The 72089-nt window shown below is 38.8% G+C and overlaps 1 non-coding gene across 1 annotated transcript; it reads left to right on the forward strand.

Moving 5' to 3' along the window:
• The first annotated feature begins 47867 nt into the window (after positions 1–47867).
• LOC141625475 (small nucleolar RNA R71) lies at positions 47868–47974 on the forward strand. Its single transcript, XR_012535254.1, has one exon. It is a non-coding gene; the product is annotated as a small nucleolar RNA R71 (small nucleolar RNA).
• Positions 47975–72089: the final 24115 nt, after the last annotated feature.

The following is a 72089-nucleotide window of genomic DNA, read 5'->3' on the forward strand; positions in this document are numbered from 1 at the left end:
TCATTGGGAATGATTTAAGACTTTTCAAGTATTATAATACATCTTTAATATCCGGATTTATAGAGATAAATCTACATGACTTTAGAGTCAAAGAAGAAGTCTTATGTTGATAAGATTCATGACTAGTTCAATCAAGTTGAACATATTTGATTGATTCCATTTGCTTCCGCTGCCGGATCAATTAAATAGGAAATGATGTATAACACTTCATATACTTTGAGTATGATGAATTGTTTCAAATCGAATTTAAGTAATAATTACCAAGTAAGCCATAAAGATTACCCTTAAGTGCTTGCAGAAGCATTAAGGATGTAATGGAAAGTGTCTTTGATGCAATTTTGTGTAAGGGTGTTACACAAATGACAACTGACAATTGAGATTGCGCATGGTTTCCGACAAAACCATAATCAAAACACATTAGGATGGTTAAGATACCATTGTGGCTATGTTATTTAAGAAATAGATTTTCTAGAATCGTTCTAGGCAATAAAGAACAATGAGAAATATTTACAACGGAAATTGAGTATACTTGCAATCATGAGATGTGCAAGAAGGATGAGTCCCGCACACTGTGAAAACAGTGGGAGTTATTCTAAGGCTAGAGGGCCTATGTCTTGATTAGATTTCGACACGTACTCAGAAAGTTTTGTAATGAAAATGTATACATTACAAAGGAAAACGAGTATGTAGTAAGGTTGAGTGAGGTACAAGAAGTTGATAAAACCTACTAACCAAAGCCTTCTCATAGGCTTAACATGATGAGTCATGTCATTTCAATTGAATTGAGATGAACAACTACATTCAAGATCAAACTGGATTATAGAATATGAAGTAGTAATCAAGTATTGACTACTCATGTGATAATCACATTTATCGTTCTGGTTTTTAAATCAGAAAACTCCTTTTATACTTTGTTACATCCAAACGGGTTGTAGAGACAATATTGAACCCCGTTAAAGTGAAACCGGATTAACATGGTATTCGCCCATAGTCACTTGCATGAGGTGACGTCTCGAAGTGACTAGTGTGTGATGCGATTGATGGCAAGTTCAAGTGTCATAGAATCATGTGAGATGACTAGTCGATCACATAGGCAGACTGTTAGGAACACTTTGTCGGGCCTTATGACCGCTTATAGAGTTCTGGCAAATTTATATAGCCTGGTCGTGGCAAGAGCTACTATAGTATTCTAATGAGTCGATTCTTTTGACTAAAGACTGTTCGCCTAAGGTGGCACAGTTTCAAATTAACTTTGATTTGTGGTACTACGACCTTCGTAAATGGGGTCAAATGGGCATATTTTGGGTTATGATGGTTGTGGCTAGTCGAAGGGAATAAGTGCGATAGGAATTGTCCACCCCTTGTTAGGGTTAAAACAATATCTCAGGGCCACTCGAGGAGTAATGAACTGGAAATGCGTGGCCACGCTCGGAAGGTATCTATGGTAGATGATTCCGGTCAATCAGTTATTCTCCGGATCAAGGAAACCACTCTCGATATGATCAATTGCAAGTACGACCTGAAAGACACCTTGCATTGAGTGGGAGATAGTAATAGGACAGGAGAATTGGTGACGCACACTTGTCGAGGACAAGTGGGAGATTGTTGGAATATGTGTCCTCCGACAATAATGCGATCACAATGATCATGATGATCACATGTTTAAGTCTCATTTTAAAGAATACATGTGGGATGTAATATTTTACGATCAATGGTCCACACATATCGGTAATGATTGGCTGACTAGAGTTTGACATTACTGTCGTGCGACGGTGGTGATCAGTTGATCCCCTTAGGTCATACCTAAAGGGTGACACTCTTAATTGATTATTTAATTGATCGTATGATGATACGGGTTAATTAAATTGCTTAAAATTGACGGACGATTTTGTGAGTATTGTTGACGTGTCTTATTGTAATTTGATTAAATAAGATACGGTCTAAGTAATCAAATTGTTTTATTACTTAAATAAAATTATTGTTTACGAAACAATTAAAGCTGAATGAATAATTTATTATAAATACAAGACGTTGTGATTTATAATTGATAAACCGTTTTGGTACAAGTAATTATGAATTACTAAGTCGATTTTGTACATGACGTATTTTTATTAATACGTTGATTTTTAATACGTTAAAAATACATTACAATTTCACATGACTTGTAACATGTGACAATTGACAAATGACAAATATAAAATGGACCTCCCATTTTATAAGTGCCGAAAAAATGAAGGGGTATTATGTTTAAATTGTGTTAATTGTTTGAGTGGAAAACAATATGATTGCACACCTATTTGTAGACTTGTAAGTCTAGTTTTTCTTGAGAAGAAAAATAAGCCCATGCATTGGGCATCATTACCCTCTCCCAACCGGTTTTAGAGGAGCATCATTAGGGGTTTTTCCCTCTTTATATTTCACAACATAATTTCTAAGGTTAAGAAATTATTTTTTTCTCTACACATCAAAAACTCATAGAAATTTTAGAGAGAAATTTACTCCTACTTCTTTCCTCTCTTGACCGAAATCAAGAGACCAAAATCAATATTTTGGGTCATTTTAGTAAGATTAATATTGTTCTAGATCTAATAATATTAGCATTTTAAGAGGTCACCTTGGGTATTCACTTTTGGGAGGGATTCTATTTTTGATCCTTTTGTTCATCCATTGTTAGGAGCGCTCAAGAACAAGTGAGAAGGTGAACTCATTTGTGCCCATAAATCCGAAAATCATATGGTGAGAAAACGATTTCTTCACTTATCTATTTTAGTTTTCATGCATAAGATTTGTAATTAATTTTATGACTAAATTAATTAGAACATATAAGAATATGTTGTATAATGAGATAATGATTTCTAACAAACCTTTCACCGATTTCAATGCCACACAAATCGGTAACGGCCCATGACGTGCTTTGGCAAACCAAGGTTCCATGTCCACAGTTTGGCGACTCCGCTGAGGATGATACACTTACGTGTTACCCAGGGTGAAACTTGAACAAGGTTGGGGAATAGTTTATATGAGATAGTTGTTGATTTTCATTACTCAACCTTCTTAGGTCGTTTCATTTGATCTTCCTAGGCCCTAAACCAACCCATTCGACCAATCGTCCTGTCTGGGCGGTGCAAGTTCCTATTTGCATCTAAAGATGGATAGCGATTGGCGTCAACCATACCACGATGCTTACTCATGTTTGTATCAAGAGCTTTCACTACTCGAGAAAATGGACTAGGAACCGGCCTTACTCATGTTTGGCACATACCTCTCCACAGACCAGGGTTTGATTGCTTGGTATGACAACCCACCTCTTTAAGCCAAAACCCTTTAAATGCACTCAACACACTGTTATAATGCCTGTTTGTGTGTGTACTTTGTATTCACTTTCCAAATCAATCACGTGTCTAAGTTCCTCATTTATAAACAAAATAATGTCAAAATTATTGTGTAAATAAAATTCATTTTCAAACCTTTCAAATGTCGCTTTTGTAAACCAAATAATGCCGAAATATTTTAAGACAATTTAAATATGTAAATTCAATTGGGCTAAATTAGAGTCAAAATTCAAACTGTTAATGTCGGAACTCTGTCAGGTTATAAACCCGTCTTCCTTTACATTTTGGGTCTTTTCAAGTTCAAGTCAAGTCCTAAGGCGTCGCACCGTCATTTTGGACCCCATACCCCAATTCAGTTAGGATCTAAACATTTCTGACACCTCGTGTCACACGTGCCTGAGTCATACACAGAAGACTTAATGGGGCTCACCTTTCAAATCCATTTTCTTTCAAAGCCGTGTTTTTCAAAATCTCCCTAATGACACGTCCCGAGGCTCAACATACGAGTCTCAATGGGCCTCATATTTGAGTCTAACGTCTAATTTGCAGTCGTCTTCTTAACATCTATAAGCACACCCCGGGTATCTACACTTATACTCAAGTCTAGAATCAACAAGTGTCATCAATCCCGTCAATCAGGTCAACCGTATAAATGTCACTCCGTTCAAAGTCGATTCTCGAGTTTAAGGTCAAAGTCAAGCACCGTGAGTCCAAACACGAGAAGTCACTCACGACATTTCGCGATTTCACAAGTCAAGAGTCTAGTTATCCCACCTTAGTTTGAGTGATCCCATGCCAAATCAAGTTGTAACGCGTGTCATTTTCTTCTCGGTAGGAATTCCGCGATTTCCAATGAAAATGTTCAAGAATGTCTATTTGGCATCGTCGAATGACTAAGTTCCGCAGTCATTAAGATTCAGGCCACCATCGAAGACTTAAGCACTCATGTCATAAATATGGAAAACCAAATGGGCACGATGAAACCTTTACCATCTTCTCGTGCCCCAAGGTCAGGTCATAGCTTCAACACTACTCACCCATCTAAGAAGGCCAACGTAGACAGGGGAGTCAACCTCTTGGAAACTCCACCCAGAAGGCCGGGACGAGCCCATAGGGAATTTATTGACCTCAGAACCACATATGAAGTAGCTCTACAAAGACTGGTTTCCCAGGGAAAACATCATCCAATTGGTCCAACCCCAGATCCTGAAAAGATATTTCGTAGGTGGAAGGGCAATTCATACTGTCAGTACCATCGAGGTAGGGGACACGATACGGAGGAATGCTTTTGTCTAAAGCATATTATTCAGGATATGATCGAGGATTGCAAGCTTCTTATGCCACCTTCCATCAAGCAATCCAAGAAGATCGACCCTCTAGGGTCTAATATCATTAGACATGAGAAAGAATCATCCCTAGACTGTTCTCATCTCCTCGATCCTCGTGACGACAAAGAGATCAACGTGCTTGAAGATGACAATATCCAAAGTGGAATGCTCACGCTTTCCATTGCCTTCAACAATAAATTTTCTAAGTTAGAGGGAGCCATTGATAACCTAAACTCTTGGCTTTCGAACATGGAGAACCAGTTTGCTAAAATGGGTAAGAAGCTTGAGGCCCAATATCTCAAGATGAAAATTGTCCAGACAAACCCTCAACCTGACAGTCCTAAGGAGAAAGCAACAAGTGAGCAATCTAATCCTAGTTCTTCTCATCCAGGAATCAAAATCAACAAAGGAAACCTCATGGACCCTTCGTTAAAGAAACCTAACAGCTCTCCAAGGTCATTCACAAAAGCTTCTGACAAGAAGGATACACCTCCTAGGAAATTTACCGACATTGGTATTACATACAATGATGCCCTTCAGAGACTCATGGAACGACAAATGTTGAAACCTATCGGTCCTACACCAAACCCAGAAAAGAAGTCTAGGTTCTGGGATAGTAATTCCTATTGCCATTATCAAAGGGGCAAAGGACACAATACTGAGATGTGCTATAAGCTCAAGCATGCGATCCCGGACATGATTAAAAGTGGGAAATTGTCCCTCTCAACCTTTAACCCACAAGGCAGCTTAGGCAATTCTCATGGATATAGCACTTATCAGGAAACTCTTCTTGATTATTATCCTTCTAGTGTTCCCAATGATGAGGACGAGGTGCTCAAATGGATGAATGCTCAAAGTAAGATGCCGAAGCCAGTTGCCAGAATAATAAATGTTCAAGCATGGGCCGATGATTACGAGTCTAGATTTAGGATCGAATCAAAGTCTGCGTCCGAGTCTTAGGCTTTCTTTCCCATAATTTTTCTAGTGTCTTTCTTCGTGTCCATTTCCATTCCTAGTGATAACCTGGGGGCTGTCCAATGAGTCACATGTCTTCTCGAGCCTATACATTTATTATTCATTTCAATAAAAGTACACTTTTCAATCCACATATTCTATCCTATCTCTTCATTTACCCTTTTCCTGTGATAACAATAATTGATTTGAGACATTTTCAAAACGAACAACGCATGGCAAGTCAATGTGAGTACGCTTAAATGATGTTCCATTCCAAGTTGTAGAGGATTTGAAAATCTGTGTCCATTTTCTTACCTACTCCATGTCTGGCAACAGAAACCTTGCCATACCCCAGTTTAGTACGAGCTCAATCTCAAGAGACTCTAGGACGAATCCAGACCATCTCCCTTGTTAACGATCCATGATGGAAGGCAAGCCCATTCCCCACAATAAAAACCTGTTTACTAAAGACCAACCCATTTCACACCAAAAGTGCTAGTCTGACCTAAATCCATGGTAGCAAGCAAATCCAAGACGATACAAGCCATGATCAAAGACAAAGGCTCAATCAAGAGAAACTGGCGTCAATATCCAAGGCCGCACTTATGCCCGTAATCCAAGACAAAAGAGTAAAAAAAAAAAAAGAAGGCTCAATCAAGCATGTCAATGTCAATATCTAAAGTCAAAGTTATCTTCAAAAACCTGAATCAAGAATCTGAGCAAAAGCCGAGATATATTCTAGACTAAGAATCTAAGTCTGAATCAAGAACGAGTATGAAATCAAATGTTGAACGGAATAATACTGAATTCTATATAGAATCAAGACATCGATGAAGATGGTCAGCTAGCACCCTCCCTTAGCCTTTCACACATTAGACACCCTAAGTCCTTCTCGAGACCGTTACAGGGAGATAGTTAGGAATTTTGAGAATCCTCTCAAGCTTGTCAAGTATACCCATCCTTTAGAGCCAAGACATGGAAACTTAATCCCACGTCATTTTAACCTACCTTTATGTGCTCAGGCTATATCAAGCCTGAGACTCCATTTCCAAGCCATATTACAAGCCATAATCCCATAATGCCTTAACTCCACAAAATCAAGCTCCAAAGATTTCCTCATCAAAGCCGCTTATTTCCAAGCTCCACATTCCAAATATCCAATCCAGTTTCACCTTGACCCAGACAAAGAGTCTTCAGATACTTTGCTACCTAGAATGGGACATACCCATATCATCCTTATGGGCCACTTTTAGGTGTGCTCACACGACAAGGAAATTTTTACAAACTTAATTATACCTCTTTGGTCTATGATCAGAGGGAGTTATCGTAAATCAATTCTTCGAGTCACCAGAGGAATATACCCTTGTAATCCATGCACTTTAAGGCTCTGACAACATAGCTTAGGCACACACTCAGAACTACGATCTGGTTTGGTTTCACTCCACGTGAATACGTAGGCAGTCCTCAAGGACACAACCATCCCAACCATCAACTTTCAATCTCAATTATCGACACCCCATTGTTGGAGCTTGTGTCCTCCACAAATTAGTGTGATAACATTTGTAAATCTCTTACAGGTTCACAAGGGTATACTTCGTATATTTAATCAGTTGATTAACGTTTACCTAATAACGGTTGGCTTGCTAGAAAGTTTGACGTTATTATCATACAGATGGCGGTGATCAACTGGTCCCTAAAGGTCACACCTATAGGATGTGTTTGGGAGATGTGGTTATAGAAATATGATCACATTGATGCCTAATATGACTAAACAGTTAGTCAATGTGTTGATGAGACAATTATTTAATGAAGATTAAATAATATTAGTTGAGACGAATTAACTATGAATTCGTAAATTAAATATAATAAGTTATATTTAATTAAATGTATGTAATGTTAGCTTGGACGAATTAATCTGTTAATTCGTAATTAAATGTAATCGGTTATATTTAATATCAACAAGTTGAATGTGTCATAGTGGTAATAGTGAGGGTACACAAACCAAGAGGTCATGGGTTCGATCCTCACTAGATGACAATTTAACACATTTTATACATTTTTGGAATAACCAAAAATAAGGAAAGAATACTCCTTATTTCGGTTATGGGCCGAGAAAAATAGAAAAGAAAAGTCTACCCTAATTCATTCCTATACACGGTTTATAGGTGAGTGAGGGAGAGGATTTTATGACCTAATTCATTTTTCATTTTTGCCTCCTCTCTCATCAGAAAAACACAAAGAAAACCTAAAAATTATTTTAATTTTTGGATCGATTCTAGCAAAATCAAGGGCATTTCTCGGAGCATCTTGGGTGCAACTGATAGGAGAATATCTATTTTGATATTGTTCTTAGGCCGTATTTGCTAGGACCGAAGGTTAATTCTGAATCCTTTACTTTTGTTTATGTATTTTAATTTATGACTAGTGATCGTCATCATTAAATTCGTTATAATCCTTCATTTTAAGGGAAGTATACAGATTATTTCCCACAAGTGGTATCAGAGCAAAGGCCACGAATTTTAATTATGATGATTTTCATAAAAATTGTATATAAACTTTTAGGGTTTCCGAAAAAAAAATTTAGGGCACGGTTGTTTTTTTTTTTTGTTAATGCCGATTGAAAAAAAAATATTTGCAGCCGGTGTTTGTTCTTTTTAATGCGAGATTTCCATTTTATTTTTCATAATGTTGTTTTAATCAGTTAAAATTATCATATGAAGAATTGGTAGATGTTTGATTTGATGCAGATTAAGTTAAAACATAAATGGAATCGTCATGTTTGATTTAATGCAGATTAAGTTGAAATTAAAAAGGCATTAGGGTCCTAATTTAAAAACCGTGAATTTTTTTTTGTTGTTTATGTACTGTTCATGGAAGAACACTATTAAAAAAAAAATTTGCTGTTGTTTTGTGCTCTCGGTTTCTCTAAGAAAAACCGAGTAAAGTTTTTTCGCGGTTGTTTTGTTTATGCCGTTTTGAAAAGCATCCGGAAAAAAAAAATTTTGTTGTTACTGTTCACGTTCTCATTCACGAGGATTAATTTAAAAAAAAAAAAAAAAAAAATTGTTTCGGTTTTTACAGATAAAACCGTGTATAAAATAAGAAACATGCTTGTTTTGTTTTTCTTTGTTTATGCCGAGACCAAATAAAAAAAAAGGATTTTGTTTTTGTTTTGATTTTGGCCAATTAGTTATTGTGAAACGGTTCACAATTAAAAGATACCGAATTATTTTAAAGCAGTTTAAAATTTTGACGGATTGAATTCATATTACAAGTTGTAATTAATCAACATAATTAAGGAATTGTGTCATGTATGTTTAATTTATTTTTAGTTGATGCTTTTAATTTTGTTGAATGAATCGAATGAATGAATTTTATTTACGTATTTAATTTTGCAATCGGTTGTAAATTGTAATACTTAGTGTGGCTCTAGTCAAATTATGTTTTCGTAATGAAGGAAACATGATTTTTTATGTAATTATGAGATCTCGAATCTCCTTTTTTAGTTTTGGGTTTTGAAATTAGATTGTAATAAATAGGTTTATTATGTAATTTTAATTATTGTAATTTCAAAGAAGACTAAAGATGGAGATTGGAGCTCACTCCCGCTACATGGATCAAGATGGAACATCAAGACAAGCTTCTCGGGTCCATGGATGGATTCCAAACTTGTATTTATTGTTCATTTTGATAGGATAGGCCACACTAGGACTCTTACTGTTTTTACGTTTACTTTCTTATTGTTTTTCATTCACATGTTAGTTTATGCATCATATTCCGCCTAAAACCAAACCACCTACTACTAATAAAATGCATGAAAATTGACTCATATAGGTTGTATGTTAGTTTTCATGGACATACAAATGTCACTGTCTTTAAGCCATCACCTTAGTTTATTCATTCTCGAATGCTAGATATTAGTTCACTTAAAATGAATTAAAATAAAGTTGATGGGATCTTCCTCTAAAACGGAAATTGAGATTAGTCTTTATAAGGGCAAACATCTATGAATCCCTTCTTCGTCGGTAGGCCTAATATGACCCCTTCTACGTTGGGTAAGTAGTTGTGTTGACTTAAACTCAACATCATAGTCCGAAGAGTTTCTCGTGATTATGATGGACTAAAGATAGAATTTACAGAAATTTATCGACCAAGAATTCTAATGGTAGAATTAGCTAAAAGGTTAGCTTATCAATTTACAGATAATTGAGTCTTGGGTCATTTATATAATTCTTGAGGGAGGTCAATTGTATAAATGTTTTTGAGTCTTCGCGTTATGACATTAGTTCATTAGACTTAAAATCAAAACGATGCACATGCTTATTATTTTTATTCTTCTTTCGCAGTGTAGAACACGATTATTTTCGATAATACTGTTACAACAAATGGCTGGAAATAACGCAATCCCAATGCCTAGTGCCACACTAGATCGCTCGTCCTGGTGAAAATATTCATGGACCAGATGAATCAGTCCACGCGACTGAAGAATGATGGGTCCAACTTTGCGGACTGGGAGGCGGCACTACGGAATGCTGCCATTGCTGACGGTAAGCTCGGGTACTTAACTGAGCCAATATCGGTCAACCCAGGCCCCAATGTAGGAGCCAACGAGTCACTCGCTTATAGTGATTTCGTTATAGAAGCGGGTGCGATAAAGAACGTACTCATCTTTGCAATGGAAACCAATTTGCAGAGACGCTTCATTGCCCAAGGTGCAAACAAGATTTTCACCACGCTCACTAACGAGTTCTCAAAGGCACCGAGAATCATTACATATGAGCATACTTGTCGCTTCTTTGATGCGAAACTCCAGAAGGGCCAACCGGTTAGCCCACACATTCTTCACATGATTAAGAATGTCGAGAAGTGGAGGCCTTTGAATTGTAAAATCAGTGAGAGCATTGTCATTGACCGAATGCTTCATTCTCTTCACGATGGTTTTGCCCTCTTCAGGGCGAACTACTACATGAATGACTTGAAAAAGAGTCCTCATGAGCTACACTCCCTTCTCATACAGACCGAGAAGGATATGAAATTGAGTGGGAGCGTGAAGCAGGATGTTCTCACGATTTACAACAAAGGTAAAGGTAAGGGCAAGGCTCATGGCGACCTAGCTGTAGGTAAGCCAAAATTTAAGAAGCCAGGAAACGGTAAGAGTGCGCCTGGTGAGACTAGTGGCTCACAGGGCAAGGTAAAGAGGAAGGGCGGTGACATAGAGTGCCACCATTGTCACAAGACTGGACATTGGAGGAGGAACTGTCCCGTCTACCGTGAGGACATCAAAGCAGGCCGCGTCGTTCCTGTTGGTATGTCATCTTATATTCATATGATTGAGATTAACCATGCAAGTTTCGGAACTTGGGTACTTGATACTGGTTGTGGTTCTCATCTGTATAATCATTTGCAGGGCCTAAAGAACATCATACCTCTCGAAAAAGGTGATGTGGACCTGCGAGTCGGGAATGGAGCACGAGTTGATGCTGCCTCGAACGGAACATATGTAATCCAACTCCCTAGTGGTTTTGAGTTATTTTTAAATAACTGTTACTATGTACCCAGTTTGTCTAAGAACATTATTTCTGTTTCTGTACTTGCTAAAGACGGTTTTGCATTTTCAATAAAGGATAATAGCTGTATTTTCTCTTTTAATGAAATGATTTATGGCAAAGCACTTTCCATGAATGGAATTTATATCTTAGACCAAACCACGGAAGTATTACACATGAATAATAAGAAATTAAAGGTTGGTGACAAAGATCAAACCTATCTATGGCATTGTCGAATGGGACACATAAATGAGAAACGTGTGAAGAAACTCGTCGATAATGGGACTATTCCCGCATTCGATTTTTCTACATATGGCACGTGTGAATCATGTCTCATTGGCAAGATGACTCGAATTACCTTCAAAGGTGTTGGAATGCGCGCTAGTGACCTATTAGGACTCATACATACGGACGTATGTGGACCTATGTCAATTACCGCTAGAGATGGCTATAGATATTTTATCACTTTCACGGACGATTTGAGTAGATACGGATATGTCTACTTAATGAAGCATAAAAGTGAGTCCTTTGAGAAATTCAAGGAATACCAGAACAGGGTACAGAACCAACTGGGTAGAAAGCTAAAAGCACTCTGTTCAGATCGGGGTGGCGAATATCTTTCAAATGAGTTTGATCAACATCTGAAAGACTGTGGAATCGTTTTGCAGTTAACTCCACCTGGAACACCTCAATTGAATGGTGTGTCCGAACGGAGAAATCGAACCTTACTTGATATGGTTCGATCCATGATGAGTCACACGGTAGTGCCTGATTCATTATGGGGTTATGCTCTTTTGTCAGCTGCTCTTATACTTACCCGAAGTCCGTCTAAAGCTGTCGACAAGACTCCATATGAAATGTGGAAGGGAACGGTCCCTAACTTGTCCTTTATTCGGGTTTAGGGCTGCGAGGCTTATGTCAAGTGGAGACACGAGGATAAGCTCGGCCCGCGATCGGTCAAGACATACTTTATAGGTTATCCAAAAGGAACATTTGGTCATTACTTCTATTCGCCTACCGAACATCGAGTTTTTGTTGCGGCTAGTGCGACGTTCTTAGAGAAAGAATTTCTCGAGAAAAAGACAAGTAATAGAACCTTCGAGCTGTCGGAGATTCCAGAACCAACAACCGAGGAACAGATGGAGGAAGTTGTTCCTCCAACTATTGATACGGTTAATATTCCTGAGAAACCTAGGAGGTCGGGTAGAGTCTCTCATCCTCCAGACAGATACATTGGTATGGTCGAGGAGAATGACGTTTTACTCCTAGAGAGTAATGAACCCGTTACCTATAAAGGTGCTATGACCTGTTCCGACTCAAAGCTATGGCTCGAAGCCATGCAATTCGAGATGGACTCCATATATGAGAATGACGTGTGGGATCTAGTTGATTTACCTAATAAGGTAAAACCTCTACAGTGCAAATGGCTTTACAAGATAAAGCGTTCTGTAGACGCGCAACCAGATACCTATATGGCACGACTTGTGGCAAAAGGTTTCACTCAAGTGCACGGATTGCACTATGATGAGATTTTTGCACCTGTAGTCATGCTACGTTCCATTCGGATAATCTTAGCGATTGCCGCTTTTCATGATTATGAAATTTGGCAAATGGATGTGAAAACCGCCTTCTTAAACGGTTATTTGGAGGAAGAGTTGTACATGGTGCAACCCGAAGGTTTCATAGATCCTGAACATCCTAAGAAAGTATGCAAGCTTAAGCGTTCCATTTATGGACTTAAGCAAGCTTCTCGGAGTTGGAATCATCGTTTCGACCAGGTGATAAAAGAGTATGGTTTCACTCGATCGGTCGAGGAACCATGCTTATATATCAAGTCGAGTGGGAGCAAGATTGTATTCTTGATATTGTATGTCGATGACATACTCTTGATTGGGAATGACATTCCTCTCCTATCTCCGGTTAAAGAATGGTTGAAGAACCATTTCCAGATGAAAGATCTGGGTGAGGCACAGCGCATTTTGGGAATCCGTATCTACCGAGATAGATCACGACGGACGTTATCACTTAGTCAGGAGTCTTATTTGGATAAGATTCTTGAGAAGTTCAGCATGACCAACTCCAAGAAGGGGAACCTTCCAATGACGACTGGGATGCAGTTGAGCAAGTCTCAGTCACCCATGACGCCTGAAGGGATTGAGCGCATGAGTCGTGTTCCTTGTGCATCTGCAATAGGATCGATCATGTATGCCATGATATGCACACGTCTAGACGTGGCATATGCATTGAGTATGATGAGTCGGTACCAAAAGACTCCAGGTGAAACATACTGGATCGCCGTCAAAAACATCCTCAAGTACCTACGGAGGACTAAGGATTGGGTATTGACTTATGGAGGCGATTCTAAGCTATGCGCAATCGGTTACGCAGATGCTAGCTTCCAAACGGATCGAGATGATTCAAAATCTCAGTCCGGGTTCGTCTTCACTTTTAATGGTCTCGGTCGGTGGAAGAGTTCCAAACAGAGTGTTGTAGCAGATTCTACTACTGAATCCGAGTACTATGCCGCTTCAGAGGCAGCAAAGGAAGCGATATGGATGCGTCAATTCTTACAAGGACTTACGGTAGTTCCTAGTTCGAATGACCCGATCACCATCTATTGTGACAATAGAGGTGCCATCTTCCAGGCTAAGGAGCCAAAGTCTAGCAACAAATCTAGACATGTACATCAGAAAGCTCACCTGATCCGTGATTATGTGGAGCAAGAGGAAATAGTGATAGACAAGATTGCGACGGATGATAACATCGCGGATCCTCTCACTAAACCGTTGAATTATGATAAGTATGTAGGGCACGTTAATTCCATGGGAATTAAACGCGTTCCTGAGTTGTAGTACTTGATTATGGATTTGATACATTATCTTTTTCATATATACTATTTATAACTTCATCGTTTTATATATAATATTTTGTTTTTCATGTGGATTGTACTGACAACATTGAACGCCACAAAGTGAACTGAATTACATTATATTTGTTTTGGTCTGTAATCGCCAATGTGAGCAGATAACTCCGGCTATTATATTGTGCAGTCGATTGATGGTGGGTTCAACGAGCCATAAGTCAAACGGTTGACTGATCGATCACAGATGCGAGATTATAACGATACCTCGTAGGACAACTTTTTTGTGACAACGTAATGGAGTCCTAAATGTTTAATAACATTCGGTGCCAGGTCGTGGATAGGACATCCATGTGTTCCTAGAGTCGATTCTTTTGACTATCGACTGTCTCTTAAGATTAAGGCAGTTTTTGGGTGACTTTGGTTTCTTTCTCACGGTCTGCCATAACTGGAGGCTAAGTAGATTTTTTCTGGGTCATTTCATACTATGCTTACATCTGCAGGATTCGATTTGAGGAAAATATCCAACCCTTATCAGGTATAGTTATTTCTCAGGGCCACTCGAGGAGTTGTAACTGAAATGCATGGCCATGCTCGAATGTTGATTCGTTTATCAGTTAAGTTACTCTCTAGTTGGGGAAACCACTCTTGATGATGATCGCTTGTAAAATACGACCTTTGTGAATACGGATTTGCAAATTGTTTTACATTGAGTGGGAAAAATTTAGGATATGAGAATCGGTTATCGCACATACACTTGTGAGGACAAGTGGGAGTTTGTTGGAGCTTGTGTCCTCCACAAATTAGTGTGATAACATTTGTAAATCTCTTATAGGTTCACAAGGGTATACTTCGTATATTTAATCAGTGGATTAACGTTTACCTAATAACGGTTGGCTTGCTAGAAAGTTTGACGTTATTATCATACAGATGGCGGTGATCAACTGGTCCCTAAAGGTCACACCTATAGGATGTGTTTGAGAGATGTGGTTATAGAAATATGATCACATTGATGCCTAATATGACTAAACAGTTAGTCAATGTATTGATGAGACAATTATTTAATGAAGATTAAATAATATTAGTTGAGACGAATTAACTATGAATTCGTAAATTAAATATAATAAGTTATATTTAATTAAATGTATGTAATGTTAGCTTGGACGAATTAATCTGTTAATTCGTAATTAAATGTAATCGGTTATATTTAATATCAACAAGTTGAATGTGTCATAGTGGTAATAGTGAGGGTACACAAACCAAGAGGTCATGGGTTCGATTCTCACTAGATGACAATTTAACACATTTTATACATTTTTGGAATAACCAAAAATAAGGAAAGAATACTCCTTATTTCGGTTATGGGCCGAGAAAAATAGAAAAGAAAAGCCTACCCTAATTCATTCCTATACACGGTTTATAGGTGAGTGAGGGAGAGGATTTTCTGACCTAATTCATTTTTCATTTTTGCCTCCTCTCTCATCGGAAAAACACAAAGAAAACCTAAAAATTATTTTAATTTTTGGATCGATTCTAGCAAAATCAAGGGCATTTCTCGGAGCATCTTGGGTGCAACTGATAGGAGAATATCTATTTTGATATTGTTCTTAGGTCGTATTTGCTAGGACCGAAGGTTAAATCTGAATCCTTTACTTTTGTTTATGTATTTTAATTTATGACTAGTGATCGTCATCATTAAATTCGTTATAATCCTTCATTTTAAGGGAAGTATATAGATTATTTCCCACACCCATTTTATGACCATCCCTTTCAATTTCAACCTTCTAACCACAATTTCCATTTTTAGCTCTTTACTGGGGCTCCTTCTTGTCACCCAGTCTCCTTTTTACCAAATTCCAAGGTCATCCTCTCATCCTAGGGGCTTCTCTTCCGAGATGCCACCCTTCTTTTATTTCTCCCCTTTACTCTTGAGTCTCATCTGAGTCAAGCTAGTGCTTGGTCCGGACAATGACAAAGATCTTAGATCGATTCTCCAAGTTATCGTGCCCCAAGAGGGGTCTCTTTTACAGTAAACAATGGCAAAAGACATCCAAGTAGACAGCTGATCCATGGCTCATGCCTTGCCTTTATATGTCCCCATTATTCTTGCAAATCTTTTACCTCTGGAACTGATACGCATTGTCACCCACACTTGGCTAGGGGTTGCACATACTTAAGCAAAGTCTGTCAAAGTCATCCCTGTGTCACATCAAATCTAAGTCAGCGTTGCGTTAGTCTATCGTCTTGCGTCCTAATGAGTCGACGTCGCGTCAGTCATGCGTCTAAAGCCCATTGGATATGCATAACGCATTATAAGCAACAATTTTATAAAGGAAAGAGCTTTCAAAACATGTGTGTTTTCCTTCCTCATTCAAGGTTCACGTACTAATTGTTTCCTCATGTGCTATGTGCTATTAGCCTATCAGATTGTGTTCTTGTGTTGCTACTAACCATGCATGTGAGTATAAGAAGCAGTGCTCGCTCTAACTGGAGTTTCGCCCAAGTCTTCATTCTCACCAGCGACACTCAAGATATTCCTCAGCAGTATTCGCAGTATTGTTCAAGAAACAGAGTTCGCTTGAGACTGACGCAAGCAGATTCCCCAGCGGTTTCTTCCAACATCCTGCTGACCCTCATATGGTTCTCCACAGAGTTTGAGAGGAACATCTCACGAAGAGTTTTGTACCTTCAAATGTTTACCTTAATCCTTCAGATCTTTCATAAACTCACCTTTAACCCTTCTGATAGTTCAAACCTTCATATGTTCCTCGTTCATAGAAAACCTTCGGGATAAACCTTCATATGCCTTAATCCTTCAGACACCTTTCAGGATAATCCTTCATATGTTCTTCTTTCAGTAACCTTCAGATAACCCCTTCAGTAATGTTCAGCAGTTCTTTCTAGTTCACTCCTTCGGAGAGTTACCCTTCAGCCTTTCCTTTAGAGATAGCCTTTAGAGTTAGCCTTCATAAATGTTAAGACGTTTCTTCAGAAGCCCTGTAACCCCTAATGCCTTCAGACACCAAGTTATGTTCTGACCAAAAAGTTTTGCCAAAGCGCCTTCAGTTCTGTTTCACCTAGGGGTGTCTCAGATATGGTTTCTTCTTATGGCTGGCAAGCTTCCTTACATAGTCTAATGGACTTTAAACGACCCTCCCCGATAGTCGACATACTCTAAAATGTTCCCGACAACAGGTCCTTGGTTCAGACCCCTTGAGCCGCCTCGAGTCGCCATAGTCGTCAGGTTGTAATCTTCGATTGACCTGATGGCTATACTTTGACTTTCGCCTTGTTCAAGCCTTAGTCAAAGTGGGGCTATGTAAATACCTCATTTCTACACCTCCCGCCAACTACCCAGTGATGATTGGGCCGCATGTTTGATACGCGGAACGATTTATGACAGTCCGTAAGTTAATCCTCAAGTGATAGCTCAAAAACTCGAGTCATCCCCTTGGTCATCTTCTACGCACCGATACGGTCGTTTTGACAATAATTAGAGTTCATTTGGAGTCCGGGTAAAAAACCGCTTCATTTTCTAAAAACCGTTTAAATACCGAGTCGGAATATTCCGGAATGTTCTAGAATTCTCTAGATATTTGTTCCTAATTAAAATTAATATTGTGTTTTATGGAATAAGGAAGTGTATATCTACCAAAATTCCATAATAAAACACGGAAATCTTTCTTGCTGAGGAGGAAACCTCTAGGGAAATGACGCAGTAGGTGCTGCGCCTCTTCGAAGGGTCGCAGTGGATGCTGCGCCTCTTCTCCAACCCTGTTTTTGCATTTTCCAGAATATTTTCGTGATTTGTTTCCAAATCCGTGTCATTCCTAAAATCTTCCATATATTTAGTATAAATAGAGGCCTCCGACCTCCATATTTGGCACGCGAGTGTTCCGCCCTTCTCTCTCTCTCTCTCTCTCTCTCTAGACTACTCTATTGCCTTTTGACGACTACGTGCTTGATCAATCGACCACGTAAGCTCAGATCATTCTGAGTCTCAGTCACGTTGCATAGACCGACCAATTTGACCAACTCCACCGTTTAATCAACCTAATCAATCTACTAAATCCTCTAACAAGGGCAATTTCCACGCATATTCGAGTCGAGCAATCACTAAAATGATAACTTTAGTCAATCTCGTTTCATCAAACATGTAAGTCTAAGGGTGTAAATCCTATTTTTATTATTGTACTTTTATTTTGTATCAATTAATGTAGATCCATATCAAAAGCCCGTTCGAAAACTGATTTAAAATCCATCTTTTATAACCGTTTTTACGAAACAGCAGAGGTCAGACGTCGAGAAGAAACGCAGCAGCAGCTGAGCCTCTTCGAAGGATCGCAGCCTTGACGCGCCTCTTCCAGAGGTTGCTTGCTCCTCCTGCCCTTCTTCTTCTCCCTCGTCTTCCTGCAAATTCTCTTTTTATTATTTCTTTCGTTTTTCTTTGCTTTCTTCGTTGTTTCAGTATGTAAATCAGGTTTTAACTATTCCCTTTTAATTACAATGTTTAATTCGTCCTTACTCCCGAGTAATTCGATACTTGCGGGTTTTCGCCGTTTTAATTCAAATCGATTCTTTGGGGTTTCGACTTGTTCATGTCGAGGTTCTGGAATCCTAATTTGATACATAAGTTTTCTTCCGAGTCTTATTTGTCCAGTTTCGTCTAAATCTAACCTCAAGTTTCGCTTTTTTTTTTTGTATTTCCGACACGACTTCATCATAATCCTGTAAACCGCTGTAATTTATCGTTTTAATTCGTTTTATGACCTGCCCAGATACATATAATCGGTTAAAATACTTCAATTAGAGTCTAATATCGATAATTTATCCTAAATCTACCAACGAAAAATAACAGTGTTGCGGTTCTGTCACAGCCAGAACCCAGCTCTAGAACAGACGCATGAAATGCTGTGTAACAACCCGAATTTTTATACAACACAAAAAAAAATAAGTAAGTGAAATTCATTAATGCAAATGCCCTCGGTGGCGGAATCACCGGGGTAATCCGAATTATTACCAAACTTTACTTTTTAAAAGAGAAAAATTAATTACAATGTAACAAAATATACTAGCTACATTTCTTTTAAACCTCGCTCGCTAGCCCAAACTAACCCAAACAGCAAATAATAGCACCCATGTACCAGCAACCTGTCAGTCATAAGAATGAAAGCCACAGTCAGTGGGAAGTAACTCAGACGTCCTCCCAGCCATATTACATCATGATAAAGCAACCAAGTAATTAAGACTGATCAATAATATGCAAATGACTTGCCAATTAACTTGTCACACAATTAAAATCATAAGCTCATTATAAATTATATTAACAATTTAAACTAAGTAAATCAAATGACCCATTTAACAATCGTAAACTTATTAAACAACCATATTAAATCAGTTACCACTGAGTAAGGCGAAACGTCAAGGCAATCCATCACTGTTACCCTATCCCTACGGTAGGACTACGATAAATATACGGTCCTAGTCTAAGTATAGCCAGACTCTCGGGACAAACAACCCCGATTTGACGATCACCAAGCCAATAAACATCTGGGCTGATGACCCCATAGACTCCATATTAGCTTATAAACAATCGTGCTAATAGGACGACTCCAACTTGCCTAGACTGCCCATACACACAGCTACTAGGATACAAGTGAAGCGGATAAAAACGATTCTTTACTACTCGAGATGGTTAACTAATTAATACGATCAAAATTTAAGGATCACCGAAGTTAAATAAATCCACAACATAAATCATGTAAACTAGTATCATGACACCTGCACGATTAATATCATGTACTGACAACTGAACGATAATAGAAAGAACTCAATATTTAAATACCCATGACCAGAAAGAGCAATGATCAACTATCTTCCAAACATTTCCAAGTCACTGAACAAAATAAGACACTGACAAACTCGTAAGTAGCTATATTGACCATAATGCACTTGATTATCCTTATCAATCCACCATTACCTTCCATATTTTTAGATATTTTACTACCAGAATTTGGATGCAATAACAATTTACATGTTGTTGACACATATAAGCTTGTTCTTAAGCCCTACGCCACGAGGACAAGTACGCTTTAATTAACATTTGTTTGCATATATTTCTAATGATGATGACGATACAAATTAATGCCCATGAAAGAAATCGTATGACTACTATACATATTGGTTAAGATTCAGGTTACATGCGAAGCCAAGCAATATCTTACGCAATAAGTGAACAACCCATCACAAAATTTATGCATGTCAAGTCTCACGCAAATGTTTCCCAGAATTCTAAGAAATTGACAAACACTCAACCATCATAAGGAATAAGGACAAGAATCAATTCATAGCATACAACATTTACAACGAAACATGTAATCATTTAGTAAATATCAACCAATCTAGCATATAAGACCGCAAAACCGCGACGTAATATCGAGGACAGTCGTCGACGTTACCTTTAGCGCTCAATATTCAATGGCGGCATCAACGACGTAAGAGTTGGCGTCCAGGTCATCTACGTTTGAACCTATGTAGCAATCGGTATGGAAACGGCGTTAAACACAGACATTTTCAGCCATTAGGAAACACTATACATGAGATGAAGTGGAATGAAACTAGTACTAATGTGAAGCTTACCGCAAGATGAAGAGATTGCCACAAGAACCAAGAAAAACCGGTGAGGAACGAGAGAGAACGGAGTTAATGAAGATGAGTGTTTGAGAGAAACAAGGAATGTATACTGGTTGCTCGCGTAAGATAAAAGGTTGGAGCTACTTGCTTGCCTGTTTCTTTTTAACGGAGATAACGATCTACAACGAGAATCATGAGGCTGATCCACCACACCCATATTTTACGAGATTGACTCGGTGTAGTTAGTTGCGAATTGCAATTAGATTATATCTTACCACTATCTAACACATAATAAAATAAGAGGTACGATAATAAAAATACAAGATGATAATAATTAAATAACTATACTTTATAAAATGATTTAATGGCGTAAATAAATACGACGACTTTACAGAAAATTGTATTATAGTTTTAATTAAATAAAGCTCAAAAATAATAATTATTGTGACGAAAAATCGCGGGTGTTATATTATCCCCTCCTTTTAAATGTCCTCGAAAATAGAAATAAATCTCATAGAATGTGAGCAAATAGCCAAGAGTTATTTCTTAACAACATGAAATTTAAAGAAGATTCAACAAAATAGTTTGCAAAAATAAGAAAAAAAATAAAAAACTATAACTTAAATATGGACCGTAGGGATTCTCGCTGCAGTCAAGAACACTTAACAATCCACAAACCGAAAATAATATGGAGGGAATAAAAGTTTCAAATTCCTTTAAATAGGCGTTAACAAGAGCAAATTTGTAATTGGACGTCTCAAATTCCAATTTATTGAATCATACTATACGCAAAACAAAATAAAAGAGCTTAATTTACAAGCTTGCAGTAAAACGCCAAATAATATAAAAATATTAATTTAAGGTAATTTTGAAATTTTTACAGTAAGAAAAAAATGATAATACAATAAAAGAGTACTGAACACTTCAGTGATCACTAAGAACGAAAGTGTATATGAAATAGATGGAAGGGAAAACTAGACCTTCTAAAAATAAATAGTTGAGTTTGAGAGAATGAGTGAATTGCGAAGATGGGGCGTCCTTGGAAAGTAGGGAGTATATTTTAAAGGTATAAGTTTATGAAAATTCAAGGTGAGAAACGACAAAGATGAACAGAGAACAGAGGCATAACTAAAGAAACTCATAACGGAAAACAATGTTGCACACTCTGATCCTGAGATAATAAAATACAAACTCAAAAGACTCCTCGTGTTTCTCTCATATCGCAATTAAGTAATGGCATGGCTCAATTGAACATCCCCAAAATAAAAAATTGTCAATTTATACATACACAATCAACCCAACGAATGCCGTTATCCTCGACGTTTCAGTAATTTCACATATTCTAAATCGCCAATTCCTTCAATAGATATCTTACCCGTTTCGTGACTAGAGTTACTAACACATGCCCTATTAAGTCCATCCATCTACTTAGTAATTGAGAGTCCCTCAAATCTCAGCAAATTCCAGAAGTAGTGCATCATATCTTTAAAATTTTAACACCTCATAATTAACTCTCAATCGGAACTTTCAAGTTGACCTATGATATTAATAACATTCCTCTATTTTTGTGATGGCACAAGCTAAAGTCCAACCAAAACCTTATAGCCATAAATCTTTTATGAGCTCTACTCCATCAAGAGTCAAATCATTGTCATCGTTAAGCTAAATGTCACCATAAATTATTATCCACTATTAGCACCAATAACTCATATATGTAACAAATTATTATCTCACATCCCCAAATATATCAACCATGAATTAACATGATTTCCAATCAGGCCTTCAATTTCAACTCAACTAAAATTTTGGGTATTTTAAAAAAAACCACCACACTATTCACAATCACACATTACTAAAACACAATTTCCACAAAACGGAAGTTTATCTAAGCAATACAAAAATTAGTGTCTAATTCTCTCCATTCAGCTCCTAGGTGCACCAGATATCTTACAAAAGTAATTGAGGTCTTACATTCAACTCAAACCTCAATATCACATTTAAATGTTTAAACTTCCAAATTCATCGTTACTAATATGATAGTATATTACAACTGCGAGATTACACTCAATACTCGACCATGAACTTATTTAGTAAACCCAAAGAAGACAAATTAAGCCTGAGATATAAGAGACTAAGCTCAAAAACCTCAAAATTAAAATCCGTCAAGCTCTCGAAACCTAGCCCCTCAAACTCATCCACAGAACGAGGAAATTCATTATCCTATGCAAGGATACAAAGAGAATGAAACAGATTCAGACGAGTTGGAAGGATTTGGTAACTATAGATGGCACATAAAAAGTGTATGTTTAAGTGATCTATACGAAGGAATATTTGAGAGGAAGATGATAAGAATCAACAAGACTACATACTAAGACGATATAAAATTTTGAATTAGGAGAAGCAATTCACATTAAACATATTATAAACACCTACCTTGGCATGTGAAGGAAAAACGTTCATTAGATGACACAGAAAATACAAAGTGAATCGAACTCACAATTCACAATATTCTAAAGGGCTCTCTCTCTCTCTCCAACACTTATGCTCCATCAAATTACGAATACCTTTAAAAGTCAAGCTACTAAATTCCAAAAACTGGTCTCACAAATTCCACAAGACTTTTAGTCAAATAACAAACATCCTGTTTGGCGCTCGGCAAAAGTGAACCCAAAATCAGGTATCTTACATCAAACCTTTATGTTTAAACTTATACACACCTAACTAACACTAAAATTCAAGTACTTTCACCTTCACGTAAGCCTAAATCCTTAATCTCCGAATTAACTTCTCAAACAAAAATCTTGTTACTCAAATGTTTCATCAATTTCCCTCCTAAAACTTTACATCAAACCCGTACATCATAATATCATGGCGTTAGCCATTCAGGGTGTAAATATTGCTCAAATCAAATCAACAGTAACGATTGAAACTTATGACATCCCAAAAAGATGTAATACAAAACTCTCACTCGTCCAAATTAAGTTATAAAAGCCCAAAATTTTTACATCTTATCTTTTCATATGTCTAGAGAAGTCCTTTAAACAATAATAATGGCTTTGTGACAAATATAAAGCAGATAAGTGGCAAATTACAGTCACAACGCGAAAAATCTGAAATCATGAATTTTCAACATGATCGCACTAAAAGTTCAATATCTCCTAAACTGTAAACCAGTTCTAGGAAAGACCAATTGTATAGGCAAGTTAACTCAAAATTCCATCGAGAAACTTAAATCATAAAGATGACAAAACTGCGATATTATGTCCTTCATTTTCCAACTCACTTAACAAGTTAACCAATATGGCACAACATATAAATTTCTCAAATTATTACTATAACCTTACCATTAATCCATCCAAAGAGTCATAATCCTTGGCATAAACCACCCCGCTAAGTCTTTTACACTCTCAATCACTCTCGACCCAGCTCACAAAAGGACGACAAAAAGGTTATGAAAGTAGCAGCAAACATAGGGACATGTATATAGACAAAGGTTGAAGATTAATAGAATAGTGTAAGTCACAAAAACATACTTTTATTAATGAAGTAAGATGAGAACATGTCGTAATATATAAGACAAACAAATAACATCAAAAGGTGAAAACAATAGCATATACCAGGTATGCCCGAGAGACGGAACAACATTATGCAAGCATTGAATTACTCAATTCAAGTAGGAAACACCCATAATTAAAACAAGTAAGACATCACGTAAGTCCTTAAGGTGTTCTACCCAACTCTCATTTAGTCAACAAATTAAGTTGTTCTAATATCTAAATTTTTTTATTTGGGTTATCGAGAAGGCGTCGGGAGCGAGAAGGCTATGATACCAACTGTAACAACCCGGATTTTTATACAACAAAAAAAAAATAAGTAAGTGAATTTCATTAATGTAAATGCCCTCGATGGCGGAATCACCAGGATAATCCGAATTATTACCAAACTTTACTTTTTAAAAGACAAAAATTAATTACAATGTAACAAAATATATTAGCTACATTTCTTTTAAACCTCGCTCGCTAGCACAAACTAACCCAAACAACAAATAATAGCATCCATGTACCAGCAACCTGTCAGTCATAAGAATGACAGCCACAGTCAGTGGGGAGTAACTCATACGTCCTCCCAGCCATAGTACATCACGATAAAGCAACCAAGTAATTAAGACTGATCAATAATATGCAAATGACTTGCCAATTAACTTGTCACACAATTAAAATCATAAGCTCATTATAAATTATACTAACAATTTAAACTAAGTAAATCAAATGACCCATTTAACAATCGTAAACTTATAAAACAACCATATTAAATCAGTTACAACTGAGTAAAGCGAAACGTCAAGACAACCCATCACTGTTACCCTTTCCTTACGGTAGGACTACGATAAATATACGGTCCTAGTCTAAGTATGGCCACACTCTCGGGACAAATAACCCCGATTCGACGATCACCAAGCCTATAAACATCCGGGCTGATAACCCCATAGACTTCATATTAGCCTATAAACAACCAGGCTAATAGGACGACTCCGACTTGCCTAGACTGCCCATACACACAGCTACTAGGATACAAGTGAAGCGGATAAAAACGATTGTTTACTACTCGAGATGGTTAACTAATTAATACGATCAAAATTTAAGAATCACCGAAGTTAAATAAATCCACAACATAAATCATGTAAAATAATATCATGACACCTACACGATTAATATCATGTACTGACAACTGAACGATAATAGAAAGAACTCAATATTTAAATACCCATGACTAGAAAGAGCAATGATCAACTATCTTCCAAACATTTCCAAGTCACTGAACAATTTAAGAAGTCATGAAATAAGATACTGACAAACTCGTAAGTAGCCATATTGACCATAATGCACATGATTATCCTTAACAATCCACCATTACCTTTCATATTTTTAGATATTTTACTACCAGAATTTGGATGCAGTAACAATTTACATGTTGTAGACACATATAAGCTTGTTCTACGCCACGAGGACAAGTATACTTTAATTAACATTTGTTTGCATATATTTATAATGATGATGACGATACAAATTAATGCCCATGAAAGAAATCGTATGACTACTACACATATTGGTTAAGATTCAGGTTACATGCGAAGCCAAGCAATATCTTACGCAATAAGTGAACAACCCATCACAAAATTTACGCATGTCAAGTCTCACGCAAATGTTTCCCAGAATTCTAAGAAATTGACAAACACTCAACCATCATAAGGAATAAGGACAAGAGTCAATTCATAGCATACAACATTTACAACGGAACATGTAATCATTTGAGTAAATATCAGCCAATCTAGCATATAAGACCGCAAAACCGCGATGTAATATCGAGGACAATCGTCGACGTTACCTTTAGCGCTCAATATTCAATAGCGGCATCAACGACGTAAGAGTTGGCGTCCAGGTCATCTACATTTGAACCTATGTAGCAATCGGTATGGAAACAGCGTTAAACACAGACGTTTTCAGCCATTGGGAAACACTATACATGAGATGAAGTGGAATGAACCTAGTACTAATGTGAAGCTTTCCACAAGATGAAGAGATTGCCACAAGAACCAAGAAAAACCGGTGAGGAACGAGAGAGAACGGAGTTAATGAAGATGAGTGTTTGAGAGAAACAAGGAATGTATACTGGTTCCTCGCGAAAGATAGAAGGTTGGAGCTACTTGCTAGCCTGTTTCTTTTTAACGGAGATAACGATCTACCACCACGAGAATCATGGGGCTGACCCACCACACCCATATTTTACGAGATTGACTCGGTCTAGTTAGTTACGAATTGCAATTAGATTCTATCTTACGACTATCTAACACATAATAAAATAAGAGGTACGATAATAAAAATACAAGATGATAATAATTAAATAACTATACTTTATAAAATGATTTAATGACGTAAATAAATACGACGACTTTACAGAAAATTGTATTATCGTTTTAATTAAATAAAACATAAAAATAATAGTTACTGTGACGAAAAATCGTGGGTGTTACATGCTGCGCCTCTTCCAGAGGACGCAGGAGATGCTACGCCTGTTCTGGGTTGGTTTATGTCCCTGAACTCTTTCTCGCTTCGACGTAGCTCCTAATTACGGTTTAAATCGACTATTAATCATATTATCAGCTCTAATCTGGCGTATTTTCATATTTTAATTCTAATCTTTTTTTTTCTTTTTACTTCCTTCTCCGAAATCCCGTCTTCGAGTGTGCTTTTGACGTAGATCAAATAAACCTTGCACTCCTTGTAATTTTAATCATCGTAATTATTAATATGTATGATTTAATTGTATGGCATTCACATGTAATTAATCTAACATTTACTTCGACCAAACTGTTTGCTAAAACACGTGTTAACCGAATTAGTCTAATCTCACATGCTAGGATTAATCTATGTTTGTTGCATTGCATGCATTACATCGACGATATATCAAATATGAACAACTTATCTAATCATTAGTAGAGGCCGCTATCGAGGCGGGCGGGATTAGGTGTTCGAATTAAAGAGCTTCCTAATACCTGCCCTCACCCCTTACTCCAGTTATCTCTGGACATCCATGTCCATTGGCATCACGAGAGTCATTCTAGACATAAAATGCTAAGGGTAACTAATTTCTTACTGTTCATCTCACTAGTCACTACTTTGTGTCTTGACATGTCGCGAAGTATTCGAACGGTTCCAATTTTCCATAAAAATTGGTGGCGACTCCAACAAAGCAGGCTTATTCAACCTTTCACCGGTTTCAATGCCTCACAAATCGGTAACGGCCCATGACATGCTTTGGCAAACCAAGGTTCTGTGGGAGAAGTGCCGCCGCCTCGAAACCAACGTGCGGGTGCGCGCGGCGCGGGTGGCCCATGTCCACAAGGATCTCTACTTTAACATATTTATCTTTAGTTAATTAGTTACCTTCTTCCATAATAGATTCTTCTGACTCTGAGTTGATCTCTTCTTCATTCTCATGCTGTGGTTGGTCTCTCCCTGCTCCAAGGAGCCCCCTACCTCTGCCTCTTGCTCTATTGGGGAGTGGTCTTTCTCTTTCTAGAGTAGGAATGTTTGCCATGACTGCATTTATAGCTTTAAGAGTCACATTGACCAGGTTGGTCAGCTGGTCTACTTTTGTTTCAATCCTTGCTAGCCTCTCCTCACTCATTGGGTTGTTTTTTGTGTTTTTGAATGTAGTTAGGGAATGGTTTTTCTCTCACTCAGGACTAACATAAGATGGGATTGTGTTAAAACCTAGGCTCTGATTACCAGAATTTACAGTGTAATAGGAAAGGACTCACATAAATAGACAGACCCTGACAGTCAGACATTTGCACAAACTCAAGGAATGCAATAAACTTCAGAAAACTTGTAAAAATAATAAATGAGCTTAACAAATCATGAAACTTGGTGACAATTTAGTTAAGCTGTTAAACCAAATTAGTGCCAAAATTCAGAATTTTACAAGCAATTTAAGTAATTTTAATAAATTAAAAACCAGACTGAATTCCCTGATATTTCAGGCAAGTTTTTCAGCAGGATTCACTACGTGAAATCTGACAATCAATAAGGAGTGTATCACAATGGTTTAATGTATTTAATAACGACACTTAGATTACCGTTTTCCAAATATTGGTGGAAACCTAGACCGCGCTAATATGAATAGCGGTTTCCCTCGAAAACCGTTGTTATTATAATTTGACAACGTCTACTTAACAAACCGTTCTAAAAAACATTTAACGGTTTCCAAAAACTCGTTATAGAATCACTCTTACCAAATTTTGTTAGAAAACCGTTACCAGTTTAAGAAATCGGCATTTCGAAAACCGTTACTAAATTAACACCAGCAACGGTTTTTGTTACCCGTTGTTATGTTATAACTATGGAGTTTTTTTAACCGTTATTATTTTCTATTATGAAATAACGGTTTTTCAGTTCAACCGTTGTCAGTATTTGATTAGCTTTTTTAGTTTGACTACTGCATTCAAAACATTATCAGAACTTTAATAAATATTCAATTTGACCAATAATATTTAATTTGACCAAAATAATTCTATAAATATGTCTTCATAATGTTTTAGGTCAAATTCTAAATTATCAAATATTTACTCTTTAATTTCTCTCTAAAAAAATATGGCTGGTGTATCAGAGCTACAATCACATTCTCGTTACGCACATCCTTTTACTTACATTCTCCATAATATCCGGGTTCATTATGATGTGAATGGAAAGGGTTTAAACCCTAATTTTGGGTGGTTGACGCAAATGCTTCATGACTCCGGTTTCACCGCGGTTAAAAAAGTGTACCCTGTGTTTACAAACAAGCAAGGTTTTGTAGGCTTCGCTTTTACCGTGTTTGATGAAGCCAACTGCCATGATAGTTTTCGTCAGGCAAGAAAATTAGGGGCTAGATTTGTGGGGGAAGATGCGGGGAAAGAGGACTTCTATTCGGATGATAAATAACAAGGCCCTTATCTATGGGTTGCGACCCATCTTGATCATCATCTGCTGAAACATTGCAGGAAGCATCCCATTCTTCCCACCGTGCCTATGTCATGGGAGAAAGAGGCCATTCCACCTGCGCTTCTGGTATCGGTTTATACTCGTCGTCAAAAGCTACCAACCAAAACAATATTTCTAACTTCACAAACTACTCTTAATAAAGAGATAAGTAATGGTCGGATCCCAAGGGACGGGTATTGATTTAGGATTTCAATTGTAAGTAGTGTATGTCTTAGGGTGTCACAAATTATGGGTTGAGATGAGATGTAATCTAAACTAATCAACAAGATGAATGAAAACAAACTAAGAAAATAATGGGGTTTGTAAACAATTGATTAAAGGCACTAGGGTGTCATGGGTTCATAGGGGATTCATGGAAATAGATCATACAAACATGTTCTCAATTAGAAGAAAGCACTTATTGTTGTGATGGGATCGAGTTAGTGTATATCTTACAATCCCTAGGAAGATTTAGGTCCCGAAACCGAGTCGATTAAGACTGTACAATACCTACAAGTCGACTTAGTCTCCTCCTATTCAACTCTATGCATGGTCTAACAAGGCTCGAGTTGGTTTATGTCTTACCAGCCTCATTGAAAAGATAAGAGATGGGTAAAAAATGCAAGGATTCATAGGCTCGCATTTCATCAAACATAACATGTGCACAGGTTGAAATCACAACAAACAAGTAATTTAATTATAAAAACATATTAGATTAAGCATAGATCAATCCCCATGTTTGTTTCCCCTAATTCCCCATTAACCCTAGCTAAAGGACTACTCACTCATGATCAAGTTTAGCATGCTAATAAGGTTGTCAATTATACTAATAAAGCAAAACATGATGAATAAATGATGTGATTAACAATAATTAAACAAGGGTAAAAAGAGATTATACCTATTGAGATGATCCAAATAATAAAGCAAAGAATAATAGAAGTAATCTTGATGATTGATGGAAGGTTGTCAATCCTCCAATAAACCCCAATAATCTTCTAATTACCCAACTAAACTAAGAACAATTGAGAGAATTAAGGAAAGATTAAGATGTGATTAATATTGAAATGTGTATTACAACTTTTATTAAGACTAAATTAAGAGAAGGATTATAATAAGATGAGATGATATTAAGAGTTTATGATAATCTAGGTAGTACAATAGGGTATTTATACTAAAATTAAGTACAAGGATTAGGGTTACTAAGGACTTAAATGACTATTAAGACCCTAAGAGAAACTTGGTAATTTTTCTCCTCCTGACGGATATGCGCGGATCGTGCTGCAACTCCCACCAGGATCCGCTCGTCCTCTCCTGAAGCATTGTTGGTCCTGTAAGAAGATCCGCTCGTATTGTCTAGGAGACGCTCGGATCCTGCCTCTGGGACGCTCGTCATGAGCTCAGGCCGCTCGGATCGTGGCACAGGGTTCTTCTCTTGTTTGGCTCCTTAAGAATCCGCGGGGATCGTGTTGGGGATGAAAGGATCTTTTCATCATTTCCCATTTCACTTTATTTATTTGCTTAAGCCTCTAGTGTCGGTCTCCTCTTCGATGCTTGGTTATTAGATGCGATCCATTTAGCTCCATTTTGCTCCATAAATGCAAGGTTAGCAATCCTCTCCTACCAAGGACACAAAACTTCAAAGAATATGCAAAACGGGAAACTAAAGATAAGAAATGACCCTAATAAGTGCTAGAAAGCATGGGAACGAGGTTAATTCGGGGACTAAATGTGCTCAAATATGAGTCACATCAAACATCCCCAAACCGAACCTTTGCTCGTCCCGAGTACAGCGGTGACTAAAACTATGACATTTATTTAAACTAGCCTACTAATATAACCGATATGAGACAATTAGCGGGTCTCACTCCGCCCCTTCAACTCACAACAAGGCAGCCATGAGGTAAGATGCCTACTTGCAAGGCAAGGTGGAGCTTGCCAAAATGGCGATACATCCAAGCATTAAGCACACAAAACAAGTAATGGATGCATCTACAAAAATGAATAGCCACTTTCCTCATCTAAGTGGCGGAAATTATCTAAAGGGGAAGCTATCTAAGGGTACACACTCGATTATAGATATGGTTTCTTCAAATTACTAAGCCTAGGAGGATACCAACAAATCACCTCCAAGTTGTGCCAAGCTAGGGTACCTTCATCCTCAATTGCTAAATTCTTTTGTCAAGAGTAGACTCCCTATGATGTTTAAAACACTGTAGGATCGCGGAATTCCCCCTCTTGCCTAGACAAGAAGAAGGGTCGTCCCCTCTCCACCATGCACAAAAGTGGGTTCAAATGAAAAAAGGGATCAATGTACTTTGAGTTTCATAATGGGAGTTTGCTTTTGATTTTGTTATTCCCCCCAATTTCTTGTGGCATTTGACATTTTTGAGAACAATTTTCTTTGCCATTTCTTTGATGTTTGGCAATTTGATGCTTGATAATTTTCAACTTTTGCATTTTTTTTTTTGAACAGTTTTAAACTCACCCTAATTTGTAACGAGGGTGCTTTTATTTGAGCATAGGAGTTCTTATTTTTGTACTCCTCTTTTCTTCGATGCAATTTGTGCAAACTTCTTGTTTTTCATTTTGAATGCTTGAACTCAAATTGAGATTTTTGTGCCCATTCCCTTTTTGTTGACAAAAATGATGATAGAAGTGGAAGATGGTTGCATGGTTTCAAGAGTCACCTTGGAATAAACGGTAGCCAAGGAGTCATCACATCACAAGGTACTCTTGACTAGGCCTTAGTCCATGGGTCAAACAATACTAGCATGACACATCCTAGAGTGGTTAGAGGTATTCTAGTGAGCAAAGTCTCAAGAAGAAAAAGTATCTGCAAGGGCCTTATATACACTTGTCAAGTTTCCCAAATAGATGTTTTCACAAAAATTTTCCTAAAATGCAACTACATGCCATGATGCAACTAACATATATACAACCTAATGCAAATGCTTCTATCAACAAATATGCCATATAAACTACATGCAACTCCTAAGATCACATTGGTTTGTACCGCATCAACCAAAATAAAGCCACATAGTCATCAACATAGAGAGGAAAAAGGAAATTGGAAAGATCATACCATGCAGTCTTCATATTCCTCATGCCTCGGATGTGGCGTAGTCGATCCAATGTGATAAGAGGACAAACAAACACTAGTATATACACAATATACAATTCTACACTACAAAGGAATGAACATCTTTTTGGATTTTTAAAATTTTTAATTTTTTATGGATTTTTTGTTTTTGTGAAATAAAAGAACACATTTTTGTGTTTTTCGAAATTTTTCTATTTTTATCATTTTTGATTTTAAAAATTAAGTTAGAATTTTACATCCCCACACTAGTATGGGCATTGTCCTCAATGGCCAATACGATAGGAAATTATGCAATGCAATCTATATGAATATGCATGGTTTCTACACTAATATGCAAACTATATGACATATATATAAGTGATGCAAACTAATCTATCCTATATGATGCATGCTTTCGATTGTTCGGAGAGCTAATTTGAATTAACTCGCATTTCTTGTGAGTGAACTTCCCCAAACCGAGTAAGACACTCTTGCTAGTGTAAAAATAGGGGGAGTTCATGCACAAGGAAAGGATGCAATGCATGAATCTTAATTGTCATTTTGGATTTTTCAATTGGGAACAAAATATGACACCTCAATGGAACCGAGGTGAGAGTCCTTTAAATGTTGCTAGGACTCAAAACAAATACTCAAGATAAAGATTAAAAACAGGATATAGATACAAAGCTAAAGGAGGTGTAGGAAACTCACAATGGAATGGGTTGAAGTCAAGTAATCAACCCCGCACTTGTGGTATCCTCCAATAAGCCTTATCAACCCTCAATTGTCGCTCATTGCGACATCCTCATCACCGGCATCATTGCCGTCATCATCATCATCGAAATTATCATCAATTTCTTCATTATCTTCTTCATCATCCACCTCCATTGACCCGGAGGATTCACCACTTTCATCTCATCATTGGCACTTGAACTTTGCTCTTCTTCTTCTTGGCATGAATCACTACCTTCTCCGTCTTCAACAATAATAACCCCATTTCCATTAGCCACCCGACTATCCATTTCGGCATCTTGAGAAGCACTTGGGAAGAATACTTCCTTATCCGCCCAACTAGGCAAAGGACATGAAAGATCAAGAAGTCCTTGCCTAGTTAGATGTAGTAGGGGCGAATATTGGGCACGGTAAGCATTCACACGATCATCGTGAGCTTCTTTATGCATTTATTGCATTAATTAGGTCAAATAGTCGTTACCTACCATGACATTAGAGCCACTCGCTTTGAATTCTTGGTAGGCAAAGGGATATGGTGGAGTCACAATGGTGGAGGAGGAGAGTTTTGCAATTGGTTCCCTATGTTGCTTAATTATCACTTCGGCTTCTTTGGAGACGGGCAATAGGTAGTTTGGTCTACGGACGGAGATACGGCAAATCTTGCTAGGCAAGACAAAGGACTTAGCTTCTTTGATGAGCCACTCATATTTGTTGTCAAGATTGTCATTCTTGACCCAATGGAATTTGTTGATCATAGTGCTCATATCAAGGAGGTTGCTCCCTTTAACCGGTTTGTAGGTGTTATCTTTGTTGAAATTCGGGTTAAAGTGCTTAGCTAGCCTCGTTACCAAGCCCCCGTTTACAATGAAGGCCGCAGCATCTTTCCCATTATCAATCTCAAGCCACCGATCAAGTAATAGTTGAAGAATGTTGTACGTTTTGGTGAACTTTCCATTGATATTCATGAAGGACTCAAGGTAGACAAAATCAAGTTCGGTGAAGTGGTTGTGTGCCTTTTCTAGGAATCAAAGGATTGCCCACAAACTTGTGCCATACTCTTATGCCCGGATGGTGAACATATAAAGCATGGCACTCCCGGAAAGAATCAAATTTTCAACCGGTAATAGCTTTCCAAAGGGGTGGAGCATCATACTTCAAAGGCTTTTTCTCAAAATGATCATATTGCAATAGACCAAACACTTTACCAAAATCGGTTTTAGACATTTTTCTACTCTTGTTCTCAAGACGGAAATTAACATAATTGCGAGTCTCTATCTTATACACCCTCAAGGAGCTTATGAACTCCATGGTCAATATAGGGTAAGTCAATTCATCCATTTCAAAGAGGGCTAACAACCTCATGGACACGAAAAATGCTCTAGTTCGCTCAAGCACACCCAATTTTCTAAAGGCATCTTGACAAATAAACTTGGTAGCCACAATAGTCTTTCTAGCAAGGGATAAAAAATGCAATCCTATGCTCATTGGTTAAGAAAGTTACCTCCGGAAAATTTGACAATTTTTCTACAACCGGAGTAGATGTGGTAGCTTCCTCAATAGGATTAGTAGTTACTTGGATTTCCTCCCTTGGTTGGATCACTACCAAAGCCTTAGATGCAAGAAGAGCTTGTTGTCTCTTTGATAAATTTATTGTTTTGGGTGCCTTGGTTGCACCTTTGGTCCTTGCCATTGTATTCTCTTTCTCAAATTGGTACCAACAAACCAAGATTTTGCTTGAATGTTCCTTGCTTCTTCAAACTTCAACCTATTCCTCAATCAATTTAGTATTTTCGAATTTTTGCCCAAACTCTAGAAAATTGATTCAATTTGTGAGGAAATTGATTTTTAGATGGTCTTTTGTTGATAACGGAGTGATTTAATCTTGTTTTGAGCAAGTTTTGTTTGGATGGTGGTGAGTTTTGTTGAGAAATTGGTGTTTTTGAATGGGTTGATTGAGGGTTTAAGTGGGAGAAAATGTATGTGTTTGTGTTTTTGAAAGATAGAAATGAATTGGGAAGGAAGGGGTTGTCCCGTGTTTTGTTTAAGTATAGGCCTGGGACGCGCGGATTGTCTTACAGGACGTCCTGAATTAACAAACAAGTGCCAGGATGCGCAGATTTGATTCGGCTCGAGCGGATTTCTGAGGGGACGTTCGGATCATTCCTGGGATGTGCAGATTTCCTTACAGCAAAATTTATAAACTTGAAACATCTCAGGACCCGCGGATTGATGCCAAGACGAGCGTCCTGAAGTTGGGGACGAGCGTCCTGATGCTGATCTGCGCAGATTTTCTTACATGACGTTTTCTTCAATTTAAACTTTCCCAGCTCCCACGTCCTTAGGCCAGGACACGCGAATTATGACTGGGGATGCTCGGATCCTCTTCAGCTCCCACGAGATCAGGTATGCTCGTGGGGATTCCTTTTCCCGTGTCATTCTTTCCTCCTTTCCTTTGTTAAATGTTGTGGGTGCACTACAAAGGGTTGGTTAGCCTAGGCATTTTCCATCCCCACACTTGGTCAAACACTACACATCAAAACACGTTAAAATACCTCCCGCACTTGCTCTCATGTCAAAAATCTCGATCAAAGAACAAAAATGCAAATCCAAAAATGACAAAGATGCAATAAAGGAAATGAAATGCTAGTTAAGGGGTTAGAATATTTACAAATGGTGGTTTAGGGAGGACTCCACCAAACTCTCATTCTTAGATGAGATTTCAACGGGGCAAAGCCAAGGTGTTGTTGATGTTGCTCAACACCTTGTAAAAGTAGTCGAAGGCTTGCTCATTTTCGTGATAAAGGTCTTGGGTAGACCTTTGCACATTGTTCGCTTCATTGTTGTATTCCAAGTCAAAGTGATGACAAGGATCAACAAAGCCTTGGTCTAAGGTCATAGCATTTCCAATATAAGGGTTGACCAATCCTTCAAATTCGTCGTCCCATACACCGCAAACTTCACTAGCTTGTTCCCCAATGATGTCATGAGTTGACAAGAGCAACTCTCCTTTCTTGTTATCTTGGCCAATAAGGCCTTCTTCATTACATGTCATGATGGGTGAGCTATTCAAGCTCTCATTGTTGTTGTTGAAAATTCCTTGCTCTCCGAATAGAGCTACTTGAAGGTCATCCACTTTCTCCTTCCATATGGGTGGTGTTTCTTTACCTATGGGTTGATCTTTACATATAGATTCTAACTTCTTTCTATCACTTTCTCGGCTATAGTGATTGACCATGAAGCATGGCTCATATAGTCAGGGATCTCTCATTGTTTTGTCAAGATTGAAATTAATTGTCTCATCCCCTACTTCAAGTGTGAGCTCTCCATGTTTCACATCGATTACCGCTTCGACGGTATGCAAGAAAGGTCTTCCTAAAATGATAGGAATGTTGGAATCCTCCTCCATGTCTACAATGACAAAGTCTACCGGGATGAAGAATTTACCAATTCTCACGGGCACATCCTCCCATACCCCTAAAGGTATCTTTGTAGATCGATCCGCCATTTGAAGAGTGATGTTGGTGCATTTGAGCTCTCCCATTCCTAGCCTCTTACATACCGAGTGTTAGGCCCAATTTAGCCTGGTCTGACTCTAACTTGGCCTGACCTTACTAGGCTGATTGAGGCAACCAGAGACTGGACAAATCTAAGTACTATCTGGCAGATGAAGAGTACCACAAGATAAGCAAGCTACTAAATCCTAGAAGAAAAGCCTGATGATAAGCGCAGAATAGCCTGGCAAGACACTCAGGTAGGCTGGATTAAATTGATAAACAAGAAATACAGTTATATGAACAAATAACCACGTCCTACTCTCATGGAAGACCAAGTCCAACTACAAGGAGCACATAATCTTAGTATATCTGAACGTGGAAGAGGAAAGGAAGGACGGTTTGTTAAAGAAGAATGAGTCAACCGTGTTAATAGGGAATGTGCCCTATTTTCCAGCAAACAACTCCAACAATCAAAGGGAACGTTGAGGTTGAATGTAACGTTAGCATCTGTAGAACTATAAATAGCATAATCTAACAATTGTAAAGACATTCATTATTCATCAATAATTTACGATTAATCTCTCACTCTTTCCTGAATATTCAGTTACACACAAGTTTGTACCCAGTTTATCAAAGTAATACAAACAATATTCTCTATACTTAATTCTTCCTCGTTATTTATTCATATTATTATTCTAAACTTATTGAACTAGATACCCTAATTACTTAATAATCAGGCCGGATCCTTCCAGGGAAAATCATGCTAAAACAATTGGCGCCCACCGTGGGGCATCTAGTTCGTTAATAAAAAAAAAATTCCTTTTGCCATTCTTCATTTAATATTCAAATACAAAAATGGTAGAACTCACCCCAGAACAACAATTGGCGGCTGCCTTGGCTAAGATCAAAGAATTGGAGACAATTCAAGAAAAGGCAACCCAAGCGAAGAGTCGAAATCGTGATCAAGGAATCTGAGTCTAACCTGAGGAAAAAATTGGAAAATCAGGCTTCAGGCTCCAAGACCAGATTCGAACCAGGAACCCCATTCTCATCCATTATCAAAAATATTGACTTTTCCAATTTTGGAACTCCGGAGAAGGATACCTCATCCGGCACCCAAATCATTCCCAATGATGAAACAAACAAAACAGAAGCAGCAATAATGATGGCCATGCTTCAGGAAATTCAAAAACTCCACAACAAAATAGAGAATATATGGAGTGCGGACCACTGTGGATGAAGTAGAAGTTGATGCCTTCACGATTCACCCTTTGCAGATGAAATTGCAAAGATTGATCTCCCCAAGAAGTTTACCGTCCCATCCATGAGAACTTATGATGGAACCTCTGATTCACAAAATCACGTTGCCATATTCAAACAGAAGATGTTAGCCGCCTCAATACCCAGTGAACTCAGGCAGGTCTGCATGTGTAAAGGCTTTGGTACAACCCTGACTGGAGCAGCATTACAATGGTTCATTAATCTCCCAAATGGAACTATCAAGAATTTTGCAGAACTGGTCAATGCCTTCAATCAACAATTCGCAAGCAGCAGAGACATGGCCAAGAGACCCGAAGAATTGTTCGGGGTAAAACAACTTACGAAGAATCTCTCAAAGAATTCCTGGCAAGATTTGTCAAAGAGAAGGTAGCCATTCGGGTGTGACGAAGAGACAGCGGTAGAAGCCTTTAGGCAAGGAGTCTGCTGAAAGTGACATCTACGCAGACTTAACCAAAAAAGCACGCCCAACCTTTGCCTTTGTTCAATCCATCGCCTTAGAACATGTCGATTGGAAGAAGATCTCAACTTTAGAACAAACTCGTCCGGAGGAAAGCAAGGCTATGGACACACTAACAGAAAAAGCTCCTACCGGAAGGGAGGCAATCCCGGATCAAGACCCTATTCCGGACACGAACGATCCAAGTCAACATGGCACAAGAACACAAAGGTAACCTCTCTAACCTACCAACTATTCCTGAATATAACTTCTCTATAAATACTGCGGGGGTTAATCAAACGTCCGGAAAGCTTTGGAGACACGGTCGGATGGCCCAAAAATCGACAACCCCGGAAAGATCCAACGAGATGGTGTGACTTCCACCAGGACATCGGGCACACCACGGAAGAATGCATCCAACTCAGGAAACAAGTGGCATACCTCCTAAAGAAAGGCTATCTGAAAGACTTAATCCAGAGCCCAAAGAACAAAGATGAAGGACAAAACAAGAGAGATCCTCCTCCTCCTCCCCCTATCTATGAAGTCAAGTTCATAAATGAAGGATCAGAAATTTGTGGCTTAAACCACTCTACCGCCAAAAGAATATCCAGGAGTCTAAACTTCAACCCCTCTTAGATCTAAATCATTACCTGCTATTACTTTTGATGACTCAGGCTTGCGGGTAATATCGATCTACACCATGACATGACTTGGTAATTACCATGCAAATTGGCTTTGACTAAGGTATCAAGAATCGATAGACGGGGCGTTCAATCAACTTGGTGATGCTTAACGTCCTCAAAGCTATGAGGATAGATGAAGAGAAAATCATTAAAAAATCCAGTGTCCTGGTTGGATTCAGCGGAGAAACAAAGAACACCCTGGGAGAAATTAGCCTGCCAACCTATGTGGAAGGTGTGGCTTCCTATGAAAGATTCGGGGTAATGGATTGTCTATCCTCGTATAACGTAATCCTGGGCAGACCATGGATCCACAACGTCAAAGCAATCCCTTCAACATACCATCAATGTGTGAAAATACCAACCGAATGGGGGATAACCATCATCAGGGGAGAACAAAGGACGGCTCAGGAATGCTACACCCAGGCTTTGAAACCCTCAAAGTCGGGTAAGTCCCTCACATAGCAATTAAAGTCACTTGTCGGAAAGAATATATTGCACGATCTGAGATGGAAACAGGAGAGGTCATTCGAACCTCGAATTCCCGACAGGGAAGGTACTTGTAGGGTTAGATGCACCGACTCGGTCGGACCCAATCAGTCGCTTTCTCAAAACTAAAATGTCTTGTTTTACTTGGTCACATTTTGATATGACTGGTATAGATGCTGATATTATAACCCATAAGTTAAATATTGACAAATCCTTTAAGCCTGCAATGAGAAAAGGAGAAAATTTGTGCAGAGAGGCATGAAATCATCAACCAAGAAGTTGACAAGCTATTGGACATGGGAATGATCGGGAAGTAATGTACCGACCGGCTTGCAAATGTAGTAGTCGTCCAAAAGAAAAACGGCAAATGGAGAGTCTGTGTAGACTACACCGACCTAAACAAGGCCTGCCCCAAAGATCCATTCCCCCTGGCACATATCGATGCAATGGTGGATGCCACTGCAGGCCACGAGATGCTAACTTTCATGGATGCCTCCAGTGGATTCAACCAAATAAAGATGCACCCTGCAGATCAGGAAAGTACAGCCTTCATCACTGAAAGAGGAATATCTTGTTATCTTGCTATGCCCTTTGGATTAAAAATGCGGTGCAACCTATCAAAGGTTAGTCAACATGATGTTCAAAGATCAAATAGGAGATACCATGGAAGTCTACATAGACGATATAGTAGTCAAGTCAAAAAGGCGGAAGACCACGTCAAAGACCGGAAGTAGCCTTCCAAATACGGAGAAATTCAATATGAAGCTCAATCACGTAAATGCCATTTTGGAGTCTCAAAGAGGCAAATTCTTGGGCTATATGGTGACAAAAAGAGGAATAGAAGCCAGCCCGAACTCGATCAAAGCCATCCTGGAGCTAGAACCACCAAAGACAGTCAAAGACATACAAAAGTCGACGGGAAGAATAGCAGCCCTGAACGGGTTCATTTCAAGATCGTCAGAGAGGTGAAAATCATTCTATAATCTGCTAAGGAAAAACAAAGACTTTCAATGGACCCCCGATCATCATTTGCCTTTGAAGATCGAAAACATATATATCCTCTCCTCCCTTGTTGGCAAAACAAATCAAAGATGAACCCACGACAAGTATAATGTGCCAATCACGAAAATCGCCGTGCGGATCCTGGTCAAAGAAGCGGACGGACAACAACACCCTGTCTATTACGTAAGTAAAAGTCTACTGGATGCAGAGATCAGGTATGGCCTACTTGAAAAGTACGTTTTAGCTTTAATTATGAGCTGCACAAAATTAAGACCATACTTTGAAAGCCACCCTATAATAGTCAGAACCAATCTCCCTATCAAGTCTGTACTTAGAAAACCAGAATTGTCCGGACGAATGTGCAAATGGCCAGTCCAGCTAAGCACATACAACATAACATTTGAACCAAGGACAGCAATTAAGTCACAAGCACTAGCAGACTTTGTGGCTGATTTTAGTCTAGCCCTAGAACCCGACCTAATAAAAGAAGTAAATAGACTGACCAATGACCAAACAGACCTAGAATGGACTCTATTTGTCGATGGTGAAGCCAACATGAGGGGCACAGGCCTAGGGGTAGTACTAAAATCACCACAAGGGAATAAGATAGTACAAGCTATAAGATGTGCATTCGAAGCTACCAACAATGAGGCAGAATATGAAGCCCTGATAGCTGGATTAAAGGTATGTATTGACCTTGGTGTACAAAACCTAAAGGTACGTACTGATTCCCTTCTTATTTCAAACCAAGTAAATGGAATATATACTGCAAAAGACTCAAAAATGATGCTTTATTTGGAAGTTGTCCAGAATTTAAAATCAAAATTCCGCAATTTTAATATTGATCAAATTCCTAGGGACTTGAATACCCAGGCCGATGCCCTAGCCGGCCTAGGATCCAACTTCAGTCCCCCTGATTTTGATAATATACCCATCGTACATTTATTAGAACCTGCAATAAACAAACAAGATGAAAGTTTCCCAATATATATTGCCAATTCATGGACGAAACCTTACTATGATTGGCTACAACAAGGAATCCTCCCCCTGAATAAGCAAGATGCTAGAGCACTCAAAATCAAAGCTGCTTCATATACTATTATTAACAACGTGCTTTTTAAGAAATCGCAGGCAGGACCATACCTCACGTGCCTGGAACCACAAGAAGCTGAACAGATACTATTAGAAATCCATGGAGGATACTGTGGAAATCATAAAGGCAGAAGGAGCCTGGCAAGCAAGGTACTCAGAACAGGTTATTATTGGCCCACTTTGAGGGCCGATTGCCTGGAATTCAGCTCTAAATGCGAAGCTTGCCAGATTCACGGACCATATATCTACCAGCCATCTGAGGAACTACATTCCATATCCGCACCCTGGCCATTTATGAAGTGGGGCATGGAAATAGTAGGGAAACTACCTCAAGCACCCGGGCAAAAAGTTTTTATGCTAGCAATGACTGACTACTTCTCCAAGTGGATAGAAGCTGATTCATACAGGCAAGTCAAAGAAAAGGATGTCATAGCATTCATCAAACACAACATCATATGTAGATATGGCATCCCCTCTGAAATAGTATGCGACAATGGCACGCAATTCGTGGGAAAAAGAACAAAGAGCTTCTCGAGGTCAATGGAACATCAACCTGGTAACCTCCACACCAGGATATCCAAAAGCTAACGGCCAGGCAGAATCTAGTAACAAAGTAATAATCAGTTGCATAAAGAAGAAGCTAGAAAGAAGGAAAGGTAGATGGGTCAAGAACTCCCCTTGGTCCTCTCGGGGCCGACAGAACCACGCCTAAAACATCCACAGGCCAAACCCCTACTCCTTGGTCTATGGATGTGAAGCGATAATCCCAGTGAGGTCGACATTCCATCGCCCGGATGCGGCTGAATACAATAACGAGCAATATACCTCTAATGGAGGACAACCTGGACTTGACGGAAGAGCTAAGAGATGCAGCAAAGCATTAGAATGGTATAAAAAAGATATCAAAGCAAAGAGTTGCAAAAAGCTATAACAAGACTGTCAAAGCTAGAGTATTCATGGTAGGAGACCTTGTTCTCAGAAAAGTTCTTCAAAACACAAAAGAGAAGAATGCTGGCAAATTGGCCCCAACCTGGGAAGGTCTCTACCTGATTGACTCAATAGTCGGCCAGGGAGCCTATAGACTACAAACCCTGGACGGCGAAAAGATCCCAAGAGCTTCGAATATTGCACACTTAAAACTATTTCACATATAAAATATATCTCCCAGTCCAGGTATAACCTTTATCTTACCATTTCCTGCCTGATCTGATATGAAACTAAATGTATGATATTTGTCATTATATGAATAAATGCCTTATATAATTTCTTCCATTATGTGCCCAAGTACTTGTCAATATTCTCGTATTTCCCTTTACCGAGTAGAATCTTCAATACTTGTTTTACATACTGTACTTTACTTAAAACAAATTTTAAAGATTAGGGGCCACCCCACTAATATCCAACTGATATCCAACTTTCAGTTGCAAAAACAGGCCTTAAAATATTGAGCTCAATTTAATATACAAACCTGGAAAACCTTTTCTTGGCTTGTATAAACATAGATGGGTCATAAGCCCTCCAGACAGGCAGGGGACATAAGCCCTCCAGACAGGCAATAACCCCACCCATGACACAAAGAACTGGCCAGATCCAGCGCAAAAAACGGCCCGATCCAGTCGAATAACTGGCCAGATCCAGTACACATCCAACACTACAAATGTACCTTATCAAAACACAAAAAGAAACTAACAAAGACCAAATATTTATTCAAAACCGAAACAAAATATTCTTCCAAAAAAGCCAGCCTTATCACATACCTAATAATTATTCATTCCAGGAACATCCCCCCCTGGATGGGCCAAAACGAAAAGGAAAAATATAAATCTAAACAGGCTTCGAGCCAGTAACCGACTCACAACCATCCACCATTTCCTGATCACCAGATTTCTCCTTGGAAGGAGGAGAATCCACTTCTTCTTCTTGACCCATATTAGCCAAATCAGGATACTGGGTGTCCAAAGTTGTCTCATCCCGATCCGGATCCCAATTAGCCCGGTCAAATTCCGGATCCCTCATAGCATCAACCCGGCCTTTCCCAAAGAATACTTGAGAAAGATCGGAAGCCGCGCCTCCACTAGCTCCTTTTCAGCACCAAGCTCCTCATTTTTCCTCAGCTGGTCCTGCATTGCCTGCTTCTCGGCAGCCAACTCTTCCTTGACAGTCTTGACTCTTCCTCGACCTCCAACTCTTGCCCGACAACTTTCTCGGTGTTTTTGCAGCCACCTCACAAACCAAAGCAGACCCTGGATGTCTCTCTCGACCCACCGAGATTGAAGTACTACCTCATTACCCCTGGATGTGTGCAGCTCACGGTTAACTTTATCTAATTTATCCTCCAAGCCAGAAATCCTAGCCTGGGCATCCCTGAGCTGACAAGCAGTAATCAACCCAGCGTCCAATCCCTACAGAAAAACAAAAGAGAGTCAATCAGCCAAACATAAAGCAACATAAAGAACACATAATAATTGAAAAGTCTCTTTGCAACTAACCTCCTTAGCTTGAGAAGCGAGGGCAGCAGCCCTTGTCACAAGAGAAGACAAGATAGAAACCACTTTAGTAGAAGACTCAAAGTTATTGTCAGATAAAAGCTGGCTGCTCATACTAGTAGAGAAATCATCTATCTGCGCCCGGGCAGCATCCATATCGTCCATCCAAGCAGACACACTTCTGATTGGCTGAGCCTTAATAGGCTCTTTCTCTCTCCCTTCTTCTTCAGGAATAACAGCTTCCCTCCTCCTTTTGGAAGTCTGAACGACCTCTGGTGATACTAGCCTGGGCGGTTCCTGGGGAGGCTAGACATCAGAAACCAAAACGTCAAGCGTCTTGTCGCCCCCACTAGCCTCCTGGCTCTTGGACTGTTCAGCAATCCTAGCAACCCCAGATTTGAAGTCTTTTGCAGTAAAGCTGGCCGACCTAGCAGAAGACATGTATACTGAATATATAAAAAATACACATAAAAATCAGAAGGTAAGCAACAAGAAGACAACAATCAACACAAAGACATATAGAAGACGTACAGGAAAGAGCAGTGGAGCTAGGCTTGCCTTTGGGTACTTTAACCACACTCAGCTTAGTCTTCATATACCGGGGCAATAAATCCTTACCCAGACTAGCAGGCCAAGCCCTCTCTTCCTCAGGAATAGAAAGAAAAGCCTCTATCCTTGAAGTAGCCTCCTCGTCAAGAGGGTCGAAGTTCCAATCAGGAGCTACAAACAACACCAAAAATGCACAGGTAAAACTTAAATATCCTAATTTCGTATAATATAAATTGCAAATTAAGAGTACAGGAAACCTACCACTCTCCAAAGGAGGATATCTCGATAATCAAAGTTCGACCCCGGACTTTCATCAGGATAAACAGAAAGTCTTTGCCCGACTTTTATCATCTCCAGAGTCCAGGTTAGTAATTAATGGAGACATTTTCGACTTAATTCTCAAATTGAAACGACCGGTAGAAGGATTTTTCAGATGATATACTGCCTTGATATCATTAATAGTAATTACAAGTTTATGTTTAGCACATAAATTTTCAATAGAGTGGACAAGTTTCCAAACCATTGGCATGATTTGGAAAGGTGATACTTCCATGGCACGAATAGTATCAATCATTAAAGGAGTAAAAGGTAACTTATAACCCGCTTTGAACGCCCATTCATAAATATAGAACCAACCAGGTGACACCCAATTAGCTCTGACTGGACAAAACTCAGGAATCCAAACCTCAGCCGAATCAGGAATTAATTTTTTCTCCCTTAAAACCCTATCATAGCTCGTTTTCAATAGGTTTTCTTCAGGGAAATAAGGATCCAGAGATTGAAGAGCAGAAAAAATAGAATCTTGATATTTAAAAGCTATAGGACGAGCAGGAGTATCAATTTCAAGCACCTCCTCCTTATGGACGTCTGTGGGTTCAGGCTCAGCAGCAGCTTTCTGGGAAGCATGACGCTTTTTGGCTCCCATATCCTTTGTTGTTTTATTTATCGTGATAAATTAATGAGAAATTATACTTAGCAAACTGGAATTCCTGGGAAATAGGGAAGAATTTTAGAGAAGATTTAAGCAAGAAAAGTGGAAGAATTTTGGTGAAAAATAAACTCATCACAATTACCGTATTTATAAAAGAAGAGTAACGGTGCAAAAACCCTAGAAAACACAAAACTGTCAGCATGACATCATACAGTTAGCCATTGCAGTGATTAACGGTCACTAAAGTCTAAGAGTCATTGAGTAAATATAACTCCTTTTATTGTTTAACCCGGTAAAATTGACATCTCACCCCTGGCCTGATCCAGCACGGGTAAAATGTTAAGGGGCAATTGTTAGGCCCAATTTAGCCTGGTCTGACTCTAACTTGGCCTGACCTTACTAGGCTGATTGAGGCAACCAGAGACCGGACAAATCTAACTACTATCTGGCAGATGAAGAGTACCACAAGATAAGCAAGCTACTAAATCCTAGAAGAAAAGCCTGATGATAAGCGCAGAATAGCCTGGCAGGACACTCAGGTAGGCTGGATTAAATTGATAAACAAGAAATACAGTTATATGAACAAATAACCACGTCCTACTCTCATGGAAGACCAAGTCCAACTACAAGGAGCACATAATCTTAGTATATCTGAACGTGCAAGAGGAAAGGAAGGACGGTTTGTTAAAGAAGAATGAGTCAACCGTGTTAATAGGGAATGTGCCCTGTTTTCCAGCTAACAACTCCAACAAGCAAGGGGAACGTTGAGGTTGAATGTAACGTTAGCATCTGTAGAACTATAAATAGCATAATCTAACAATTGTAAAGACATTCATTATTCATCAATAATTTACGATTTATCTCTCACTCTTTCCTGAATATTCAGTTACACACAAGTTTGTACCCAGTTTATCAAAGTAATACAAACAATATTCTCTATACTTAATTCTTCCTCGTTATTTACTCATATTATTATTCTAAACTTATTGAACTAGATACTCTAATTACTCAATAATCAGGCCGGATCCTTCTAGGGAAAATCCTGCTAAAACACCGAGTATGGCATGACACTTACACTTGCTCCAAGGTCACATAATGCTTTGTTGATTTTAGTGATTCCAATGGTACATGGGATAGAAAAACTTCCCGGATCTTTGAGCTTTGGAGAGGAACTCCCTTGAAGAATAGCACTACTCACTTTGGTAAGGGAAATAGTCTCCAACTTTCGGATGGATTTCTTCTTGGTAAAAATATCTTTCATGTACTTTGCATAAGCCGGAACATGATTGATCAATTTCGTAAATGGGATTGAGACTTCTAAGTTCTTCACAATTTACATGAACTTTCCAAGTTGCTCATCAAGCTTAGGCTTAGCTTGACGACTTGGGAATGGAAGTCTAATCACAATAGGCTCTTTTTCCTTAGCCTTCTCTTCATTCTTCTTCTTTGAAATTTCATTGGTAGTAGGATCTACCTCCTTAGAGTTCTCCATAACTCCTTGCTTGCCACTAGCATGCACAGTATCTTCATCAATTGGCCTCTTCGGCCCTTCATATCTTGTACCACTCCTCAAATGGATAGCACTAACCGTCTCATGTCTTATGGGCGGGTTACCTTGAGGAGGTAATTGCCCCTTTTGTCTTTGGGAGCTAGAAGATGCTAATTGGGTAATTTGAGTCTCTAACATTTTGGTGTGGGTAAGAATTTTTTGATGGTGATTTCTTTAGCTTGGCTATCTTTTTACATTTGGGTGAAGAATTCTTGTTGGTTCTTTTGCATTTGAAGGACCGCTTTTTAAACATAAAAGCTTTGGTCATTTGATTGGTTGTTGGAAGGTTGATTTTGATAACCTTGGCTTTGGTGGAAAAAGGGCCTTTGAGCTTGGTTTCTCATTGGAGGTGGAGTGTATGTGGGTTGAGGGTTTTGAACATTTTGGCTCTTATATGAAAGATTTTGGATGGAATTTGGTGTTTTCATTATAGTAGTTGGAATAAGGAGTACCACTCTTGTATGCTTGGAAAGCATTTACTTATTCATTTGTTCCCCTACATTCGTTTTGATCATGTCCCAAGTTTCCACAACTTTCACATACTCCATTTGGGATTGAGGATGATGCCACCATAGCATTGACATATTGTTTGGGTGATTTGGAAGCTTAATCAAGCTTAGCCATGGCCTTCTCAAACTTCAAATTGATGGTGTCTATATGAGCACTTAGTTAAGCACCCAATTAAGTGATGGAATCTACCTTATGCTTTCCTCCTCTAGTGGCCTTTCGAGGCCGACTATATTGGGAATTATGAACTGCCATTTCTTCAATTTTGGCCCATGTTTGATTGTCATCAACTTCGGTGAACCTCCCATTGGATCCCATATTAAGAACATTGCGTGAGTCTTCATATAGGCCGTTCCAAAATTGTTGCACAAGGAACTACTCACTAAGTCCATGGTGTGGACAAGAACGACAAGTGACCTTAAATCTCTCTCATGCTTCATATATTGATTCCTCATCCCTTTGCTTAAACCCGGTGATTTGGGCTCTCAACATAATTGTCTTTTCTGGAGGATAGAATTTCTTGTAGAAAGCAAGTGCTAATTTCTTCCATGAATCAATACCAAGGGTAGCCTTGTCTAGGCTCTTCAACCATTACTTTGCGGTACCGATCAAGGAAAAATTAAACAATACCCATCGGATTTGGTCTTGAGTAACTCTGGTTTGAGAAATTGCATCACAATAATCACAAAAAGTCTCCATATATACGTGAGGATCTTCACTAGGCATCCCTCCAAATTGACTTCTCTCAACTAATTGTATGAATGCGGATTTGGCAATGAAATTACCGGTTAAATGTGGTGGTGTAGGAGTACCGTTTGGTAGGTTCTCCTCGGTTGGTACGGAATGTGATGAAAATTTAGGCATTGTGGGTTGATTTTGTGGTGGGTTTGGAATTGGGTTATCCTCTCCTTCTCTTGCAAAAGGGTTGACAAACTCAATGTTATTTGGTTGAATGTCCACAATCTCTCCAATACCTACAACTCTTGAAGTACCTCTAGCAACTCTTCTATTGTTGGTTAAGGTCCTTTCAATCTCGAAATCAATAGGTAACAAATTACCTTGTGATCTCCTAGTCATGCAAAATATTAAACAACTTGAAAGTAATTAGAACAACCTTGAGGAGATTGACTTCCCCAAGGTAAATAAAGACACAACTAACAATTAACGAAAATCAAATCAATTGAACATCGTCCACCGCACGGCGTCATTTTTGGTATCGGTTTATACTCGTCGCCAAAAGCTACCAACCAAAACAATATTTCTAACTTCACAAACTACTCTTAGTAAAGAGGTAAGTAAAGGTCGGATCCCAAGGGATGGGTATTGATTTAGGATTTCAATTGTAAGTAGTGTATGTCTTAAGGTGTCACAAATTATGGGTTGAGATGAGATGTAATCTAAACTAATCAACAAGATGTATGAAAACAAAGTAAGCAAATAAAGGGGTTTGTAAACAATTTATTAAAGGCACTAGGGTGTCATGGGTTCATAGGGGATTCATGAAAATAAATCATACAAACATGTTCTCAATTAGAAGCAAGCACTTATTGTTGTGATGGGATCGAGTTAGTGTATATCTTACAATCCCTAGGAAGATTTAGGTCCCGGAGCCGAGTCGATTAAGACTGTACAACACTTACAAGTCGACTTAGTCTCCTCCTATTCAACTCCATGCATGGTCTAACAAGGCTCGAGTTGGTTTATGTCTTACAAGCCTCATTGAAAAGATAAGAGATGGGTAAAAAATGCAAGGATTCGTGGGCACGCATTTCATCAAACATAACATGTGCATTGGTTGAAATCACAAGAAGCAAGCAATTTAATTATGAAAACATATTAGATTAAGCATAGATCAATCCCCATGTTTGTTTCCCCTAATTCCCCATTAACACTAGCTAAAGGACTATTCACTCATGATCAAGTTTAACATGCTAATAAGATTGTCAATCATACTAACAAAGCAAAACATGATGAATAAATGATGTGATTAACAATAATTAAACAAGGGTAAAAAGAGATTATACCTATTGAGATGATCCAAATAATAATGCAAAGAATAACAGAAGTAATCTTGATGATTGATGGAAGGTTGTCAATCCTCTAATAAACCCCAATAATCCTCTAATTACCCAACTAAACTAAGAAAAATTGAGAGAATTAAGGAAAAATTAAGATGTGATTAATATTGAAATGCGTATTACAACTTTTATTAAGACTAAATTAAGAGAAGGATTATAATAAGATGAGATGATATTAAGAGTTTATGATAATCTAGGTAGTACAATGGGGTATTTATACTAAAATTAAGTACAAGGATTAGGGTTACTAAGGGCTTAAATGACAATTAAGACCCTAAGAGAAACTTGGTAATTTTGCTCCTCCAGAGGGACATGCGCGGATCGTGCTGCAACTCCCACCAGGAGCCGCTCGTCATCTCCTAAAGCACGGCTGGTCCTTTAAGAAGATCCACTCGTATTGTCTAGGAGACGCTCGGATCTTGCCTCTGGGACACTCGTCCTGAGCTCAGGCCGCTCGGATCGTGGCACAGGGTTCTTCTCTTGTTTGGCTCCTTAACAATCCGCGGAGATCGTGTTGGGGTGCAAGGATCTTTTCATCATTGCCCATTTCACTTTATTTATTTGCTTAGGCCTCTAGTGTCGGTCTCCTCTTCGATGCTTAGTCATTAGATGCGATCCATTTAGCTCCATTTTGCTCCATAAATGCAAGGTTAGCAATCCTCTTCTATGAAGGACACAAAACCTCAAAGAATATGCAAAATGGGAAACTAAAGATTAGAAATGACCCTAATAAGTGCTAAAAAGCATGGGAATGAGGTTAATTCGGGGAGTAAATATGCTCAAATATGAGTCACATCAGCTTCCCAATGATAATGAAGGGCCGATCTACGACTTGCTCTATACCGAATCCACACAGTCATTTTCCTATTTCAACGGCATTGTCCCCTTCTCGACAATGCGACCTTGGCGGTGCAGAATCAGAAGTAGTAGGCGACAGTCACATTTATTCGCAACTCATAAATATGGGCCTACCCGCTGATCATCGTGATCAAACCAGAGTCTCGAAGAGGCATTGTTATAGAATGCCCGCTCTAGTTTGTGAGCCTGACGAAAGCATTCCCGCTCCTCACCCCCGCCAAACTCGATGAGGGTGCACCGCCCGAAGCCATCACGTGCATCATTGTCCGGGTAGATAGTTTGAACCAATTTTAATCCGGCTAACCGAATCAAACCTGTTAATCAGTCAAGGCTATACGAGAGTATGCGCGTCCTCTGTATACGGGAGATTGTGAATGATGCACGTAAAGGGATTAGCGTACATAAATCTACTTGGGGGTCCTGCAAGAGGTTCATATGATGCTTCATCATCATCATCATCATCAGCAGATGAGTAATATGAACCACTTTAAGTTGATGAACTTTACGACATAATCGATGTGGAAAATTAATGGAGGACTTAACAAGTTAAGAATTGGAAAGTGCAGACGGTACAAGTTAAGATTGTGAAAATTATAATTTTACTTATAATAATTAATTAGATTAATTTCATCCATACGTTACATTCAAACTTCTATTAATTGTGCATGCATGCATGAGGTTCGTGAGGTTAATTGTGCGTCCTCAGAGGTTCATATGAGTATATCCTTTTTAAGATATGAGAAAAGTTGAAACAAAGAAGCCATCTGCTCTGTAGTCAGTGGCGGTAAAGGGACAGCGGTTGAAACATTTCCCGAACTACTGTTGCTATTTGACACTAAGCTAGGAGAAATGAGGGGAGTGGGAATGACGACAGGAGGAGACTCTATAGGAACTTCTCTTGACTCCGACTCTGACTCCGACTCTGACTCGAATTCATCGTCTTCTGGTTCTCCTTTGAACATCAAACCTTCTCTAGTGGTGAGCTTGAAGAGTCTTCCTTGATTGTTTGTCCACTTGATCGATTTTCTCCATCCTTTCTGCTGATTGGTGTTGGTTTCTGTGATTAACGCGGTAGGGTTGAAGTGATCGTCTTGAAGTATCATGGTAATGATCTCATCCTGCGCGGCTCTAACAAATCGATCTTCTCCAAATAGTAGACTCGCAGCTTGTTCGTCTAAGCAAGGTGCTTGACGAGTCTTGATGGTAGGAACCGTTTCTGGAGGAATGAAGTAGCAATCGTGAAAGATCTCGATTCCGACTAGCTTCCTTTCGAGATAGTGCCAAGGCTCAGGAAATCCGTGAAAGATATCTTGACTTCCTTCCCTAACGAAGTATCCATTTAGGGTAGGGAGGTAGGGTCGCATTTGGATTCCCACGTTCTTACGGTTTTGAACTTGAGCGAGCATTTCGAGAACTTCCTCTTTAGTGGGTTTGTACCCTAGCCCTAGGGGTATTCTTTGTGAGTTACCCTCTTTGTAGGGTGCAAAGGTGTTTCTTCGGATAGGATTCAAAGGCATTCTCGGGAAGTATCCTTGGGTCTTGAGTATGTGGTTGATCACTAAGTTAGAGTAGGGATTGAAGTATAAGGGTGCCAACTCACTTTCTATGACATTTATGATATGGAAGCCCCTAAGTTCATGTACTGGATCTGCAAGGACTTGATTACTTGACTTCTTTTCGATTACTGCCTTGATGGGCGACGAAGTGATTGTCACCACTTTACCATTTAGTGGGATTTTGATTTTCTGGTGGAGTGTGGATGTTACCGCTTTGGAAGCGTGAATCCAGGGTCTTCCCAGAAATATATTAAAGGATGCCTCAATGTCCACTATTTGGAAGTTGACCTTTCGCGCAATCGGCCCTGTGGCTATGGTTAGGTTAACAAGTCCTACTACCTTTCGCCGTGTACCATCATATGCGCGAACACCTTGGTTGGTAGGGGTCCAATCCGACTATTTCATGCCCAATTTGTATGCCGTTTTCAAGTGTATGACATTGACTGCGGAGCCATCATCTACCAAAGTCATTGGCACATTCTTCTTTAAGCAAATGACAGTGATATAAAGAGCCAAGTTATGACTAGCACCAAAGGGTGGCAAATCCTCATCCGAGAAAGTAATAGGATTACTTAGCTTTGGTGATTCTTGGAAGACCAAGTTGACCACGTCTTCGGGTGCGGAGTTATGTGCCACATTTAGTTTGGCCAAGGCTTGCAGTAAAGCTTGGCGATGTGGGAATGAGCTTGCCACTAGTTGCCAGACTGAAAGATCAGCCTTTGTCTTTGATGCGTGTCTAATATATGATGTTTTGCACCTCATTTCACACGCATTTCAGAGCTCAATTGAGTAGTTTATGCTAATATTTCCCTTGTTTCGTGTATTTCTTCCTTTTTGTGTGATATTGCAGAAATATGAAGATTTCAGCGGAAAATGAGCCAAATCCGTCCCCGAGTACTTAGTATTGCATTTCACATGGAGTAGTGACTCGAGAGATGAACTTGGTGTGCATTTCAAGGCCTGAAAGACATATTTGCGAGAGTTTTAGAAGTGGATTGCCAGCTACAGTGGTCTATAGACTGACCTACATGGTCTATAGACCGTCAGAATGCTTCACGATATTACAGCCTGCTTCATATGGCTATATCTCAAGTTCTAGAGTAGATAATCGAGTGATTCCAACTGGAGGTGAAAGCGTATCCTCTTAGCTTTCTAACGCCGCATAGAACGCCTGATTTGACCAAGTAACGAAGAAATGGCAGCTGTTTTAAGATCAGTGCGCGCTGTAGGAATCGTCAGAATGCAATTCTATACAGCGCCTGTGGTCGATCGACTGACCTCAGTGGTCAATCGACCACTCCACGAGCTGATGCGCAAGTTAAAAGATCGATAATTCCAAAGCCCGTTTTGATTAGGTTTAGGAATAAAGGTTACGCAGGATTATTCCTATATAACACAACCTTAGTTTTCAGAATAAGCATTCAGTTTTTATCATTAAGTTCGGAAGATACAATTCAATATCGATTAGTTTAGTTTAGCTTTCCGTCAATAAAGTTTTCTTTGGTTTTGGTTTTGTCCTCTTCAATTCGCCCTACGGTATTTTTTTGTTCCTTCGTTTAATACTCGCTGCTTTAATTCGTAGTATAGAATTGCTATTTAGGATTCCCAAAGTCGTATTATTGATTCATGTTAGTTATTTGTTTAATTATTTCAATTATGAATTCTTATGCTTTAATTCCGAATTTCATTGTTGTTATCGTTGTTAGTATGTGTAGCTAAATCACCTTTGCTAGGATGTAGGCGAGCTATTAGCGTAGATAGCATTAGAATAGGTTACCCTCGGACTAGGGCTTGGTCGTCCGACTGGCTTATCTGGTCGATCGACTGAGTCGGTTGGTCGATCCACTGGGGTAGCTGGTCGATCGACCATCTTCGTGTCTGATTTGCTTCGTTTGATTCGTTAAGTGCAATATCTATCAATGAGACCTAGCGGAGACTTGTTAGATGCTTAACTTAGACCAACCCGTAGATCGAAAGATAGGGAAGGACTTAGATTAACGATTTAAGACGGCTAAATTGCTAGATCGAAAGATAATGTAATTTAGGCATTAGGATCACTAGTCAAGAACGAAAGTTAGCATTAGTGACACCTAGGGACTAATAGCATAGACCGAGAGGGGCTATTAGTTGACTTGGACCGAGAGGACTTGTCATACCCATCACCCACGACTGTATTTCGAGACCTACCTAGACTTTTGTGCCATCGTAGCTATAGTGACCCGATCATCCTAGCTCCTTTTTATTATTTGATTCTCATCATTTATTTTCATTGCTTGTTTTTATTTACTTATTTATTTCATTTGCCTTAGAATTAGCTAAAAATCAAAACCCCCACAACTGTTACCCGATAGACTGAAATATAGAAACAACTATTATCTCCCTACCTCTCTGCGGATCGACCCTTACTACCGCTTGCTAGTAGTAGTTTGGAAATTATAAATATTATTTTTGATACTTACTTCGACAGGTATCAGTCTTCTGTAGTTGCTTTAGCAAATGGTCGGTAGAGCGTTCTTCATTATCATTCGGTATGACCACATTGGTTAGACCGTTCGCTATGGGACCATTTTGAGAGGTGTTTTGGTATGGGCGTCCCGAACGAGTGAGGTGGTCTACATCTTGATCTTCACAATTTTGGACTATTTCCTCACTGACTTTGACTAAGTAGTGTTCAGTGAGATACTCGTCTTCATCATCATCGGCCCATATTCCATTGACAGTAGCACGTTCTCTCATTCTCATGATTTCAGCCTCTAATTGGATAATTTGGTTGACTAGCTCATCAACCATGGCTACTACTTCTTGCATTGTAGTGTTTTGATAGAAGACTAGTGGTGCACGTTCTTTAGGTGTGGCGTTGGGGCCACGTAGGGTTGCCACTGCGCTCTCTAGTTCCATGACTTGCCTATCCACACTCTTTGCCCATGCAATAAAATCAGTGATGGTTGGAGAAATGGTAGAGTAGTTCCCTTCTATTGCATGAATTTCATCTTCGACTGGAGAAATGAGGTGTGAACAATCTACGGTAGATTCTTCACTTGTAATCACTAGAATTCCAAGAGGATTCTGAGTGTTGTTAGGCTTACCTCAGGTGGTATTGGTAGGCGACCGTCTTCACTCATATCTTGAAGTACATTTTTCAGTTTGTGGCATTTTTCTGAATCATGTCCCTTACCTCTATGGTATTCGCAATATGAATTCTCATCCCAGAACTTGGATTTCTTTTCTGGTTCGGGTGTAGGGCCTATGGGTTGAAGTTTACCCAGCTTCATCAACCTTTTCAGAGCGTTGGAATATGTGTCCCCTAGATTTGTGAATTTCCTTGGAGGAGTACTCTTCTTAGATGGTTCGAGAAGGTTAACTTTATTAGCTTTGCTAGTAGAGCCGTAAGAACGACTTGTTGAGCCTTGATATCCACGACCTATCGTTTTGGACAAGAGCCCTTTACGGATGTCATCTTCGATCCTCGTCCCTAATACGGTTAAATCTTTGAAGGTCTTGATATTTTGATACCTCAAATGATTTACATAGATGGGCTTTAGGTTGTCGACAAATTTCTCCACGAGAGTAGCTTCATCCGGACGTTCAACAAGTTGAGTACTAGTCTTCCTCCACCGACTTAGGAAGTCGGTGAAACCTTCTTTGTCATTTTGGGTAAGAACCTCTAAAGTGCGCATGTTGACCTGGATTTCAGCATTATCCGCATATTGTTTAGCAAACTCGATTGCGGCATCATCCCAGGTAGTGATTTTCTTGTGCTCTAGCGAATATAACCATTGTTTTGGGATGGTGTCAAGAGATGAAGGAAAGATCCTTAAGAACGTCTCGGGTTTAATGCCTTTGATAGACATGTAATCCTTGAAAGCACGGATATGGTTCAAAGGGTTTTCATGCCCCTTGAATTTAGGGATATCCGTCATGTTGAAGTTGGTTGGCAACTTGGAACTCACGGCCTCATATTTGCGATTGTTTTCCCTATAAATGTCATCCCCTTTGAGATACATCAATTGCTCCTCCAAGTATTGGAGTCGTTTCTCAGCTACAGTCATACCTATGGGAGGGTTTTCGTCCCCGAAGTTGTTCACAAATTCATCAGACACTTCACTTTCTCGAGGAGGCATCCTCGTTTCCACGGCATATATTCGGCCCTCAATGGTGTCAAGGCGATCATACACTTGGCCTTGAGTAACATGGAGACGAGATAGCGCGGCTAGGATTTGATCATTACCATTTGGAGTTAGTTGAAGTTAACGTCGCTTGTTTCAGGCATCTTGTAAACTGAATAAGAGATCGACGACGAATAAAAACACAATTGACCATTCTAGCACACTTACTCGAAAATAAATGTGTTGACTCGTGAAGTGGGAGTGTGCCACTTGTGTCAAGTGAGTTGTGAGGAAATGACAGAGTTTGAAAAAATGTTGGTCCTAGTCAACTTTAGTGTAGTTGTAGGAGTGGACTCGAAGTGAGGTTTTTAAATGGGTTTTAAGGCCCGAATTTTGACTCTACAATTGGACAGAGTTTCGACTGGTTTTGCGCTAATATTAGGCCCAAGTTTCAAATTTTTTACATTTTAGAGAAGGATTTTGAAAAAAAATCGTCGTGGTTTTGTTTAGAAATGGTGATCACGTATGGTAGAAAACATTATACAAGCATTATAACGGCTGAGTGCATTTGAAAGGGTTTTTGGTTTAAAGGGTGGGTTGCCATATCGAACGATCAAACCCGAAGTCTGTGGAGAGGTTCGTACCAAACAAGAGTAAGGCCGATTCCTAGTCCATTTCCTCAAGTAGTGAAAGTCCTTGATACAAACAAGAGTAAGTACCATGGTATGGATGACGTCAATCGCTATCCATCCTCAGGCCCAAATAAGAATTAGGACCGTTTAGACGGGACGATTGGTCGAATGGGTTGGGTTGGGCCTAGGAAGGCCGAATAAACGATCTAGGAAGACCGAGTTATGAAAACCGACAATTGTCCCGTACAAACTATTCCCTAACCTTATTCAAGTATCACCCTTTTGGCTACACGTAAGTGTATTACTCCCCAGCGGAGTCGCCAAACTGTGGACGCGGGCCCACGGGGGCGCTTGGGAAACAAGCGTTTCCATTTGTGGAGTCGCCACCAATTTATTGTGGAAAATTGATAAACGTTCAAATACCTCGTGTCATGTCAAGACACAAAGTAGTGACATGAACACCAAGAATTTGTTACCCTTAGCATTCTATGTCAAGAATGACTCTCGTGGATGCCAATGAACACAGATGTTCACAGAGATCTGGAGTAAGGGATGAGGGTACGTATTTGGAAGCTCTTTTGATCGAACACCTAATACCGCCCGCCTCGATAGCGGCCTCTACTAATGATTAGGGAAATTATCTATACTCGATATATTGTCGGTTATATGCATGAAATACAACATCCAACGTTTTAATCCTAACATGTGAAGAATTAGACTAAGTCGGTTATCACATAATTTAACAAGCAATTGGGTCGAAGTAGGAATTAGGTTGATTACATGTGAAGGCATACAAGTGATACAATAAAAGAAATACAATAATGAAAATTACAATAATTACATCGGATTAATTGATTGATGTCGAAAATACTTTTAAAACGGATGGTTTGAGAAAGAATAAATAAATAAGTTAACGAACAGGAATTAGGGTGATAATACGATTAATAGTTAATTAGATACGTAATTAATAAACTAGGTCAAAGCAACACGGGAGTTCAGGGACAGAAATCAACCAGAAAGAGGCGCAGCAGAGCTGCGTCCCTTGGAAGAGGCGCAGTAGTTGCTGCGTCCGTTCCTTGGCTCAGTTCTGGCTGTGAAACCGGAATTGCAAATCGTTAATATTCAATGTTGATTTTAATGATCGATTATGAATAATTGACTCGGATGACATGGATGAAACTAATTAGAACGAATTATATACAAGATTAATTAGGTTAATTAACAAATTAGAAAACTAAACAAATTAATTAGGCTAAACAAGTTATTAATGTCGAATTAATGATGGTGACGATAAATAACAGATGAAAAATATATCAAGGACGAATTCCAGAGACTCAATATTGATGAATCGAACCTGTAAAACCCGAATTTGATTTTAATGACGAAGACCCGCAAATATGAATTACTTGGGATTTAAGGCGGGATTTAAAAGATGATAAATTATTAATGATGTATTAATGATATGTCAGATTATTATGCTTAAGTTATTATGTCAAAGAAACAACGAACGAATGAAAACAAAAGAAAAACAAACAAATTAACAAAAGATGAAGGGAGAAGAAAGGAAGCAGGAACTGCGGCAGCCTCACGAAGAGGCGCAGCAGGTGCTGCGTCCCTTTGAAAAGGCGCAGCAGTTGATACGTCCTTTCTCGACGGTTGTCCTCTGATAATCCGTAAAAAAGGCTTTAAACACGGTCTTAGAAATCGGTTTTAAGAGTACTTTCAACATAAATCTTACAATATGATTACAATAATAAAGAACAATAATTAAAAGAAGGATTATACACCCTCAGACTTACATGTTTGACGAAACGAGATGAACTAAGTATACGTTTAGTGATGCTCGACTCAAATGTAGACGAAAGTGCCCTCGTAAGAGAAAATTAAACAGATTGATTAAAGTTGATTATTGTGGACTTGGTCAAATTGGTAGGTCATGCAAAACGAGGCTGTTACTGAGAAAGATCCGAGCTTACGTGGTCGAATGTTCAAGCACATAGACGCCAAAAAGTAAGAACGTGGTCTAGAATGCAAAGGGAGTAGAGAAGGGAGGACACTCGCGTGAGAAATATGTGAGACCGAAGGTCTCTATTTATACTAATCACACGGAGGAAATTAGGGTTTTCGGAGAAACTTTGGAAGTGAATCTCGAAAAGATATGAAAAATACGCAGAAAAGGACTTGGGAAGAGGCGCAGTAGGCACTGCGTCTCTTGGAAGAGGCGCAGCACCTGCTGCGTCCTTTCCCAAGTGGTTTCCTCCTGCTGAAGAAAGATTTCCGTGTTTTGGTTATGGAAAAAATGGATTAATCTTGTTTTCCTTAATATTTTGTGTGAATATTACGGGAAATTCTTTACCAAAGATTAAAAGATTGCGAAATATGGAATAGAAATATCCGGAACATTCCAGAACATTCTGACTCGGTTTTAGAAAATGAAGACGGTTTTTTGACCCGGACTCCAAATGTACTCTAATTACTGTCAAAACGACCGTATCGGCGTGTAGATGACAATTAAGAGGTAGACACAAGTATTTGAGCGATCACTTGACGATAAACTTACGAACTGTCACAAATCGTTCCGCGTACCAAACATGCGGCCCAATCATCACCGGGTGGTTTGCGGGAGGTGCAGAAATGAGGTATCTACACACGCGCATCCCGGGAACCTTCCCAGGAGGTCACCCATCCTAAGACTACTCCCAGCCAAGCACGCTTAACTTTGGAGTTCTTTCGCATAGATGACCATAAAAGATTGTGCACTTTGTTGATATGAGTAGTAATTTCAATCCCTTTAAGAACTAGTCATTTAAGTATATCAATGGACCTCTTCAATTACTGTGGGGTGTTACAGTACGTCCATAAACCAGGATTATAGTACATTATTTAGGGAGTGACCAAGAAATTACAGACTTGTTGAATAGACTAGTGAAGATGGTGTATGTTAGTAAGAAAACGGGGTAATACACGAGATATATCAGAAGTTGGACGAGTATTGTAGTCATCGGAGGACCTGCTAGCGTGAAAGTTTGTAGATTAAGTATCTTACTAATCCTTTGGTTATGATCTAATCACCAGGACATGTTCTTGAGCCCTGTTTTGGGATGGGTAAGGTAGTCTTTCGGGACCGTTTTTATGCTTGCTTTTTACACTTCAATATCGTCTTATGGCTTACATGTATTGTGGTTTTGGGCAAGTGTTAGTTGTGGTTTGTTGGACTAGTTTCATAAGTGTTGGGCATGGTGGGGGGCTGGCCGTGGGCTGTGGTTGGCCATGGGCTGGTGTTGTGGCCACGGCCTGGTGGCTTGTGGGGTGGTTATGGGTTCAGTGATTTGGCTACACTCTTTGTTTTCCCTTCTCCCTTTGTGTATGTTTTGTGTGTTTTGCTATTGGGCTGGCATACATATTTTGTTTATACCTTGATTATTGGGCTTGCACACATATTTTGTTTTAATTAGGCCACACTTATATTATGGGTAATTTTGGTGCCAAGTTTGCTTCATTTGAATAATTTAAATTCCGTCTAGTGATTTATATAACGTAATTCGTGAAATATCGCTCATTTATATATTTTTCTCACATGATTTATAATTGTGGGATTCATTATTTAAATATATCATTTATATATAAAATGACATGTTAATTTAATTATTTAAACCTTGTAAGTAATAAATGGTCTATCTTATATTTGAGTCATTTATAATTCAATTATTGTTTTGCTTTTTAGAGATGGTTTATTTCCATTTATTTACATTTTTAGTCAAGTGACAAGTATTTAAGAAATGAGTTGATAATTCATGTTTATGAGTATAAATGGACTTGGATTGTCTTACTTGGATATTCATTTACTCATTACATCTATTCTTCCCTTTTTAAGTTGAATCATGTCTTTTGGAATATTCATTTGGTAGAGTCGAATTCTTGTGATAATGCCTTTATGCTATACCTTTCTGCTTGACTTATCTTTACGCCCTACTTGTGTCGATCTGCCAAGTATGCGTTTAGCTCATATTTTCCGCCTCTTTTGGACTGTCCTGCCGATTGTGGGTTCTCGACTTCCGATCTGTCGTTCGAGTCTTAGATTTGAACTGTCCTGCCGCATGTCGAATCGGGAACTGTACTGTCCCGAGAGTCTGGCCATATTTAGACTTGGACTGAGTCTTTGTGGTTATCATTGTCGTCCTACCAGGGGAATTATATTTAATGAGTAGTAAAGGTCTTGCTTGGTTATAGATATTGTCATTGTTTGGATGTGAGAGTCTTGGTCCTATCGAATACTAGAGGTGAGATGCAAGCCTTCTAGTTGCGATATGATCGCCGTGATTGATGTTCCCATCCGTTCTTATGGTGAGATGCAAGCCAACAGGCTCTAACTAATGCATCAGAGGCAAGTCGAGTGTCGTATCCACAGGGAGGCGGTCACTATCTACTCGTTATTATGGTCTGTCTACGGTCACAAAACGGGGGTTTGAGTTGTTTAAACCAAACTAATGAACTAAATTAAAAGTAAAGGATTGAGAGAAAATATAGAGAGAGATGCCAGGATGTCGGTTCACCATGATATCACACAAATCAGCTAAAGGTAGATCAGTCGGTCTGATGTAAAGGGTAAAAGAAAGGTCCTCTCGGTCCGCTATCCGCCCTAAAATACTACTAACTTATCTTTCACCCTCATTAATGTAGTCTATTGTTCATAACAGGTCTATTCATTCCAATCTAAGATCTAGGTCTGAATTTAACCAGTTTAATTAATTCAGTTGCATGCATTTAACCTAACAATTACAATTATATTGCTAGGAAACAATTCTCACAACAAAACCTCCTAAACCAATTAAAGCATCTTCGACTAACTATCATGGCTCCCCTAATCCTAGCATTAGAGAAATTAGCTATGCATAATGGTAAATAAAGCAAGAACGAAAGATAAAGAAATAATAAACAACATGATAAAAAGAGATGTGCAAAAGGGAAATAACATAAAAGAGAGAAAAGAAATTACAAGAGTTCGGATCCGGAAAGGGAAGAGCAACGTCGAATAGAATAAGAAACAAAGGAAAAGTTGTATGAAAGGTTTTTGAGATATGAAAGAGATGCCTAAACCTAATTACTTTTATCCTATTTATAGGGAAGACAATTATTAAACCTAAGATACGATAACAAGATATTAAAATCTTGCGTCAGATAGAAAAGTACTCGATCGAGGACATTAGAATTACTCGATCGAGTAACTCCTAGCAAAAACCTTTCGATCGAGGACATTAGGTACTCGATCGAGCACTATAAAAAAGGCACCACTCGATCGAGGACATTAAGTACTCGATTGAGCACTATAAAAAAGGCACCACTCGATCGAGGACATTAAATACTCGATCAAGCACTATAGTACTCGATCGAGTAGTTTCCAGCGCATAATTCCTACTTCGCGCACTGAACTTCAAACGGCCGCCATTTCTTTGTTACTTTGGCAAATCAGGCGTTTTCTATGGCGTTGGAAAGCTAAGAGGATAAGCTATCACCTCCAGTTATAATCACTTTAATATCAGTTGTAAAACTCGAGATATGGTTCTTCAAAGTAGGAATTAGTAATTTGAAGCTCTTCCTTTGTCCGCTAAGCTTCCTTACTTCTATGCGCATCTCAAAATAGTAGTCTCCATGCTCCGACTCAACTCATCTCCTAAATGCATGCATAGGGACATGTTTTAAGCTTGATTATGCTCCTCTCCAGTTCATTCTTGCAAATAGGACAAGAGAAACCAAGGTAGACAATTCGGGGGACATTTGTAGCTTAATACTACGTAATATGCATAGAAATGCGTGCAACTTCGGTACAAAAAGTCTATATAAAATGCACGCATCAAAATTCCCCAATTCAAACCTTTGCTTGTCCCCAAGCAAACTATATTCAAAACTAATGGAACAGAAAAGAAAACTCAGAGCTAGCTACAAATTGTCCACTTAAACCAATTTAATGCAAGTAAACTGACACTTATAGCAAGAATTGTCAAATGTAAACAAGTTATAAGATGTCTATAATAAATCTGAACCGTCGACCTTGCAAGACCTTTGATAATGGACTCTCAGGGTCACTCTTCTCTAATGGAGCAAAGGGTAAACAAGTATATGTAAGAGAGAAAGAATAAAAAGTCGCTCACCTAGACTACGACCCACATAAACATGCATGCAATATACTATGATAGACAATTCTAACTACCCTGCACATACATTCCAACCAATCAAGGTCCCGTCACAGCCGAGGGCTTACAAAAGTATTGAAAAGTGAGGCAATGGGTAAGAAGAGGCAAAACATTTATGGAAATGTGAGGTTAATAGCCAAGCTAGCTAACTAAACAGAACTAAATGAACCAAATCCACTTCTTAATCCATCAAAATTAAGCACAATGCCCTTGATTCGGCATACAAACTCACTAAACCAAAGTAGTAGTCCTCATAAGAAGAGTAAAATCCGTCAACAGTCAAACTTTTTCATTTTTTTCTTTTCTTTCTTTCTCACGGTTTTTTCTTTTTTTTTCAATTTCATCATCCTCTTTTCTCCATAAATTACCAACTGTCGACAATGCAATACAAACCAAACTTGGCACAATAAGTAATATACCCGCAAAAACAAACACTAAACTAGCTTGACAAGGCAGGCTAAATTTGGATGTAGTTAAGGGTCAAAAGGCAAATTTGGCTAAATGTGGAGCTAATGGGTAAAAATGGAAGAAAATGGAATGTAAGCACCTCCCTGCATGTGACACCAACCACTATCCCGAATGTATGTAGGCAAGAAGCAACTGAATTTCATACTTGTGCAAATTAATGATACATGTTATGCAAGGAGTAACTACTCACAATCCTACATGAACTGGTCATAAATGACACCAGTTATTAAGGCTTTAAAACTTAGAAATTATGAGTGGGTTGCCAAAATTTCAGGACAAGTCCATTTGTTCAGCTAAATTTCAACATAAACTCGTAGATATGCAAAAAGACAAAGCCAAAAGACAATCAGTTTTTCGCAAGGCTTAAGCAAAAGGACTAAAGGTACTGCGATTTCATTATTGAAACCTACCGTTCTGACTCAACCTGTATTCAAAAGTAAACGTGATTTTTTTTTTGATTTTTTCGAATTTTTTTTAGTTTTTAAATTTTTTTAAATTTTGGAAATAAAAGACAATGCATACAAAAATTAAACGTGATAACAGAAATGCAACAAAACAATATGCAGACACAGATATGGATGCATATACCCTCCCCAAACCAAACTGTACAATGCCCTCATTTTACCCAAAAATAGGGAAGGAAAATGCAAACTGAAAAGAAGAGTGAAGCACAAAAAACTTATAAAAATACGCGAAGTAGGGACCTCCCCAAACCAGCCAGCAACATGGGAGGTCACAAACAGCTTCATAGCAACGTCATTGGAGACGAATCAAAACGACTGAACTTGATAGTACTCGATCGAGAGAGCAGTGTACTTGATCGAGTACATTGGGCTGCAAAGGTGGTCGATCGAGGAAAAAGGATTACTCGATCGAGATGTCAGTTTCTATGGGTGCTCGATCGAGGAAGATAAGTGTTCGATCGAGGGAGTCAAACACTCGATCGAGTAGAAAATAGCTCGATCGAAGGCTCCCTATTCTGCGTACTCCTAAGCGTTAGTGAAGCACCTACAAAGACGCAAATAGCAACCACAAAAATGACCAAAAACCAAGTCTAAATTGTTCACAGCCTATGGTTGTAAATGCCAATTATTACACACACAACAAAAACTAAAATGTTCGTAAATCAATTGAAAAGTTTTAAACTCCGGATTGCCTCCCGGACAGCGCTGGTTTCGGACAGGTCCTAGCTCGACCTTCTTTTTGTCTTCATCTCAGCTAATCCAGTGGTCACAATCAAAACAACTCAAAGCTCTCAGCAACCGATCACAAAACTGCGCATGTGCTACTCAAAAGCATAAGTAGCACCAAAATAGAAAAGGAGCATATAAAAGCAATATGAGATACCGTCTCAGCTTAACAAATTTTCAACGACAAATATGGTGAAACATTATTAACCTATTTGTCCAACCGGGAGAGGGTGGAGCATCAAAACAGAGAGCAGAAGTCACATGAGGGAGTTTACTATTAGTCATAATAATAATCAAGAAGTTATCGTTAAACACCTCAGGTTGGTCGCTCCTAACGTCAGAATCAGTGACAGAAGAGTACATTACCTCTACCATGCTAGGAGCATTCACTTACTTAGCTACTTTCTCGTTCCCCTCCTTTATGGGTTATGTCCCATATATTGCAGCCTCTAAAGCATCCAACTCGGCTTTCCAATTGGGAGATTCACCATAACCATTGTCTCCTTCCAAATCGTCATCCGAAACGGACCTAGATGACATAACATTGCTCTCCGTGGCTATTGTGTTCGATTGAGCAAAAATGATACTCGATCGAGAGCCTTCCTTCTGAATACTACTCGATCGATCACATTATAACTTCTCGATCGAGTGGTTCTTTGTGCAAAGTGTTCGATCGAATGTTTGGTTCGGTTCGATTGAGCTCTTGTTACTGTACAGTACAGAATTCTTCGTATGATGCTTTGTTTTCAGATAAATCTTCGGGTTCCAAGTCATACATATTATCATGGTCAATAGGCAACTCAGGTCCTTCATAGGAAGGATCGCTTTCGGTACAGGTAGTATATACCATCTTTGAGTGCCTAAAATCCAACTCGGCAGCTAATTGAGCTATTTGAGACTCGAATTCCGTGATATGAGCTTCTATTGATTTATCATCTTCTTGCATTTGAAGTGCAAGTATCTTCACCAAAGACTTCAATTCAGCAATATCTTCTTTCTGTTTATCGGGAGGAGGAACTTGTTGTTGCAGTGGCAAAACGAATGGAGGCGGATGTGGCGGCACATATGCAAAGGGTTGACTGGCTTGTCTACGCTGCCTAAACGCATACACTTCGTCGTTCTCCGCCAAGTAAATAACAGCATTGTGCCTAGCAGCACCACATCTATCACAGTAGACCACCTGTTGTGCTATAGGATGGAACATAGGTGGAAGATCAAAGGTAATCAAGCCTTCTCTTTGATGATCTTTCTCCTAGACCTGCCTAGGTAGGACCTGTAGGACCTATCAAACAAAACTAGAAGAAAAGATAAGAACTGCCTCAAGAAATAAATTCCTCGAGGCTAAAGAGAGGCAAAAAATACAACAAGTAAATAAAATAGTTGTCTCTCCGGCAACGGCGCCAAAATTTGACACGGCTGTCGCAACCCTATCAAAAATAAAACCAACAGGCTCTAACTAATGCATCAGAGGCGAGTCGAGCATCGTATCCACAGGGAGGCGGTCACTATCTACTCGTTATTCTGGTCTGTCTATGGTCACAGAACAGGGGTTTGAGTTGTTTAAACTAAACTAATGAACTGAATTAAAAGCAAAGAATTGAGAGAAAATATAGAGAGAGATGCCAGAATGTTGGTTCACCATGATATCACACAAATCAGCTAAAGGTAGATCAGTCAGTCTGATGTGAGAAGGGTAAAGGAAAGGTCCTCTCGGCCCGCTATCCGCCCTAAAATACTACTAACTTAGCTTTCACCCTCATTAGTGTAGTCTATTGTTCATAACAGGTCTATTCATTCCAATCTCTCGATCTAGGTCTGAATTTAACCAGTTTAATTGATTCAGTTGCATGCATTCAACCTAATAATTACAATTATATTTCTATGAAACAATTATCACAACAAAACCTCCTAAACCAATTAAAGCATCATCGACTAACTATCATGGCTCCCCTAATCCTAGCATTAGAGAAATTAGCGATGCATAATGGTAAATAAAGCAAGAACGAAAGATAAAGAAATAATAAACAACATGATAAAAAGAGATGTGCAAAAGGGAAATAACATAAAAGAGAGAAAAGAAATTACAAGAGTTCGGATCCGGAAAGGGAAGAGCAACGTCGAATAGAATAAGAAACAAAGGAAAAGTTGTATGAAAGGTTTTTGAGATATGAAAGAGATGCCTAAACCTAATTACGTCTATCCTATTTATAGGGAAGACAATTATTAAACCTAAGATACGATAACAAGATATTAAAATCTTGCGTCAGATATAAAATTACTCGATCGAGGACATTAGAATTCCTCGATTGAGTAACTCATAGCAAAAACCTCTCGATCGAGGACATTAAGTACTCCTCGATCGAGTAACTCCTAGCAAAAACCTCTCGATTGAGGACATTAGGTACTCGATCGAGCACTATCAAAAAGGCACCACTCGATCGAGGACATTAAGTACTCGATCGAGCACTATCAAAAAGGTACCACTCGATCGAGGAAATTAAGTACTCGATCGAGCACAATAGTACTCGATCGAGTAGTTTCCAGCGCATAATTCCTGCTTCGCGCACTGAACTTCAAACGGCCGCCATTTCTTAGTTACTTTAGCAAATCAGGCGTTTTCGGTGGCGTTGGAAAGCTAAGAAGATAAGCTTTCTCCTCCAGTTGAAATCACTTGAATATCTGTTTTATAACTCGATATATGGCTCTTAAAATTAGGCACTAGTAATTTGAAGCTCTTCCTTTGTCCGCTAAGCTTCCTTACTTCTATGCGCATCTCAAAATAGTAGTCTCCATGCTCCGACTCAACTCATCTCCTAAATGCATGCATAGGGACATGTTTTAAACTTGATTATGCTCCTCTCCGGTTCATTCCTACAAATAGGACAAGAGAAACCAAAGTAGACAATTCGGGGGATGTTTGTAGCTTAATAATACTACGTAATATGCATAGAAATGCGTGTAAATTTGGTACAAAAATTCTATATAAAATGCACGCATCAATCACGTTTTTATAAACTTAATTTTATTTCCGCATCCTTTATTTATGTTTTAGGTTTTAATGAACCCACGCTTTAAACTTTAAAAAGTTTCAAAAATTTCCTAAAATCCCGCTTTTTATTATCGTATTTTCTTAGATTTATTGTGGGGGTTCACAGTGCTATTGGAGGGTGGCAAAGTTGTTCTCCGGTGCTTCCTCTTACTTGGTTGTGCGATAAGGAGAAGTTTCGTTCCATGTTAGGCTTGTCGATGAGCCAAGTGAACTTCCTTCTTGCTCCTCATGGTGTTGATATGTTGTCTCTTATCAACATCTTTTTAAATCGCTTGGATGCTAATATTTCGGAGGTGGCTAGGAGAAGGGATCTTGCCTTTGCCTAGTGCATGCTTACCTCCTTTTTTATGCTTTGAAGAAGGAGGGGCCAAGGTGGTATGGTAGCATGACCCTCATTCATGTTGCCGAGCAAATGGAGCATGGGTGGGATCCATCGTGGTTGGTGCTCGGTGACATTGTCCAAGCTTTGGACAAGAAGGGTTCTTGTGGAGAAGTTCCTTTGTTTGGATCTCCTAGGATCCTCCAAGTATGGCTTATGGAGAGGCTAAGGTATGTTGAGCCTCTGGTTGATGCTTCTTCATACTCCTTTTGTCATCTTACCATGAGGAAAAAGTTGTATGCGGATAGCTTTCCATGTACCGAGGCCTATTGGACCTCGAATTTTGTGGAGGAGGGTGGTCCTCACATCCATTGGGTGTTCCCGTGGTCGCACTGGAGGTCCTTTACGGGGTTGTCCGTTCCGGCCGCTTCTTCTTGCTCTTTGATGGTTGTGGGCTTAAAGGTTGCTTCCTTTATCTATCTGGAAAGGGTCATGAGGCAAATGGGCCGTCAACAAAAGGTTCCCGCTCAAGATACTCTCATCCAAAAGAGTGTATTTCGGAACTCTGAGCTTCTGGATGCTTTCGAGAGGTGGTGGGCCACTCGGCCAATTTGGGAGGTACCAAACCCCGCTTTAATGACATGGGTAACTCCTGCTTATGTCAAATGATCAAGAGCCTCAACCTTGGAAGAAAGATCAAAGTTCCGAATGATGAAGTCATCGGCTTGAAGTATAGGGAGGCGGCCAAGGCAAATAGCGCCTACTTTGATGGCTTTGGCGATAATGCGAGCCCGGATGTGATGAGGCCACCGAAAAAGAGGAGCTTGGGCCTCAAGGAGGCGGTGAGCCGCGTGTGGACTCGGCTTGGGCTGAGTATAGGGTCGTGTAAGAGCCCGGGTGCCGTTGCTTTTGTGGATCCTTTCCGAGGAGGAAGACCGTGCTAGGCGGGCTAGCAAGACGAACAAGGGGAAGATGCATCCCGAAGGCAAAGGCAAGGGTAGAGTGAAAGAGTGAAGACGTCCATTACCCGCTTTACTATTATTATTATGTTGTATTAGCGTTTGTGTGCATTTTTATTATGTTGTATTAGTTATGTATTGTGTGTTTGTGTGTGTTAGTTTTATTATGTATGATGTCTTAGTCGACACTCTAGCTTTGTAAGTCGTGGACTTGTTTGCTTTATTGATGTCAAGTTTGTAATCCTTCGTATTATTAATTAAATAAGAGGATTGCTTGTGATAAAAAAAAATATTGTAAACATTTTTTGTTTCTCCATCCATCTGGTAAAGGTAATTCGGTTCGAATTGTCCAAAACATTGCACATGTGAAGGGGATTTTTACGGGAAGGGCGAAAGGCCTTTTTTTTCTTTTTGAGGAAAGGGGATGTGTGTTTTTTGAAGTTTATATGGGTTGTTGTTGTTTTTTGTGTGTGGGGATGGTTGTATCCTTCTTGTGTAAGAAAGGAATGCCTACGTATTCACCTGAAGAGGTGAAATAAAACCATGCTCGTAGTTCAAGTGTTTTGTTTGAGTTGTGGTGTGCATTTTTTGTTTGGGTGTTGTGGGTGTATCCTTCTTGCGTAAGAAAGGACTGCCTACATATTCACCTAAAGAGGTGAAATCAAACCATGCTTTTGGTTCAGGTGTTTTGTTTGGTTGTTCAAATGGATGGTGCCTTTGACATATCAAAGGCTGCTGGAAACATGGCAAAGTGCTGTAACTTAGACTCGATTAATTTCAAATCAGAACTTTTGAGAAGTTGACTTGAAAGGGGGGATTGCAGTCACTAGCTTTGAAACTAGGGAAAGGTCATTGGTTGCTGGTGCTAAAGTTCAAGGGTAGTATTTCTTGAGTTAGTCTAGGTTGGTTGGGTTTGTGAAGTCTTCCTTGTCTAGGTCACTCAATCTCACTGCTCCCCCCGAAAGGATTTTCCTGACCAGGTATTGCCCGACCCAATTGGGTTTGAATTGTTGGTGGTAGAACTCTAATTAGACTCTTCAAATTCGTGACAAAAATAACTTTAATTTTAGTCTTAAAAGATCTAGTTACATGCATATATAAAAGATCGCCTGAAAAGATGAAAGAAAGAAATTCCTTACATTGCTTTAGGCAAAATAGGCACAACACAAGGACTCCTTCCTTGTGTTATTCTTGAGCTTAAAACATCATGGATCATCCTCCATCTTCAAATTTTCATAATAGGAAATCTCCTCTTGGTTGCACCCAAGATTAGCCCAAAATTATACTATATTATTAACTAGATAATTGTAGTATAAATTTTGTATATAATTACAACAAATATTATTACATTAATAATATTTGATGTATAATATTATATTGTGAATTTTATTTGATGATGATCAAGCAATTTGATCAAGGTTTAGATGAAGAAGAATGAAGGAAAAATAAGATCAATTTTTTTTTTATAATTGCCGGCCAAAAGGCTCCATAAATAAGTGATTTTGGTCTAAATTTCTAATCTTTATTTGTTGTAAAATCAGGGGTATTTAATTATTTATAGACCAAGGTTTAGGAGACAACAAGGACATGTGTCAATACACTTGACACATGTATAAACTCCAAAATTTTGATCCAATTGCCCATTATTTGGTCCATTTTAATTTTCGATATTTATCCCACAATTGCTTATAGGTCTTATATTTAATTAACTTATATAATTAATATTAATTTAATTATTTAATACTTAACTAATATAAATTAACAACTTATTACCACTTAAATATTAAGTATGTATTAGGCCATTTCAATATAAAATGTGTCTTATGGACCTTCATTAGCTAATTTTACAACCTCTTGTAAACTTTAAATAACTAATTACCTCCGCCTCAAACCATACACACACACACATCGTATAAAATTAATTAATTAATAAATTCTAATTAATATTTATTAATTAATTATCACATAATTAAATAATAAATCCCCTTGGCCCGAGGTCGTAACTCGTCATCAAAAAATAAATTCACTTGACTTAATAAAAGTCAATATATACAAGAAACAAATTATATTATATCTTTATATAAATAATTAGTCTATCCATTTTAGGCATCATCCTATAGGTGTGGCCTAAAGGGACCAGCTGATCATCGCCGTCACACGACGGTAATGTCAAATTCTAGTCAGCCAATCATTACCGATTAACGTTGACCAGCTGACAAATATATTTAATATAAGTCCCTGATATTCCTTGTACGATATTTAGTATGTAAACGCACTATTGTGGAGGACACTCACTCCAACAATCTCCCACTTTTCCGACACAAGTGTGCGCTACCAATTTTCTTGTATCAAATTACACTCAATTCAAGATGTCGTTCAGGTCGTTCTTGCACGTGATCATATCATAAAGTGGTTTTCTCGATCAGGAGAATGACTGTCTGACTGGATAATCTACTATAAATCTCATCTAACCGTGGCCACGTATTTCGAGTCACCTCTCCTCGAGTGGCCTTCAGATATAAAATGACATGGGTGGACAATCCTGTTGACCTATTTTCTTCGTTCGATACAGATCACAATGACCAAGTAGATTCCCATTGGCCTCCTTTTACGGCGCGATCTAGAGCAAAAACCAAAGTCACCAAAAAACTGTACCAACTTAGACAAATAGTCGCCAGTCTAAAGAATTGACTCGAAGGAATAAATAGAAATCCTTGCCACGACCAGGCAACATGAGGACTCTATAAATGGTCACTATCCGACAAATCGTCTCACAATATGCCTATGTAATCGACTAGTCATCTACATGACTCTATGGTGATTGAACTCACCATCGATGGACTTACAATCTAATCAGTCCGAGACGTCACCTGATTAAGCAACTAGGGACAAAAATACAATGTTATTCCAGTTCGCTTGAAAGGTTCAACATTGTCTCCACAACCTTTTCAGATTTAACAAAGTATTAAATAATATCCAGTAAGTACTGAATATATAAGAGTTTTGAAAAACTCAAACGATATATGCGATTACCATATATATAAAAAATTGATACACAATCAGATTATTACATATCATATAATCTACAGCAATTCAATTACCATGTTTCAACCACCTTTGCAACGACACGACTATCATGTTTAGTCTGCAACAAGACCTTGGTTTAAAATAAATGACACCTCATCTGATCAAACCAACAAA

This window comes from Silene latifolia, chromosome X (genome assembly GCF_048544455.1).
Source record: "Silene latifolia isolate original U9 population chromosome X, ASM4854445v1, whole genome shotgun sequence".
NCBI classification, from domain to species: Eukaryota; Viridiplantae; Streptophyta; class Magnoliopsida; order Caryophyllales; family Caryophyllaceae; genus Silene; species Silene latifolia.